Source organism: Orbicella faveolata, unplaced genomic scaffold (genome assembly GCF_042242905.1).
Source record: "Orbicella faveolata isolate gen_17 unplaced genomic scaffold, um_ofav_v1 contig_25, whole genome shotgun sequence".
Lineage (NCBI taxonomy): Eukaryota > Metazoa > Cnidaria > Anthozoa > Scleractinia > Merulinidae > Orbicella > Orbicella faveolata.
In genome coordinates this window covers 7,967,717-8,039,805 of record NW_028301553.1, presented here as the reverse complement: position 1 = coordinate 8,039,805, position 72,089 = coordinate 7,967,717, and the positions used below count along the sequence as shown (strand labels likewise).

At 41.9% G+C, this 72,089-nt stretch overlaps 3 protein-coding genes and 3 pseudogenes across 4 annotated transcripts in view; all 6 read left to right on the top strand.

The window, feature by feature from the left end:
* LOC110050360 (uncharacterized) overlaps positions 1–29,445 on the top strand; it is a 35,046-nt gene extending 5,601 nt beyond the window's left edge. The window contains exons 2-10 of one of the 2 annotated variants that reach the window (XM_089293278.1): positions 158–551; positions 1,345–1,525; positions 1,965–2,161; positions 2,712–2,984; positions 21,531–23,869; positions 24,353–24,392; positions 24,725–24,943; positions 25,379–25,456; positions 25,858–29,445. In XM_089293278.1, coding sequence (XP_089149404.1) covers positions 158–551; positions 1,345–1,525; positions 1,965–2,161; positions 2,712–2,984; positions 21,531–23,869; positions 24,353–24,392; positions 24,725–24,943; positions 25,379–25,456; positions 25,858–26,051 — 3,915 coding nt within the window. In that variant the 3' untranslated portion in view covers positions 26,052–29,445. Of the gene's footprint in view, positions 1–157; positions 552–1,344; positions 1,526–1,964; positions 2,162–2,711; positions 2,985–21,530; positions 23,870–24,352; positions 24,393–24,724; positions 24,944–25,378; positions 25,516–25,857 lie in introns of both variants that reach the window. The other variant, XM_089293279.1, reaches the window with a different exon arrangement.
* On the top strand, positions 5,098–5,961 carry LOC149108816 (uncharacterized; annotated as a pseudogene).
* Positions 8,366–10,726, top strand: LOC110044260 (uncharacterized; annotated as a pseudogene).
* Positions 11,254–14,620, top strand: LOC149108815 (uncharacterized; annotated as a pseudogene).
* A 14,567-nt stretch (positions 29,446–44,012) lies between the features above and the next one.
* LOC149108814 (uncharacterized) lies at positions 44,013–56,821 on the top strand. Its single transcript, XM_089293324.1, has 3 exons — positions 44,013–44,155; positions 54,731–55,526; positions 56,223–56,821. The coding sequence occupies exons 1-3, from the start codon at positions 44,150–44,152 to the stop codon at positions 56,633–56,635; spliced, it is 1,215 nt and encodes a 404-aa protein (XP_089149450.1). The 5' UTR covers positions 44,013–44,149; the 3' UTR covers positions 56,636–56,821.
* A 13,470-nt stretch (positions 56,822–70,291) lies between these two features.
* Positions 70,292–72,089, top strand: part of LOC110044201 (uncharacterized) — a 7,842-nt gene continuing 6,044 nt past the window's right edge. Inside the window, exon 1 of the mRNA XM_089293294.1 lies at positions 70,292–72,089. This exon is cut by the window's right edge and continues 508 nt beyond it. Within this exon, the coding sequence (XP_089149420.1) occupies positions 70,366–72,089 (1,724 nt within the window). The 5' untranslated portion in view covers positions 70,292–70,365.

Sequence of the window (72,089 nt, the reverse complement as noted above, 5' to 3'; positions counted from 1 at the left end):
CAAATGTTAGGTACGTTTTGCTCACGCCCAAGGTAGTAATCCCTCACAGATAATTTATGACCATAAGGCAAGATTCAAAAGCGACCCGCTTGTTTTACCTTTATTTTTTAGCTGTTTATTTGTTTGTGTGTTCTTTTGTTTATTTTTTAAATTAAAGAACTATGAAACAGTGGATAAAACAGATCCTAAGGCACGGGCTCAAGGTCGGCAAAGAGCCCAAGAAGAGAATGAAAATAGAACGAGAGAATTGCAGCACGAGATTGAGAGAGATCGTCAACGGGCGTTGCGTGAAGCACAAGAACACGCGAGAATTATGGTGGACGAACAGAGAAGACAACTGGATCGCCAACGACGTGAGAGGGAGGAAAGAGAAAGAAAAAAAAAGGAGGAAGAACAATTTTGCAAGCTTAAAGATGAGCTGATAAATTACGACTTTCAGAGCAGCCCAAGAATCAAGAAAGCGTCTTTCCGAGATTTGGTGGTGAACGACATCGATGTGCTGCGCATTGCTTTAATCGGACCTAGAGGCTCGGGAAAAACCAGTTTTGTGGGTGAGAACATGTTATTTTTAAAATTGCATGTTACGTAAATCATATTTCTCTAGCCAGCGAGCGATCTCTAGTGTTCGAGTGTCAATGTTAACGGTGCCGTTTTGTCTGTCAGTTTTAGCCGACTTCGAGGAAATTTATGCGGACATGCGTGCCGGTTCAGTCGAAGGAAGTTGTTTTGATCAGTAGAGTGGAACCCCGCCACCGCTACCACCTCTCTTGTATTAGCATAGGTGACTTGACCAATCAAGGCTAACTAGCTGATTTTTTGACCAATCAGACCACAAAACCAAAGCCAATCATGAGCAAGTTCACGCTCGTTTTACCGCGCTTGGCACCGGATGAATGATTTTGTTTCGTGCTGTGATTGATTCATTGCTTTTTCAGTTCATGTGATTGGACCGAGTGACAGTCATTAATACACAAGCATTAAGGTAGACTGCCACTAGTTTCATGGAGGTGCAGTGGTCTTATGGTTGTAATGCTCGCCTCCGGATCGAGCGGTCTGGGTTCGCGTCCTAGCTGGGAACATTGCTGTTGTGTTGTTGGGCAAGACACTTTACCCTCACTGTACCTCCCCTCGCCGCGCCCAGGTGTACTGGAGAATTTAATGCTGCGGGTAACCCTGCGAAGGACTAGCATAATGGGACGTAGAAATACTCAGTTAGTCGCTTCATGCTTCAGAAACTGGGATAAACTCCGGCCTGATAGGTCAATTGGCTCGTATGTAGACCGTTTCTTTTTTTACCTTCATTAATATCCTAGCAGCACTCTCGTTTTTGATTGAATTTACTAGGCACTTTGCAGCGAGCTATTGGAGAGCCTCAGGTTGCCTTTGAGCAGGGAACAGGAAAAGAAGGTACCATCGTTCTCGAGGAATACTACGTGCAGAAAAACATTCGGATGGTGGATACCAGAGGAGTTTTTGAGAGCGATGAAGAGTTACTGGATGAGTGCCTCAAAATCATGTCTGGAAGGTAAATTATAAATTGCGTGCGTTATTTAGGTTGGCCCGAAGTTGAGCCACGTCTCGCTTGAGAGATAGGCCATCAGTATTGAAAGTCCCGGCTCACGTCCCTCTATCAGGTTATGTATCGTAAGTTTTCTAAGCTGATAATATAATTACTCTTTGAAAAATGTGAGTTGAGAACAGCTTGTAAGGCGATCATAATCAACAATTAAACAACGATGATTCTTAAAATACGCGATCCTGGAGAGGGAAACGAAGGATAGTGGTAGTTTCATAGCGGCAATATAAGCAGTCCTTGGACTTGCGACTTAGCAAGTGATCGAGGCTCTAAGACCAAGGTAATTCACTCTTACAGTTCTATTTTCACCCAATGAAGTATGCAATTAACGCATCGCAGTGATGAGCAACTCTCAAAATGATTTTTGTTGTTATTGTTTATATTTAAGAATTCGTGTAGGAGATGAGATCGTGCGAACCTATGACCAGTTAAGTCAGGAGTCGGACGCCGCGGCAAAACGAGCTCCAGCGCTCTCTAGGTACGCGCACGCCGTAATTTTTGTTGTGAAGGCAAACGATCCGCGTCTGAAGGACGGCAAGTACAAGGACACACTCCAGAAGATCAGAGAGCACTTTCGAGAAGATGGTAATGACAATATTCACCAAAATAGTTCATTCGTCTCATAGATAAAATTAAAATTATACCTATTGTAGCCTCGATGACAATTACGGCGGAAGATTAATCAGGCGCGATGGCCTCATGGTTAGCGCGCTGGACTCCGGATTGTGCAGTCCGGATCGAGTCCTGACCAGGGCCAACGTGTTGTGTTCCTATACAGGACACTTTTCTCTCTCACTGCCGCTCTCTCTCTCTCTCTCTCTCTCTCTCTCTCTCTCTCTCTCCATCCCGGTAAATAAATGTATACTTGCGAATTTAATGCTGGAGGAGGGGGGGGAGGGGGGGGGGTAACCTTGTGATGCACTAGCATCCCGTCCAGGATGGAGTAAAAACACTCCTAGTCGCTTAATTCTACGAAAACCGGGATAAGCTTGATCCTGGCATTTCCTGGAACATTTTGTGATGGGGTGGGGTGTGTCACTCGATTTCAGTCATCATTCAGTCCTACTACTGAAAATATGTACCTCATTTTACAGCTGATACCTCCGTGACTGATAATCTTTCGGTTACTTAACAGGTTATGCTCCTGTGACGGTTATTACTTATCTTGACAAGCTAAAAGACAAAGAGGAAAAGGATGAAGCTTTTGACCAGGCCTCCTGGGCGACTGGCAGCTCAAGCGAGAGAACCTACTTCATTGCAAATTATGTACAGGATGCCAAGCCGTCCCTTGAGGTGGATCGAGCCGCTCTTGATATTCTGGATTCTGCTTTGCTCTCCGCTGAAAGGTTTATACAAATCCACAAGCAGCGAGAGAAAAATCAGATGGAAACGGAGGCCACGGCTGGAGGTAACATTTTTTGTAACCCAATAGATGCTTGAAGGAGCTCAGTAACGGTATTTTGAATTTTTTTGGCCACGCACAAAATTACCTTTACATTGAAGTAAGCCAGAAATTAATAGTTTGAGGTAATGGTTTAAGGAGCAAGGATGGTTAAGGATGGAGAGGATTAACACGGATTACAAACAACGAACTTGAAAAATTTAGGCTAAACTTTTGAAGATGTGTAAACTGTGAAACCACGACGGCAACAGAAACAAAAACGTCTCAACGCAAACAATTTAATGAGCAAACAATATGCATCTTAACACGCGCGTTATACTTCTTGGTACATTTCGTATCTGTTCCCCGTAGGAAAGGGGGATCTCCCATGTAAGAAGGTCGGGGATGTTCGTCAGAAAGTTTGGATTAAATCCCTGAAAGAGGTCAATCTGGGTGTGGCACGAGCTTTATTTGGCCCCTAATGAATACCACTTTAAAACGGGGGAACACCTGTTTTTCCCACCCCCCTCCCCCGCCTTGGGCGTAGCCTCGGCAAAAACAAAGACAACGTTAAATGACCAAATTCTGCGTATTTGGAGGACCGTGAAACACGACGGTTGATTTCTTGTTTCTCTAATTGGAACAGAACGTTTAGCTTGAGTATCTAGTCGCACTCAACAGCTCTGGATAACTCCGACTTTGGAAGGAACAATGGAGTTCACTTTTCCGTTACACATCGTTTTCAGCTCGGTATCCCCTTAATCGTTACCTGTCGGTGGGTTCCCTAATTTTATAACGTACCTTATTAAAAGAAAGCATCGTCAGAGCATTTTCCAAATATTCAGCTGTGAACGAGCTGACGTAATTGTTGTTCTGATATGAAGGTCAAAGGACACAGAATAACAGAGCAGTACAGGAAGAACATGACCCACTACGTATCGAGGATAAAGAGCGATGAAGTCAGTGATTGCTTAACTTCCTAATTGTCATGAAATATGTTAAGGTTCCCTAGGGTTTTCATTGGTTGTATAATTATATAAAATGCATATTTGGGTTAACGAGAAGCTTTTGTATGCGCCTTTATCAGGAGTACCCAACGACAGTTTCGAAGGAAATCCACCGTACAGTGTGCTCAACATTACCCGAGTGTCGCCCCGTCAATCTTGTTTAATATTTAACTTTCCTGGGAAAAAAATACCCGCTCTTCACCGCCAGCAAGCAGGATTTTGAATTTATCGGACTCCCAGCCAGCAGTCGACGTTGAGGTCGTCAACGAGCCAGCATGCTTTAAATTTGTCACCTAGCTAGCCAGCATAAGAAAAGTTTGCCAAACGTTTGTCAGCATGTTCGAGTATACCATTTTTTGTCAGCCAGCGAGCGAGTAATTTCAATATACCATAGCAAGGTGCGTTTCCTTAAAACTATTTACGTAACAACGGATTTAGTATTACGTATCATGGACACAAAAACGGTACGTTAATGGTTTCATTTTTACATTTGACTGCAAAGTTTTTGTAACACTTAAAAGATTACACTTACCATACAACAGTGAAGAAAAGGGAAAGATAACATGTGCTTACAGTGTTCTGATTATCCTTCAGGGATACAAGCTTCACTCTGAAAATAAATCGTCAATTCCCTCCAAAAGAAGAGTGAAGTATAAACAGTGTCCGTTTAGTTAACAGGCTTAATCTAGATATTGATGAAGATCTATCGTTGTTATCAGATTATAAATACAACAAGCAACCTATCAGTTGTTTCAAACGCTTACATACGACAAACTTTCACATTCATTTCATTTTCCACAGTTATTTTCCAAAAAGTCAAGGAACCTCCATGGAAAGAAAGATTTTTTAGCTCATGAAATATAAGCAAGAAAAGATTCCTGTAAATTCTTCACCGTCTCCACAATCTCAAAACCCAGCTATTTCGTGGGCAGTTCTTTTTTTCTATTAAGGTAATGCACTTACACAAAAGTCAGAGTCATAGTTCAGTTCCCTTCAGTTCTTTGATAGAGCATTCATCAGAAAGGCCTGAACAGTACATGTGAAGGACGAGAACATGATTGTCATGATTGTTCAGTGGTGAAGCAATTGAGAACCTTGAACGGTACAGGCAGAGGAGAAGATGATTGTCTTGATGGTTCAGTAATGATTCAGTTGAGAGCCATAAACGGTACAGGCGAAGGACTCACGACAGAAGCCGCAAGGATCCGCAGCAAAAGCAATCGTCAATTGTTCGTGAGACGATCACCGCAAAAGACTCACGACAGAAGCCGCAAGGATTCGCAGCAAAAGCGGTCGTCAATTGTTCGTTACAGTGAGGCGATCACCGTAAAAGACTCACGACAGAAGCCGCAAGAATTCGCAGCAAAAGCAGTCGTCAATTGTTCGCTACAGTGAGGCGGTCACCGCAAAAGGCTCACGACAGAAGCCGGAAGGATTCGCAGCCAAAGGAACCGTCAATATTTCGTCAGGCGATCACCGCAAAAGACTCACGACAGAAGCCGCAAGGATCCGCAGCAAAAGCAATCGTCAATTGTTCGTCAGGCGATCACCGCAAAAGACTCACGACAGAAGCCGCAAGGATTCGCAGCAAAAGCGGTCGTCAATTGTTTGTTACAGTGAGGCGATCACCGCAAAAGGCTCACGACAGAAGCCGCAAAGATTCGCAGCAAAAGCAGTCGTCAATTGTTCGTTACAGTGAGGCGATCACCGCTAAAGGCTCACGACAGAAGCCGCAAAGATTCGCAGCAAAAGCAGTCGTCAATTGTTCGTTACAGTGAGGCGATCACCGCTAAAGGCTCACGACAGAAGCCGCAAGCATTCGCAGCAAAAGCAGTCGTCACCTGTTCGTTACACTGAGGCGATCACCGCAAAATACTCACGACAGAAGCCGCAAGGATCCGCAGAAAAGGCAATCGTCAATTGTTCGTTTCAGTGAGGCGATCACCGCAAGGATCCGCAGCAAAAGCAATCGTCAATTGTTCATCAGGCGATCACCGCAAAAGACTCACGAGAGAAGCCGCAAGGATTCGCAGCAAAAGCAGTCGTCAATTGTTCGTTACAGAGAGGCGATCACCGTAAAAGACTCACGACAGAAGCCGCAAGGATTCGCAGCAAAAGCAGTCGTCAATTGTTTGTTACAGTGAGGCGATAACCGCAAAAGGCTCACGACAGAAGCCGCAAAGATTCGCAGCAAAAGCAGTCGTCAATTGTTCGTTACAGTGAGGCGATCACCGCTAAAGGCTCACGACAGAAGCCGCAAAGATTCGCAGCAAAAGCAGTCGTCAATTGTTCGTTACAGTGAGGCGATCACCGCTAAAGGCTCACGACAGAAGCCGCAAGCATTCGCAGCAAAAGCAGTCGTCACCTGTTCGTTACACTGAGGCGATCACCGCAAAATACTCACGACAGAAGCCGCAAGGATCCGCAGCAAAGGCAATCGCCAATTGTTCGTCAGGAGATCACCGCAAAAGACTCACGACAGAAGCCGCAAGGATCTGCAGCAAAAGCAATCGTCAATTGTTCGTCAGGCGATCACCGCAAAAGACTCACGAGGGGAGCCGCAAGGATTCGCAGCAAAAGCAGTCGCCAATTGTTCGTTACAGTGAGGCGATCACCGTAAAAGACGCACGACAGAAGCCGCAAGGAGTCGCAGCAAAAGCAGTCGTCAATTGTTCGCTACAGTGAGGCGGTCACCGCAAAAGGCTCACGACATAAGCCGCAAGGATTCGCAGCCAAAGGAACCGTCAATATTTCGTCAGGCGATCACCGCAAAAGACTCACGACAGAAGCCGCAAGGATCCGCAGCAAAAGCAATCGTCAATTGTTCGTCAGGCGATCACCGCAAAAGACTCACGACAGAAGCCGCAAGGATTCGCAGCAAAAGCGGTCGTCAATTGTTCGTTACAGTGAGGCGATCACCGCAAAATACTCACGACAGAAGCCGGAAGGATCCGCAGCCAAAGCAATCGTCAATTGTTCGTCAGGCGATCACCGCAAAAGACTCGCGACAAAAGCCGCAAGGATTCGCAGCAAAAGCAGTCGTCAATTGTTCGTTGCAGTGAGGCGATCACCGCGAAAGGCTCACGAGAGAAGCCGCAAAGATTCGCAGCAAAAGCAGTCGTCAATTGTTCGTTACAGTGAGGCGATCACCGCTAAAGGCTCACGACAGAAGACGCAAGCATTCGCAGCAAAAGCAGTCGTCACCTGTTCGTTACACTGAGGCGATCACCGCAAAATACTCACGACAGAAGCCGCAAAGATCCGCAGCAAAGGCAATCGCCAATTGTTCGTCAGGAGATCACCGCAAAAGAGTCACGACAGAAGCCGCAAGGATCTGCAGCAAAAGCAATCGTCAATTGTTCGTCAGGCGATCACCGCAAAAGACTCACGAGGGGAGCCGCAAGGATTCGCAGCAAAAGCAGTCGCCAATTGTTCGTTACAGTGAGGCGATCACCGTAAAAGACGCACGACAGAAGCCGCAAGGAGTCGCAGCAAAAGCAGTCGTCAATTGTTCGCTACAGTGAGGCGGTCACCGCAAAAGGCTCACGACATAAGCCGCAAGGATTCGCAGCCAAAGGAACCGTCAATATTTCGTCAGGCGATCACCGCAAAAGACTCACGACAGAAGCCGCAAGGATCCGCAGCAAAAGCAATCGTCAATTGTTCGTCAGGCGATCACTGCAAAAGACTCACGACAGAAGCCGCAAGGATTCGCAGCAAAAGCGGTCGTCAATTGTTCGTTACAGTGAGGCGATCACCGCAAAATACTCACGACAGAAGCCGGAAGGATCCGCAGCCAAAGCAAACGTCAATTGTTCGTCAGGCGATCACCGCAAAAGACTCGCGACAGAAGCCGCAAGGATTCGCAGCAAAAGCAGTCGTCAATTGTTCGTTACAGTGAGGCGATCACCGTAAAAGACTCACGACAGAAGCCGCAAGGATTCGCAGCAAAAGCAGTCGTCAATTGTTTGTTACAGTGAGGCGATCACCGCAAAAGGCTCACGACAGAAGCCGCAAAGATTCGCAGCAAAAGCAGTCGTCAATTGTTCGTTACAGTGAGGCGATCACCGCTAAAGGCTCACGATAGAAGCCGCAAGGATTCGAAGCAAAGAAGTCGTCAATTGTTCGTTACAGTGAGGCGATCACCGCAAAATACTCACGACAGAAGCCGCAAGGATCCGCAGAAAAGGCAATCGTCAATTGTTCGTTTCAGTGAGGCGATCACCGCAAGGATCCGCAGCAAAAGCAATCGTCAATTGTTCATCAGGCGATCACCGCAAAAGACTCACGAGAGAAGCCGCAAGGATTCGCGGCAAAAGCAGTCGCCAATTGTTCGTTACAGTGAGGCGATCACCGTAAAAGACGCACGACAGAAGCCGCAAGGAGTCGCAGCAATAGCAGTCGTCAACTGTTCGCTACAGTGAGGCGGTCACCGCAAAAGGCTCACGACAGAAGCCGCAAGGATTCGCTACCAAAGAAACCGTCAATATTTCGTCAGGCGATCAACGCAAAAGACTCACGACAGAAGCCGCAAGGATCCGCAGCAAAGGCAATCGTCAATTGTTCGTCAGGCGATCACCGCAAAAGACTCACGACAGAAGCCGCAAGGATTCCCAGCAAAAGCAGTCGTCAATTGTTCGTTACAGTGAGGCGATCACCGCAAAAGACTCACGACAGAAGCCGCAAGGATCCGCAGCAAAGGCAATCGTCAATTGTTCGTCAGGCGATTACCGCAAAAGACTTACGACAGAAGCCGCAAGGATTCGCAGCAAAAGCAGTCGTCAATTGTTCGTTACAGTGAGGCGATCACCGCAAAAGACTCACGACAGAAGCCGCAAGGATCCGCATAAAAAGCAATCCTCAATTGTTCGTCAGGCGATTACCGCAAAGGACTCACGACAGAAGCCGCAAAGATTCGCAGAAAAAGCAGTCGTCAATTGTTCGTTTCAGTGAGGCGATCACAGCAAAAGGCTCACGTCAGAAGCCGCAAGGATTCGCACCAAAAGCAACGGTCAATATTTCGTCACGCGATCACCGCAAAAGACTCACGAGAGAAGCCGCAAGGATCCGCAGCAAAAGCAATCGGCAATTGTTCGTAAGGTGATCACCGCAAAAGGCTCACGACAGAAGCCGTAGGGATTCGCAGCAAAAGCAGTCGTCAATTGTTCGTTACCGTGAGGCGATCACCGCAAAAGACTCACGATAGAAGCCAGAAGGATTCGCAGCAAAAGCAACCGTCAATATTTCGTCAGGCGATCACCGGAAAAGACTCAGGACAGAAGCCGCAAGGATCCATAGGAAAAGCAATCGTCAATTGTTCGTCAGGCGATCACCGCAAAAGACACACGACAGAAGCTGCAACGATTCGAAGCAAAAGAAATCGTCAATTGTTCGTCAGGCGATCGCCGCAAAAGACTCACGACAGAAGCCGCAAGGATTCGCAGCAAAAGCAATCGTCAATTGTTCGTCAGGCGATCGCCCCAAAATACTCGCGACAGAAGCCGCATGGATTCGCAGCAAAAGCAGTCGTCAATTGTTAGTTACAGTAAGGCGATAACAGCAAAAGGCTCACGACAGAAGCCGCAAAGATTCGCAGCAAAAGTAGTCGTCAATTGTTCGTTACAGTGAGGCGGTCACCGCAAAAGACTCACGACAGAAGCCGCAAGGATTCGCAGCAAAAGCAGTCGTCAATTGTTCGTTACAGTGAGGCGATCACCGCAAAATACTCACGAGAGAAGCCGCAAGGATCCGCAGCAAAAGCAATCGTCAATTGTTCGTGAGACGATCACCGCAAAAGATTCACGACAGAAGCCGCAAGGATTCGCAGCAAAAGCAGTCGTCAATTGTTCGTTACAGTGAGGCGATCACCGCAAAAGACTCACGACCGAAGCCGCAAGGATTCGCAGCAAAAGCAGTCGTCAATTGTTCGTTATAGTGAGGCGATCACAGCAAAAGGCTCACGACGGAAGCCGAGGATTCGCAGCAGAAGCAACCGTCAATGGTTCGTCAGGCGATCACCCCAAAAGACTCACGACAGAAGCCGCAACGATCCGCAGCAAAAGCAATCGTGAATTGTTCGTCAGGCGATCACTGCAAAAGGCTCACGACAGAAGCCACAAGGATTCGCAGCAAAAGGAACCGTCAATATTTCGTCAGGCGATCACCGGAAAAGACTCACGACAGAAGCCGCAAGGATCCGCAGAAAAAGCAATCGTCAATTGTTCGTCAGGCGATCACCGCAAAAGACTCACGACAGAAGCCCCAAGGATTCGCAGCAAAAGCAATCGTCAATTGTTCGTCAGGCGATTACCGCAAAAGACTCACGATAGAAGCCCCAAGGATTCGCAGCAAAAGCAGTCGTGAATTGTTTGTTACAGTTAGGCCATCACGGAAAAAGACTGACGACAGAAGCCGAAAAAATTCGCAGCAAAAGCAGTGGTCAATTGTTCGTTATAGTGAGGCGATCACCGCAAAAGACTCACGACAGAAGCCGCAAGGATTATCAGCGAAAGCAGTGGTCAATTGTTCGTTACAGTGAGGCGGTCACCGCAAAAGGCTCACCACAGAAGCCGCAAGGATTCGCAGCAAAAGCAACCGTCAATATTTCTCAGGCATTCACCGCAAAAGACTCACGACAGAAGCCGCAAGGATTCGCAGCAAAAGATATCGTCAATTGTTCGTCAGGCGATCACCGCAAAAGACTCACGACAGAAGCCGCAAGTATTCGCAGCAAAAGCAGTCGTCAATTGTTCGTTACAGTGAGGCGATCACCGCAAAAGGCTCACGAGAGAAGCCGCAAGGATGCGCAGCAAAAGTAACTGTCAATATTTCGTAGGGCGATCACCGGAAAAGACTCACGGGAAAAGCCGCAAGGATCCGCAGCAAAAGCAATCGTCAATTGTTCGTGAGGCGATCACCGCAAAAGCCTCACGACAGAAGCCCCAAGGATTCGCAGCAAAAGCAGTCGTCAATTGTTCGTTACAGTGAGGTTATCACCGCAAAAGGCTCACGACTGAAGGCGCAAGGATCGGCAGCAAAAGCAACCGTCCATATTTCGTCAGGCGATCACCGCAAAAGCCTCACGACAGAAGCCCCAAGGATTCGCAGCAAAAGCAGTCGTCAATTGTTCGTTACAGTGAGGTTATCACCGCAAAAGGCTCACGACTGAAGGCGCAAGGATCGGCAGCAAAAGCAACCGTCCATATTTCGTCAGGCGATCACCGCAAAAGACTCACGACAGAAGCCGCAGGGATCGGCAGCAAAAGCAGTCGTCAATTGTTCGTCAGGCGATGACCGCAAAAGACTCAGGAGAGAAGGCGAGAGGATCCGCAGAAAAAACAATCCTCAATTGTTTGTCAGGCGATCACCGAAAAAGACTCAAGACAGAAGGCGCAAGGATTCGCAACAGAAGCAGTGGTCAATTGTTCGTTACAGTGAGGCGATCACCGCGAAAGGTGCACGACAGAAGGCGTAAGGATCCGCAGCAAAAGCAACTGTCAATATTTCGTCGGGCGATCACCGCAAAAGACTCACGACAGAAGCCGCAAGGATCCGCAGCAAAAGGAATAGTCAATTGTTCGTCAGACGATCACCGCAAAAGACTCAGGAGACAAGGCGCAAGGATCCGGAGCAAAAACAATCGTCAATTGTTTGTCAGGCGATTACCGCAAAAGACTCAGGACAGAAGCCGAAAGGATTCGCAGCAAAAGCAGTCGTCAAGTGTTCGTGAGGCGATCACGGGAAAAGACTCACGACAGAAGCCGCAAGGATCCGCAACAAAAGCAACCGTCAATTGTTCGTCAGGCGACCACCGCAAAAGACTCACGACAGAAGCCGCAAGGATTCGCAGCAAAAGCAGTCGTCAATTCTTCGTTACAGTGAGGCGATCACCGCAAAAGGCTCACGACAGGAGCCGCAAGGATTCGCAGGAAAAGCAGTCGTCAATTGTTCGTTACAGTGAGGTGATTACCGCAAAAGGCTCACGACAGAAGGGGGAAGGATCGGCAGAAAAAGCAACCGTCAATATTTCGTCAGGCGATCACCGCAAAAGATTCACGAGAGAAGCCGCAAGGATCCGCAATAAAAGCAATCGTTAATTGTTCGTCACGCGATCACGGCAAAAGACTCACGACAGAAGCCGCAAGGATTCGCAGGAAAAGCAGTCGCCAATTGTTCGTTACAGTGAGGCGATCACCGCAAAACATTCACGACAGAAGCCGCAAGGATTCGAAGCAAAAGATGTCGTCCATATTTCGTCAGGCGATCACAGCAAAAGACTCACGACAGAAGCTGCAAGGATCCGCAGCAAAAGCAATCGTCAATTGTTGGTCAGGCGATCACCGCAAAAGACTCACGACAGAAGCTGCAAGGATTCGCAGGAAAAGCAGTCGTCAATCGTTTGTTACAGTAAGGCGATTACCGCAAAAGGCTCACGACAGAAGCCGCAAGGATTCGCAGCAAAAGCAACCGTCAATATGTCGTCAGGCGATCACCGCAAAAGACTCAAGATAGAAGGCGCAAGGATCCGCAGCAAAAGCAATCGTCAAGTGATCGTCAGGCGATCACCGCAAAAGACTCACGACGGAAGGTGCAAGGATCCGCGGCAAAAGCAATGGTCAATTGTTCTTTAGGCGATTACCGCAAAAGACTCACGGCAGAAGCCGCAAGGATCCGCAGCAAAAGTGATCGTCAATTGTTCGTCAGGCGATCACGGCAAAATACTCACGACAGAAGCCGCAAGGATCCGCAGCAAAAGCAATCGGGAATTGTTCGTGAGGCGATCACCCCAAAAGATTAACGACAGAAGCCGCAAGGATTCTCAGAAAAAGCAACCGTCAATATTTCGTCAGGCGATCACCGCAAAAGGCTCACGACAAAAGCCGCAAGGATCCGCAGCAAAAGGAATCGTCAATTGTTCGTCAGGCGATCACCGCAAAAGACTCACGAGAGAAGCCGCAATGATTCGAAGCAAAAGCAGTCGTCAATTGTTCGTTACAGTAAGGCGATCACCGCAACAGACTCACGACAGAAGCCGTAAGCATTCCCAGCAAAAGCAATCGTCAATATTTCGTCAGGCGATCACCGCAAAAGACTCACGACAGAAGCGGCAAGGATCCGCAGCGAAAGCAATCGTCAATTGTTTGTCAGGGGATCACCGCAAAAGACTCACGACAGAAGCCGCAAGGATTCGCAGCAAAATCAGTCGTCAATTGTTCGTTACAGTAAGGCGATTACCGCAAAAGGCTCACGACAGAAGCCGCAAGGATTCGCAGCAAAAGGAACCGTCAATATTTCGTCAGGCGATCACCGCAAAAGACTCACGACAAAAGCCGGAAGAATCCGCAGCAAAAGCAATCGTCAATTTTTCGTCAGGCGATCACCGCAAAAGACTCACGAGAGAAGCCGCAAGGATTCGCAGCAAAAGCACTCGTGAATTGTTTGTTACAGTAAGGCGATTACCGCAAAAGGCTCACGACAGAAGCCGCAAGGATTCGCAGCAAAAGCAACCGTCAATATTTCGTCAGGCGATCAACGCAAAAGACTCAAGTAGAAGGCGCAAGGATCCGCAGGAAAAGCAATCGTCAATTGTTCGTCAGGCGATCACCGCAAAAGGCTCACGACAGAAGCCGCAAGGATTCGCAGCAAAAGCAACCGTGAATATTTCGTCAGGCGATCACCGGAAAAGACTCACGACAGAAGCCGCAAGGATCCGCAGCAAAAGCAATCGTCAATTGTTGGTCAGGCGATCACCGCAAAAGACTCACGACAGAAGCTGCAAGGATTCGCAGGAAAAGCAGTCGTCAATTGTTTGTTACAGTAAGGTGATTACCGCATAAGTCTCACGACAGAAGCCGCAAGGATTCGCAGCAAAAGCAACCGTCAATATGTCGTCAGGCGATCACCGCAAAAGACTCAAGATAAAAGTCGCAAGGATCCGCAGCAAAAGCAATCGTCAACTGTTCGGCAGGCGATCACCGCAAAAGACTCACGACGGAAGGCGCAAGGATCCGCAGCAAAAGCAATGGTCAATTGTTCTTAAGGCGATCACCGCAAAAGACTCACGACAGAAGCCGCAAGGATCCGCAGCAAAAGCAATCGGGAATTGTTCGTGAGGCGATCACCGCAAAAGACTCACGACAGAAGCCGCAAGGATTCGCAGCAAAAGCAGTCGTGAATTGTTCGGTAGGCGATCACCGCAAAAGACTCACGACAGAAGCCGCAAGGATTCGCAGCAAAAGCAATGGTCAATTGTTGGTCAGGCGATCACCGCAAAAGACTCAGGACAGAAGCCGCAAGGATTCGCAGCAAAAGCAGTCGTCAATTGTTCGGTAGGCGATCACCGGAAAAGACTCACGACAGAAGCCGCAAGGATCCGCAGCAAAAGCAATCGTCAATTGTTGGTCAGGCTATCACCGCAAAAGACTCACGACAGAAGCTGCAAGGATTCGCAGGAAAAGCAGTCGTCAATTGTTTGTTACAATAAGGCGATTACCGCAAAAGGCTCACGACAGAAGCCGCAAGGATTCGCAGCAAAACAACCGTCAATATTTCGTCAGGCGATCACCGCAAAGGACTCAAGATAGAAGGCGCAAGGATCCGCAGCAACAGCAATCGTCAATTGTTCGTCAGGCGATCACCGCAAAAGACTCAAGATAGAAGGTGCAAGGATCCGCAGCAAAAGCAATCGTCAATTGTTCGTCAGGCGATCACCGCAAAAGACTCAGGACAGAAGCCGCAAGGATTCGCAGGAAAAGCAGTCGTCAATTGTTCGGTAGGCGATCACCGCAAAAGAGTCACGACAGAAGCCGCAAGGATCCGCAGCAAAAGCAATCGTCAATTGTTGGTCAGGCGATGACCGCAAAAGACTCAGAACAGAAGCCGCAAGGATTCGCAGCAAAAGCAGTCGTCAATTGTTCGTTACAGTGGGGCGATCTCCGCAAAAGACTCACGACAGAAGCCGGAAGGATTCGCAGCAAAAGCAGTCGTCAATTGTTCGTTACAGTGAGGGGATCACCGCAAAAGACTCACGACAGAAGCCGCAAGGATCCGCAGCAAAAGCAATTTTCAAGTGTTCGTCAGGCGATTACCGCAAAAGACTCACGACAGAAGCCGCAAGGATTCGCAGCAAAAGCAGTCGTCAATTGTTCGTTACAGTGAGGCGATCACCGCAAAAGACTCACGACAGAAGCCGCAAGGATTCGCAGCAAAAGCAGTCGTCAATTGTTCGTTACAGTGAGGCGATCACCGCTAAAGGCTCACGACAGAAGCCGCAAGCATTCGCAGCAAAAGCAGTCGTCACCTGTTCGTTACAGTGAGGCGATCACCGCTAAAGGCTCACGACAGAAGCCGCAAAGATTCGCAGCAAAAGCAGTCGTCAATTGTTCGTTACAGTGAGGCGATCACCGCTAAAGGCTCACGACAGAAGCCGCAAGGATTCGAAGCAAAGCAGTCGTCAATTGTTCGTTACAGTGAGGCGATCACCGCAAAAGACTCACGACAGAAGCCGCAAGGATTCGCAGCAAAAGCAACGGTCAATATGTCGTCAGGCGATCACCGCAAAAGACTCACGACAGAAGCCGCAAGGGTTCGCAGCAAAAGCAGTCGTCAATTGTTCGTTACAGTGAGGCGATCACCGCAAAAGACTCACGACAGAAGCCGCAAGGATTCGCAGCAAAAGCAATCGTCAATTGTTCGGCAGGCGATCACCGCAAAAGACTCACGACAGAAGCCGCAAGGGTTCGCAGCAAAAGCAGTCGTCAATTGTTTGTTACAGTGAGGCGAGCACCGCAAAAGGCTCACGACAGAAGCCGCAAGGATTCGCAGCAAAAGCAATCGTCAATTGTTCGTCAGGCGATCACCGCAAAAGACTCACGACAGAAGCCGCAAGGGTTCGCAGCAAAAGCAGTCGTCAATTGTTTGTTACAGTGAGGCGAGCACCGCAAAAGGCTCACGACAGAAGCCCCAAGGATTCGCAGCAAAAGCAGTGGTCAATTGTTCGTTACAGTGAGGCGATCACCGCGAAAGACTCACGACAGAAGCCGCAAGGATTTGCAGCAAAAGCAGTCGTGAATTGTTCGTTACAGTGAGGCGATCACCGAAAACGCTCACGAGAGAAGCCGCAAGGATTCGGAACAAAAGCAACCATCAATATTTCGTCAGGCGATCACCGCAAAAGACTGACGAAAGAAGCCGCAAGGATCCGCAGCAAAAGCAATCGTCAATTGTTCGTCAGGCGATCGCCGCAAAAGACTCACGACAGAAGCCGCAAGGATTTGCAGCAAAAGCAGTCGTCAATTGTTTGTTTCAGTGAGGCGATCACCGCAAAAGACTCACGACAGAAGCCGCAAGGGTTCGCAGGAAAAGCAATCGTTAGTTGCTCATAAATGAAGCGATTGTGACTGAAACCAACCAATAATATTTGGAGTAAGAGATTGGAGAAAACCTTTTAGCAACACACAGAGAGCTTTAGACCCAGGTGGACCGTTTCTAAGTGTTCACCAATAGTCCTTTGGAGGCAAGAGTCATGGGTACATTCGACTGAACAAACTTTGTCAGAGTCTTGTGGCAAGGTCCGTCTGCGTTATCGTAAACATCGACAGAGCCATTTAATCCTGTGAAATGGAACATCTTAATAAAGTGAGATATAATTTATACGTACACTGGATTTTTTCTAGTAGTCGTGAACCGTGATTTTCCAAAACGTTCTTTTTTATTTTCCGTGAAGCGTCAAATCCCAATATTATATCAGTTTTCTTGAATTGTGGAATGGCGTTTTCATTTTCCGTGAAACGTGATCTATACCCCCAATCACCCTCTCTACTAGTCGACGAACTGAAACGACGCTTGCAATTTCGTGTGGTTCCTGTGCACATACTGGGGGTCCTGTGTATAGAACTTATGCAAAAATGGTCGTCATTCATATCTGTTCTTTGGTGAAGTTTCTTAAAACGCTGATGGCGACACTTGAAAATGTATGGAATAACATGCCAATCTAAGAAGTTTCAGTGTTTGGCGTTTCTGGTAAATTAAATGGCAGCAGATTTGTGACTCATTCAAATTTAAGAGATTTGTATGGAAAAAGCTATCCTGGAGGCCTTGCCTGCCTAGGTCCTGTAACTTCCCATTAGAAAAACGTATAGCCTTTAATTTAATTTTGTTGAAAAATGATTCTTCTGGGAGCCAAAATTAAAAGGCCGCCATATTTGCATTGGTTCTATACTAGGGGAAATTTTGGTGGAAGCAAATTACCTCGCTCTTATTTTATCGACGTCGATTTAGTGCGCGAACACACGTGGACCTGCCGCACACGACGTGGACCTTCACTGCCGCTTCGATTTGTACGGTTACCTTGCTGTCGGTAAATTAAATTTTGCTTACTTTCCTTTCAATTTAGTCGTAACGTTGTTGAAATTGGCTTACCAAAGTCTTTCAATAGGAAGGTGTGTGCGACGTCTGTTGAATTCATCAAATATGGATTTGTCGTTTTGTTGTCAACCTTCTTACCTTCGATGACTAATGGCCATGCTGTTTTGGTGACTCAAACAAAGCGCGCGCGTCCTGATCAGCCATTATACTCAGCAGTCATTATATTACGCAACATGACCACAACCTGCGGTCATAAAAGAAGTCCGGCTACCGAGTTGTTTTTTATCTCGGCGGTAAATGTGCCACAAAAGAAATCTATTGACACTGCAAATCAGTCGAATTGTTTTCAGGCTCTGCGGCTATTGCGCCACTCTATGATGTGTGATTTTGACACATGCCAGGTATAAATGTTCGTGGTATAAATGTTCCCACGACACACAAGTTGGTTATATCTCGCTGAATTCATATTCTGTCAAATTTAAACTTCGCTAGCATTCTTATTTTGTGACATTTTTTAGCGCCTTAACGAGCAGGCACAGCCAAGTATGTGTAATTACTCCTGATGCGCGGATTTTGTAGCGGAGAAGCTCTAACAAAAGACTAACAGCGGGCGCTTATTTAGCGTCCAACGCAGACCGCATTCTTTTGGCTCGTCACGCAATCTTTCTTGGGAGGAAAGAACGTCTGCGTAGGTGGCCAGCCTTACTTTGCATCTCGCAAACTCTTGCATACAGCTCTATACCGTGAAATGTAACCTAGATTGCGGGAAATAGTTTATTTTTACTATGAGATACCGGAACCGGACAGCAGACATTCCTAGTTGAGAAACACAAATAAAGTTAGAACAAAAAATAATTTCCGTGAATAATACTTATCCTTAGAGAAATAATTATTTGAGCATCGTAAAATTGTATACGACTGTCGAGCTCCATTGAAGATAAAATACAGCCACAAAAGGGGTCGTTCACGAAGTTAATATTAAACATAATCTTAAAAATAAATATTAATTGAAGACCTTTGAAGGCACGGCGCTGGTTTCCATGATACTTTCATCAGTTGTGTTAAATCTTGTACAGTGTGTCCTTTCTGACAAAGTATCGAGGTTACGGTTAGTTAAAATTTACTGTGGGCCAAAGAGACATAAAATGTCGACTACATCTGACTGCTTCCGGATAGGATTTAAGGAAAAGCCTAACGCAAGTCTGGGCGAACGCTTTAGAGCCGTCGGCATGTGTTATTATGGCTCCGGACAAGACCTGGTCAGAGGAAAGACTTACAAACTGGAGAGAAATTCATCCAACATTAAGGACACAAAATGTATCGAGATAAAACAACATGGCCAAGTCAGAGCCACTCTTAATGCCAAAGTCGCAAACCAGCTTGCATCTCTAATGGACAACAGCAAAGTCTGGGACGCCACGTGGTAAGCTCAGTTTTCTGTAGATTTTTGTAGTAGTTGAGGGTTGAAGTTCTGGGATAATTAAGGCATTAACTTCAGGGATGTCAGGCATTAATTGTGCTTACTTTTGCTTGTTCTATAGCAACGTGTTAGAAGATTCCAAGTGGAGCCGAGGAGATACAGGAAGAACAGCCAAGGCACATAAAATAATCGTCGAGTTCACATTGCATGCCAAGGATATGTCATTTGTCCAAGAAAATCTTAAGATACACGATGTAAGTTCGAGTTAATATATAGGTTCGCAAGAGGTTCATTTGTCAATTTTTTAATTCTTTCCATTGTGTATAGAGATTAGAGGGAAGCCACAGAGAAAACTGATAAAATATAATTTTTGTATCATAAAAGAGAAGCCACATTGTAAAGTGATCAATAAAAATCATATCATGACAGGTCTAGCTCATTTAACATATTATTATGTTTGTTTCGTGGCAGAATAGGAAAAAGAGGGAAAGTAAAACCATCCATTTGCCAGTTACACTGCTTTTGCTGTATCAATATTCAAACATCTTTTACCTATTAACAACTCGAAGGCAGCAATTTCTTAATTTCTGTGAACAAAAATCAATAGCTAAAACGCATCCGGCCGCTCGTGTTGTGCCGTCCTTTTCTTTTACCTTGAATTTCCCATAGAACCACAACGCATCTGGCCGCACGTGCCGTACCGTTGTCAGTTTTCTTCACCGTGATCAACGAGAGCTAAAGGACGTAGAATTGTAAAAAGACCAAAATTCTGTAATAAATTCAAAAGGTCAACATTCTGTCAATTCAGAAGGTCATAATTTTGTGAGCCAAGAACATCCGGACAAGGATTTGGTGGTTTTGACCTTGTCAAAACGCGTAATTTGGAACACAACCCCTTTTGTTTACGGTCATGTCTTTAGGCAGTGTCAAGTTTCTCATGGGTCAACTTATTATCTCCTGACGTTCCAAAGGTCATTTGCTGTCTTTTGTTAACATGATCAGTGTGATCTCGGATCATAACCCCTGCTCCAGATCACCCCAAAGGAATTCGCCCCACTGGCCTTGTGTTTAGCGAGTGAAAATGCCAAAAAAAGGAGTTTTCGCCTTTACGCCCGCCCAATAACACAGGCGACAGATGCCTGCCAAATAATCTGTCAAAATTATTATCCAGACGTTGCGTTTTTTGGTCAAAGAATTTTAAACTGGCAGAAGTATTCATTTCGATATAAAGTTCATCGATAGATCATTCATTACACGGCTCTGTTTAATTCACGGCACTAGCGCGCAGAATGAAACCGTTGCCTCAACTGGTAGGTCAACGACAAGTTCAAATGGAAACAATTTTTGATCGCGTTTATTACCGGAAATTCATTTGCTTGGCGCAAACAAACACATCGCGCGTTATGCCTGTCAAATTATACTTTAGCGATATTTTCCGGACACTTGCTTAGTAGTTTAATATTTTACTTTTTACAATTCTAAGACAGTATTTTCAAAATGACAAACGATCGCGCGTTCTGTAATCTTTCGCTGATTTCTGTCTAACCAATTCTTTAGGCTTTGAAAGATCGTCCAATTCCTGGTACGGAAATTCAATTATTACATAATTATACGCATGGGTTATTACACGCAGAACCAACAACAACAACAACAATTTATTGGTATTCCCATATAGATGGTGTTACCTAAATGCAGAATCGCTAAATAAAAATTCAAAAAACAAAAAACAAAAAAACCGAAACAAATTACAACAGCAACCAGAAAGAAAAATAAAAATAGTTAGTTACAAGATTCTTCATTTTAAGTTCTAGGGTTACAAAGTTCTCTTATTTGTAGTGCTTCATATGTAAAGTAACCTAGTTTTATACAAATAAAAGTATCAGCATTGTTAAATAGAAATATTGTTTTCTCTGTGTTATTAAAGGAATCAAATTTTGGATATTTCTTGATGATGTCATTTGTGACTTGTTGTCTAATATTATTGTATCGGTCACAATGAAATAAGAAATGCATTTCATTCTCAATTTGGTTAGAACAGCAGTACTGACAAATTCTAAGAGTTTCAGGTAATTTAGAGTACAGTGTCGCCCAGATTCAATTCTAAGATTAATACCATGATTGTAGCATCAAGTGATAAAGAGTGGTTATAACGACCCATCCAAATATAAGTACTGGAAACTGTTTTGAGCCACCTTAAAATGAGGCAAAGGATACTGGGAAATATACTGTATTCATGCTTAGTGATTTTAAAGAAAAGCCCAGAATCTTTATATTTTACCTAACAGTAAACTCGACGTACTTGGCGTCAAAATCGCCGATTTTAGAAATAAAAATTAGTATCAAGTAATTTTCATTTCTTAGTTACTAGGTTAGTTAGGTTCAAAGTCTTTCGCAGTGGAGTTAAGTCAGTTTTCAAAGGAGTGGGACAGTTTGTGTAATGGATTACGAGATATATGGAGTCGAGGATGAGAAAGGAAGATAAGAAAATACTAGAAAAAAATAGGTCTGTGTCCGGAAACAGGCTCACCGTCCACGCAAATTATATTTACAATACTCGACTTGAAACATTTTGTTGTGTAGTTGACTTGGATTGGTGATTATTAATCGAGCACAGCACGCCCGTTAAAATTCTGATCGTTCAACGTATCTAAACCAGAACGTTTTTGATAAGTTACGCTCACAAATGTGAGATAAGGTAATCCTCTAAAAGGATCTCATACCTGCTTCTTTTTAAATTTGTTTATCTAATAATAGAACGATCTTTTGGGTTTTTTTGGATAGATGCCGCCATGGTTGTGCCTCCAGAGATTCTTGCACGAGGACCGTTGGCTTTGGGAGCTTACAACAAGGCCCTTGCTGAGGGGAGGACGTTCGACAAGAGGGTGCCAATCATGTTGATTGGACAGGACCGCTCAGGAAAGACTAGCCTAAAGAACTCACTTATGGGAAAACCGTTCAACTCTGACGAAGACAGCACTGTAGGGATCAAAGTTGATCCTTCTCATTTCAAAGTTTCAACTGAAGTTTGGAAAGCAGGGGAGAAGAACCAAGACACAAATTCTGAGACACCTATTTCCTATGAACACCATGCAGCCCGATTGACCGTCCAACATCTGAGGCAAAAAGAAAGCATGTCGAAGGAAAGGGATCCAGAGTTTACTCAGGATTTCACATCAGATGTGGTGCCTAATGAAAGTAGCGAGGATTCCACTAAAAGAGACGTAAATGACTCAATTTCGGCTTCATCCACTTCAGTTGTGGCTAATGCTGCTATTCTTGGTGATGATAAAGTGTCTGAAGTTTCTAAAGACTCCCGATCTAGTGAAACGTCCCATGTTAAGACATCCAGCGATCCAAACCCCAGTATTGACAGCATACCTGGCATACCAGACGATGTAGCAACTTTGATTGAAATGTTGCTGCGAGAAGTTGATAAGGTGGAAGACAAAGAAGACCTATATTCAGTGTTGTGGGATTTTGGTGGACAATCGGTATACTATGCAACGCATCCACTCTTTCTTACTCCAAGAGCGATCTATCTATTAGTTAATGACCTCAGCCGAAATCCACATGAAAGAGCCAAATCAGTTATGAAGCAAGGAATGTTTACAAAATTTGAGGACAGCTTTGATTTCAGAACCAATTTGGATTATCTTGAGTTCTGGATGTCGTCTGTTGCTTCCTTAGCCCTTGACGATATAGCTGACCAACAAGGTCCCAAATCTGAAATGTTGCCAGACAGGCTTCCCCCAGTATTCTTAGTGTGCACTCATGCTGACATACCCTATGATGGTGGTGATTCTACCACACTTGCGAATGAGGTATTTGGTTCTCTACAGACCAAACCATACGAAACCCACTTATATCACGATGTCTTTGTTGTGGATAACACCAAGTCTGGCAATGAATCTGAGTGTCCAGAAGTCGCGCGCTTGCGTAAGGAAGTTCTTGACGTTGCTAAGGAACTCCCACAGATGAAAGAAGCCATTCCAATCAAGTGGTTAAGATATGAGAGGGCACTTCAAGTCATGAAAGAAGATGGCCACAAGTGCATTCCTCTTGACCGTGCAAAGCAAGTTGCATCAGAAGTATGTAATATCGTTGATGATGATCAGTTCCATACCCTGCTGAATTTTCTGCATGACCAGAGAATTTTGATTCACTTTGCTGACACTCCAGAGCTAAACAGATTGGTGGTCTTGGACCCTCAGTGGTTGATTGACGTGTTCAAGGAAGTAATAACAATTAGGCCCTATCACGGAAAAGAGAAGGAATTTAAAAAACTGTGGTGCAAGCTTGAAAAAGAAGGGATCCTGGAGGAAAAGCTATTAGACCATGTTTGGGCACCTTTATTTGACAGCAAAGAAACCCCTGAGAGTCTCATTGCAATCATGGAGAAGTTCAGCTTGCTTTGTCCTTTGCCTTCTTCTGACGAGTCATGTAATAAGCACTACCTGGTTCCATCAATGTTGATGTCTCATCCTCCTGAGGGTATCGTAGAGCTGGTTAAATCGGCACAAATACCCTCTCTTTTTCTCAAATTTGAATCTGGTCATGTTCCGCCTGGCTTGTTTCCCCGACTGGTGCTGCAGTTCTTTCAGTGGGCCGAAGACGAAAGTATGACGCTAGTGGACCCTCAATTGCACCACAATTTCGCAAGATTTTACACGTCTGAAGACGAAAACTGCTCTGTAGTGCTCTTGTGCCATTCTTTTTCCATTGAAGTTGTTGTTCACAAAGGAAATTCAAGTAATGATTTGCCAGACATTCTACAATCAAAGCTTTCTATGTCTGCAGATGCCAGCTGCGACACCTGTGCTCGTGCAGTGCGTAGGCAGCTTGGATTGATACTCGAGTCCATGCGCAAGGAATTCTGTTGGTTAAAGAATCTGAAGTATGAAGTCAGTTTCATCTGTCCAGTCTGTTGTCAAGGAAGTTCAGTTAACTACTGTCGCACACATCGTGCTGAAGGATGCGAGCAAGAGGAGTGTCTACACTTCTGGTCTGAGTCTCAGCTAATCGATGTCAAGCCTCCGTCTTGCTCCAAGTCTGCTGTTGCACAGAACAAGAGATTTCAGACCGAGAAGTTTGCACCATGGTTGTTGCCTCAAAGGAATCAGGTAAGTAATGAAAAGATTCGCTGGATGCGACTTCAGTAAAGTTGTCGGGAAATGACGTTTACAATATGGCAGTAGAGGAACACCACAGGACATAAAGCCAAACATAAAACGCTTTTGCCAGTGGCGTACTGACAGTTATTTTTTCAGAAAAAAAACGTGTAATCGTTTTCAAGAAACTCTAGGAAAGAGAGAGTTTGTATTATTTATAATCATGAAATTAGGAATTGGCGTACACCTGGATAAAGTAGTTGTGGGTACATGCCAATGGTAACATTCAAGAACTTTTGCTTGAATGAAATCGTTATGAACATTGGCCATGTAAAACAGTCTATGTTGGGTATGAAGCTCAATGATTTAATTGTGCTGTAGAATGTTGAGTAAGATAGAGCAATGGAAATTTAGGCCAGGAACATTAGAAAGTTCACATTGTTTTTGGCGTAATACCATGGTGACCGAAGATGTTCTCTTTTTTGTAACCTATAGCTTAAAGCTGATGAACTCGATGGGATAAGTTTGGCGGAAGGTAACAATTATATATTTTTTCGTTTATTTGGTTATTTCTAGCAGGAGACACTGAAGTTAGCTGGCACATTTATCTGTTTACCGGGTTTAACCGGACGCGGGTCATGTGAACCACGTTTTTCGTTCATTGTAACACTTCGCGACTAGCGGCTGGCTAGTAAACGTTGTTAATTCTTTGTTTGAAAGTATTTTGTAAATCTTAATCAACTAGTTTTTGAAAGGAAGCGTTAAAAAGTAGAGTCTTATCGTATGGAGAAACTGTGCAGTCTGGTGGACAACGCTTCTCCTCTTCAAACACTTTACCTGATTTTTCTATTATTTTTCCAACTAAAGAAATCGCTCTTCCTGATGAGGTTCAAGAATCCCTTCACTCACAGTCTTGTGATGCCAGAGAGGTTGTAATTCAACTGCAGCTGAAGCAAGCTTCGTCTCTGGAAGAGCTAGACTCTGCGACCAAGGCACTGATCCGTTGCTTGGCAAAGAAATCTAAAGACTCCAACAGGCTTGATGTGTTCGAGTATTTGAGAGAGATTACACCAGCTGGAACTACTGGTGAGTTTGTCATTGAGCCAGGTTAATTTATTGTAATCACGAGCTCCGCTTTTTGGCGTGGCTAAATTTAGATATTACAATGTAGTTGTTTTGTTTACTTACTGGTTTACTAGGCCGCGCTTAAGAGAGATATATAGAAACGGGAGAAATAGTAAAAAAGGGAGCTAGATCTAAGAAGGGGAGTTCCAATATATTGCAAGTCTTTAATGACAAATTGCATTTTTATTTTCTAAGGTACTGATTAGTTGCCTGGCCAGTTTTGGTTCTGCTATCAGCCGTATTGGTAGCATTCATCACTGAAATGCGGTGCGAATCGGAGCTTCGATCACGTGTTTTTTATAGCAGATCAGGACCCTGTTGCCACGCGTCTAGACGTGGGAGGGAGAGAGTCGTCGTTCCTTTTTCGTCTCCAACCTCACATTTGTTTTTTCCTAGGGCCTCTGCTACCTGAAAGCCTTGATGTTAGAAATATTCCTGTTTTAAACTCAAGAGAACTTACAATGGACTTGAGTGGTGAGTGTTGTGTACGTGGAATAAGTGTGTGATAGCAACATGACCAAGAGTTATGCAAGGTGAGAGCTAACTCTTGTAAGATCATTTATTCTGAATCTACAGATGGAACATATTTCACATCTTGTTTCGTCCCGCAAGAAGATATGCGATCATTAAAAATTGAAAATTAAAGCCTAATGAACGTTCAAACAAAATTGTTTATCTTCCATGTTTCGAATCTTTCTTGAATGTGACTTGTGCAACTTATTAAAGACTACGCAGTTTGTATTTCTGTAAAACTGTTACCAAACAGGATCGCAAAGAAAAACAACTATCAATCGAGTAGATAGTCTAGCATCGACAATGAATTAAATATCGAGAATGCATTTCTTAAACTATTTATATTTCTCTCTGTTTCACAGGTGGAAGTGAGTGGAAGGAGATTGCAGAGGTATTAGGCTTGACTCCACGAGAGATTCGTTTCCTTGACAACCGTACTTTGAACCCATTTGACGCTGCACTCGCCTTCATTGCTAACCAGCGCTGTATAACTGTGGGTGAGCTGTACGACTTGCTAAACGAACGTGGGTTTCCTGTGATAGCTGACCTCCTGTAATCGAATAAACAATTTATAGATTGTTTCCGCATTTATTCTTGGAGTGCTCTATGCATAAATATGCAGAGCAAAGAAAAAAAAAAAAAACATTAATTAAACGTAAGCATGTGTTAAAACTATTAGTAGACATGTTAAAACGTATCTGAAATACCCGGTGTAAACTGCCGCTTGTAAGCCCTGGGCTTGTACAACTTCGTAAGGGTTTTTAGATGGGCTTATAAACGGAGGGGCTTATATCTGAGGGGGCCTATAACCGGAATAAAAAAACCGTTTCGAATTGAGCTAAAGCAGTCAAAGCAGTGTTGATCGAAATACGTTTTTCAGAGGGGGGCTAGTATCCGGGGGGGCTTATAATCGGAAGTAACATTTTGTTTACAGATGGATATGCCTATAACCGTAGGGGCTTATAAGCGGGAGGGCTTACAAGCGGCAGCTTACGGTAGTCTTAAAAGGGACAAAACTCACGAAGTCATTAAAATAACGTTATCTGTTGCTACGTTTATGAAAATGAAGATTTTAAACTGATGAACAAGAGTTTACTTCCTCTTGTAATAAATATGGAGAGTAAATTATTTGACAATTTGCTGATTTACCAAAACATTCGTAGCTTTACTGGAAAAGGCTTCGATAGGATAGGAAAGCCATAATGTATGACGAGATTCGAGGATGAGGTTAGAAATTGAAACAAAGTGTTTTGATCTGCTGTTTTACTAGTTATTCTACCCTCACCCGGGCGATCGCACAAGACGAACTATTTCGTTCGTTCGTTAGTTTTATGAAGACATGATTGATCGTCGCTGTTATATACACAGCTTAAGCAGCGGTGAAATCAAAGCGTGAGAAAAAAGTTCAAGCTTGAACGGGATTCGAGCCCATGAACTCTGCAATACCGGTGCAGTGCTAGTTTTAATAGCTGATAGTTAGAAATTTACTCAAATTGAATATGCTTTTAGGGAATGTATGTTAAAGTAGACTCGCGCACGTTTGTAAATGATCTGAATCTTCATTAGTTCAAGTGAATATTAGACTACGAGTAGTCCCTCTTTCGCTTAGTCCGTCGTGCGTGACGCGAAAGAAAACCGAGAGAAAAAAATGGCCGCGCGAAATCCTGGGGGCGAGGAGCGCGCGAAAGGAGGGACTACCGCCTAAGCCCAAGAGTTTGCCCTTTCACGGCCGACTGATTTTTCGGTGTAGGATTTCTCATCTTGACGTCCTCTCATTATTGCCTGTTTTCAATAACCCCGTGAGATATCCTGAATAAAATTGCTCGACTCTACTCTTCAAGTAGCCAGGGAAAAACAGATGCTGTGAGAAGCATATTTTCGTTCAGTGTTCGTTCAGCGAAACTGCCAAAGACGTTTTAAAAAGAAGACGGCGAATGAGGCATCTTGTAACGATTTTCGCTCCGTCTGTAAGTGTAAATCTAAAAGTTATTCCGAAAATTTCAAATGCAGAGTTTCAACCGAGAATTTACATTATGTATTTGATATAGGAGATCATCCAGCTGAGGTGAAATGTTTGGCGATAGCAGCGGAAAGTTTCAGGTGAATGTCCGGTTTCAAGTGAAAGTCCGGTTCAATCTTTCAAATGGATGGCAGAAAGGCCAAGCTCAGAGAAGTTATATTCGCTGACTTGGACGATGCTGTTGAGCGGCGAAATCACTAACACGCTCACAGTCGAGTTGGAGGCGGAAAGCTTTGCCAAAAAAAAAAAAAAAACTGGATAAATTTAAATCTTTCCAAAGCCTGTTGGCAGATTCGCAAGAACATCACGGCTTACGAAGCGCGATTCAAACGCTTCGATTTTCTCTGGTACCGCTTCGATTTGCTCCGGTTCCAAAACATTCCTGCAAGAGGTCACACGTATCTCGAATGTTGACAACAGGTTGTCAACGCTCCTAACATAAGCCAATCATATTTTTGCGTTGTGAGAGCAACGCATAATTCAAACTCTTGGGCATAGGCGGTAGTCCCTCCTTTCGCGCGCTCCTCGCCCCCAGGATTTCCCGCGGCCATTTTTTTTTCTCGGTTTTCTTTCGTGTCACGCACGACGGACTAAGCGAAAGAGGGACTACTCGTAGTCTAAGTGAATATTAGAGGACTGATGCCCCGCGTAATTGCATCCTAAGGAACTTGAAACTAACCAGGACTGATCAAGGGCCATGTTGTAGAGCACACGTGACTGGCGCCAAGCGCGGGAAAGCGCACGTGACCAAACTACTTTTGGATCTGGTTTTGCATCTGATTGGTTAGATCGGTGGTCAGTGCAAGCTTTTTAAACCAATCACAGAGCGTAGCAAAGCAAAACCAGGGCAATTCCGGATTATTCTCAACACTCGATAGAGAGTTGCTCGAAAATAAACAATGCTTTGAACACGAATTTCGTGTGGGAATGGCGTGCTGTTTTAGTTAGGCTACGTCTCCAAGTAAGCGGCTTCGTCCCTTAACACGTGTCAAACGTCTCCCCTCTACATTTAAACAAAAGACAATAATCGTGTGAAACGAATGTTAATCTGAACGCTTTCTGAAAAGGTTTTGAAATTCGTTAACGATAGCCTGCGCAGTAAGCGTTCCTGTACACGCAAAGAGTTTCTCGTCTGCTGGTCGTGCGAAAACTGGATCGAAAACGAAAACGAAAACAAAAATCGAAGAAAAAACAAAAACATCGTCGTGGTCTCTGTCTTGCGAAAACAGAGATGGGTGTGGTGAAGCCAGACTGAGGAAAAATCTCTGTCGTTCGTACGGAAAAGAGTGCTACGGAGGTTAGGTAAGCTAGCGGAGAGTATTTCTGTTGACGTTTTCTCGTAGACAGTATAAACGTTTACATTTGTAATTACTGATTTCACATGAACTGAAGTCATTTACGCATGGTCAATGTTAGCCTCGCGCCCAGGCGTCCTCGTTTGATAAACGTATGAGCGTCCAGAGAGGGTCTTAATTGAGTTTCGCTGATAGCCGAGACTTGGTCAAAGTGTTTACTGTCAGCTGAGAAAGTCATGTTTTTCAACTGATAGCTGAGATCTGAGATCTGCAGAATTTACTGATGGCTGAGTAGTGGGCTTAAAATTAAGAACGAACACAACAATTATACACCTTATTCCAAAATGGCCGCCATTTTAGTGTTCTTTTGTTTACTTGCAAATTAGCCCTTGTTGCCTCGTTTAAGGGAAAATATTCTTTTGAATTTCGAGTTTAAAAACGAGGCAACAAGGGCTAATTTGCAAGAAAACAAAAGAATACTTAAATGACGGCCATTTTGGAATAAGGTTTATGTCTCTACTTACAGTGTACATTTAGAGACGAAAACGTTTGCATGTTTCAATACAAACGGTAAATTTGTATGATACAGTATTTTGAAATACAATGTAATAAAGTAATACTATTTTTCTACTGTTTGATAGTTTATTTTATTTCTAGCTTTTCGCACCAGTCCCGTACTTAGCGAGTATAAATAAGAGCTCTGCATCTCATTTCAGCCCAGTTGGCGTAAGAATCCTTCGTTTCGTAACCTCGCGTGTTGTAGCCTATGCCGGATAATAACGTTCTCATCCATGCTGGATGGTGAAAAGTGGGGTACCAATCACGCATCAAGCTGAATTTTTCTATTAAATCACGCATCACGGGAATTTTTTTTCACCAATCACGCGTCACGTAAAAAGAGGTAGGTACATCGTTAATTTTACTTTCTTGACCCTAAGAGCGTCGTTAAAAGAAGAACTTTGCCGATTCAACCACAAAAATGCATCGGCAAATATGTGACCTCTCACGCGAAAACGTTTCTTACGGTATCCGTTCGAACGGCTGAACGCACGGCAAGTGAACTAGCCTGCGAGCAGGGCGGAAAAGAAATCGAGCGGGGGCGGAAAAGAGAAATCGGGTAACCGAAGCGAGCCGTTAAGCGCGAAAAAAAGAATTCCGCGAATTGCGCTCCCCCCTCGTCACTGTGTAGGTATATGTGGGGGATTATTGAGATGTAAGCTGTGTAGGTGTACTGGGGGATTAATGAGATGCATGCTGTGTAGGTAAATGTGAGGGATTAATGAGCTGTAGGCTATGTAGGTATATGTGGGGGATTAATGAGGTGTAAGCTGTGTAGGTATATGTGGGGGATTAATGAGCTGTAGGCTGTGTAGGTATATGTGGGGGATTGATTAGATGTAAGCTGTGTAGGTATGTGTGGGGGATTAATTAGATGTAGGCTGTGTAGGTATATGTGGGGGATTATTGAGATGTAAGCTGTGTAGCTGTACTGGGGGATCAATGAGATGTAGGCTGTGTAGGTATATTTGGGGGATTAATGAGATGCATGCTGTGTAGGTAAATGTGAGGGATTAATGAGCTGTAGGCTATGTAGGTATATGTGGGGGATTAATGAGGTGTAAGCTGTGTAGGTATATGTGGGGGATTAATGAGCTGTAGGCTGTGTAGGTATATGTGGGGGATTGATTAGATGTAAGCTGTGTAGGTATGTGTGGGGGATTAATTAGATGTAGGCCATGTAGGTATATGTGGGGGATTAATGAGCTGTAAGCAGAGTAGGTATTTGTGGGGGATTGATGAGATGTAAGCTGTTTAGGTTTATGTAGGGGATTAATGAAATGCAGGCTGTGAGGGGATATTGGGAGGATGTTAGGGGGACGGTTGAGGAAGAATACTTGACTATGTATCCAGGAGGCTTAATCTGGCTTAATTCCCCAGGAGGTATTGATTATGAGAGATGTGTATATTGCGGTGGAGTTAACTGGCCGCCCAACCATCCGGGTGGTGTCGCACTTATAAAGTGAAAGAACAAAAGGCTTGGCTGTGAGCCAATGAGAAAGCACTGACGTCATAGCCAAAGTGGACAAACGAGTTTCTGACACCGGCTGGATTTGATTATTCAAAATGGCGGACATACCTTAAGTGCCTAGCCGTCTAAAGCATCACAATTTTCAATGTCATTCCACCAGATATCATTGTCTCCGCAACATTTAGATTTGAGGTCAATTAAGTTGCGAGATCTCCGAGAACTGGAAGCTATGGAAAGAAAAATACTGTAATAATTACTGGTTTGGAGCGGGAAAGCCCCTAGTATCAACTCGCCATGTTTAAGGACATTATTGATGACGATGGCCTTTAAGTGTTCAAAGCCTTTAGCTGTACTGAAGAAGAAGATGCAAACGATTGCCGTGTAGTAATGGGGAAGATGAAAAGGTATTGCATCGGCGAAGTAACGTAAACGAGATTGTTTCAGCAGGAGAGAAAAACTTCCTACCGAAACGCTCGACAACTTAATCGTTGAATTAAAAAGAACCTTGGCAAAGAGCTGCAATTGATGTGATTTTTTACGGTTCATGTTTTACACGATACTCTCATCGGCGTTCGACTGGTCTTGGGATAAAACATGAGCAAAGCACAAAGCAGCCACTTAGGCTGACAGACCCCGATCGTTAAACAAGTGTATCGACCTTCCAGTATCCGAGATGCAAATTTAGGGATCTTAACAATGACGACGGTGACGCCGAGGACAACGCCTTGTAAAATTGAATTTGCCCAGGATGCCTATGGCTCTAAAACCTCGCTCAGGCAAAATATGTAATGACAGCGTTCAATTCTAAATGGAAATACGAAAAATTAGCAGTTCGATTCGACTGATCGTTCACGTTCGCGGTCATTTTGCGTTGTTGTTTTGCAGAGGACGGCTATGAAATGTACATAGGTTTACTGAACACACTTGTGCGACCTTTGTTTTGATCATTAAACCTTTTGTTTGGTGGTGCTCATTGATGTCGTGGTTTGTTCCAGACTCCGTCCACACTACGCCGGAGGAATTTTAAAACGCACACAACTTTATTTCTACGGATAGGCCTACGATCCAGAGTAATCCGTCACGAAAACGGAGCTTTTCGAAAACGCTCTTCAAACCGGAGGAATTTTAAAACGCCGGCTTTGAGTTTTCGTGTGGACGGAAAACATTTTAAAACGGACCTTTTAGAATACGATACGATCAGGAGAAGCACGTGATTTCCCTGGCCGAGATTTCCTGAAACAAAAATATAAAACGACCGGTGATTGTTGCGTTTTTAAATTCCTCCGGTGTAGTTTGGACAATCGGGCCTAAGCTTCCTAGGCTTCTAACTAAGTCATGATCAGACGGCGTTCTTCAATGAGTTCAAAGAGACAAAAATCGGAGGAGGTCGCGCGCAAAGGAGAAATGCACCATAAATAAACACCATAAACAAAAGGAATATTTAGGGTGGAACTCTTTAAGGACCTCGATCAAGTTTAATATTCGTTATATGTTACTAGCATTATCACGAAGGCTGACCCGGTGGCTAAATTAAGTTTTACTTTACTTTTTCTGTCGGATTTATCTGAAGGAACCTGGAACACATTTAAGAAAAATTCTTGTTATTCATTAGTAAGAGACCATCTGTGTGGGATTCACATACCCAAAAGGAAATTCATGACATCCAGATCTAAGGTGTACAACGACAAGCCGCTCGTTTTGTTAAACATTTATATTATTTCCCTATAACAAAATCGGGAGCCTGTTCACAGGCTAAGTTGGCAGAGATCTTGTATACGAATTGAGAAGACGTCTACACCACCTTTGCCATACTCTAATATACAGGCAATATTTGTGTCAAAGCTTTACACCTGCAAATCCTTTTCTGTGCGGCAACGTTTTTATGTCCGTAAAGGATATAACGTGGCTTTTGAATTCAGTTAGGTCTTCATGACGACCTTCATTAACTGGCACACAAACGTTTCCCTTGTGTAGTCTCTCGTTGCTTACACAACTGTCTTCTCGAGCGATATAAAATGACACCAAACTCTAACGTATGTTATCGTTTCAGCCTTTTTGGACGAAATTCGTTCAGACCTTTTAAACGATAACCGGATTCGGATATGGTGTGTCATATTCTCTTGGTCTGATGCACTGCCAAAAATGATCGGTCGACAAAATGGACAAAATTAACACTGACGCTCATAGTCCTTGTGCAAAGTTTAACTATTTTCAATTGACTTATTCCTATAATTTGTATCACAATTGTTTGGACCTATAGTACCATGAGATCCACGAAGATCAAAGACATCAGAGGTCAAGGAAAGGACGAAAAAGACCAGAAAATGGTGTCACGTCTGCCACGATTTGATGATCTTTTTTAAGACTCTATTTACTATTTACTTTGAATGAATGCTATCCTTCCAGTTCAAAGAACGTTCACTTATCACGGAAATCTAATTGGTAAATCACGCGTCACGTGCTTGTAAAATAGCAAATCACGCATCACGTTATGATGTCCTGTCCCGGGTTGCGTGGCTAATTTGGTCTCAATCACGCATCACGCTGGTATTAAAATTTTGGGGCGATCACGCGTCACGCAAAAACCCTTTGCCACCCTCGGAGAAGGGCAGAAAAAGTCTTTGCAATTTTTGCGAGAACTAAATATCGACTCCATTTCAGCCAGCTTGATCCAGCACTTGGCGTAACAATTGTGACGAACAGTCGCGGGATGAGATATTTAGACAAACATTGCGTTAAGCAATTTTCTGTCTCGGCCACAGGCTTCCCGAGTTCAAAATACGTGGTGTATGCGACAGCTTGTGTATATAGAGAATTCTATGGGAAAATCACTGTGTAAATAACTATCCCATTTGAAATAAAGTTTTCCTATCTCAAACGTGTCGCGTACCTGTCTCTTGTGCCGATTTTAAAACCATTCTGACGCCGTTCAGTGGAGTTATTCGAAAAGGCAGACCACTTCATCGATTGCTGGCCAGACGTCACTCCACAAATCACTCTCTCTTCAACAGGAAAAGTCCTGAATCGCAATAAAACCCACAGTTCCATAAAGCCCAATAAATTTCACTGCACATGCGTGTGCTTAAACAGTCGAAAGACTCGCGAAGAGCGAAACATTTGGATTAAAGTTAGCGTCGTCAGCTTTCCTGATGTGCTGGTGAGCAGGTCCGCGCCAACAGCCGTTACGCAAGGGTCAAGTAGCTGCTTTCATCCTCAACTCTGATTGGTCCATTTGAACCAAGTCACGCGCTGACAACACGACTCTCGTGAACCCTCGTGTGTCAGCGCGTTTTGTACGTCCCCGCAAATGATCCCGGGACCGGAACCGATTCCACCGCAAAAAGTTAGGAGTGGCGTGGAGTCCATGAAGAGTCTATGGATGGATACATATTATCTTAATTATCCTAGGTGAAGAAAAGACAAGTACCACGGGCATAAAAGCAGGAGTAAAAAACGTTTCTCACACTTCGCAAAATACTAAATTGACATGTGTCGACTGCATAAATTTTTCATTTAGGAAACGCACTGCAAAAAGAAACATGAATCTTCGAAGATGCCATCTAATTAACCGCTTAGAACTTTTCCCTGAACACTGCATCTACTTGCGTCCTAGATAGCCACGGGCTCCCACGAAAGTCTCTAAGTGCAAGTTACCGTAGTAAAAATGTAGTCAATCCACTTAGGAATTTTTAGTTGTCTCCAAATTTGAGGATACAGTGAACGTCCTGAGTTATCATACATCTCAGGCCCGGACCCAGTAAAGCCATTCAGGGAAGGATCTAGCTAAACTACAAACTTCAAACACAGGATTTCGTAACGTTGGATATCATTTTTAAAGATAATTTGGTTTTATCAACTGGGTTGATAATGTGAATTGGCCACCGTAAAGAGATTCGAAAGCTGATGTTTCGAGTGTTAGCCCTTCGGATTCGCTCCGACGAAGGGCAAACGCTCGAAACGTCAGCTTTCGAATGTCTTTACGGTAGCCAATTCACATTATCAACCCAGTTGATAAAAACAAATTATCTTGTTATACTCCCCACCGACGCAGCACCACAGTTTCTTAAGAAACTTACTACGATTATCAGTTGAGTAAGGCACGAGGAAAGTTTGGTTACGAAGTTTGTTGTCACGGGCGACTTATCTCATTTCCGTTGGTAACAATATCAACAGCCGTTGGTCGCCTGTCGCGTCGCCTACAATTTCGCGCGCATTGCTGCAATGACGTCATAGGCAGACAAGTTGTCAATGAATACGGAGCCAGTTGCTCGTGACAACAACACGATTTTCACGTTAAAACTTGGTGACCAAACTTTCGTCCGCCTTACTCAACTGATAATCGTAGTACCCCGTCCTATCATTTTTTAGAGTTGTGAAATTTGCATTCAAATCGATCATACTGCACATTTTCTTGCGTTTCATATAGTAACTGCTGTATCAAAATATTGTATTATTACTGTGAAACTCAGAAAACCGTGAATACCAGAAATATTTAAGGATTATTATTGTGTACCTAGGAAAAAGCCAATTAAGCGTGAGAAAACTAAACCGCAAACACCAGTAATAGGCCACCTTCGATATATCAATGTTCTAACCTGGCTCTAAGGCTTTCAGGACAAACTTCTATGTTTGCTGGTGTTTTCCTTGTATCCAAGTCCGATTTTGGGAATTGAAATATGGTTGGCCATTCGTCTCAAAATTACGACAGGGTTTACGCGGGTTTTTCTGCCGCGTATACTTGTTTACATACGTTACGTATGGGCTTTAAGCTCATATATACGACCATTTAGATCGCGTATATACGCATTTTTAAAGGGCCACATATTTGCGTAAATTCAAGCGCCGGGATATGCGAAATAAATGCCCAAATATACGCGTCCTACAAGGACCCACATATACGCGTGCTAAAATGCGCGTATATGCGGGTCTCGTAAATTACGTCTTATATGCCAGCACGAAATGTGCCTTTTTAAAAGAATGGCTGTTCGTGTATGATAGGAATGAAAATTACTGTAACTAAAATTCGTCAATATGGCGGCAGTGGTGAAATGGCTTGTCTTGCTCTATCTGCTATTTAATGTTTGTTACTGCAGCTCCCCCAGTGACTGAACTTCTAGAAACAGTTATGCGTGTTTTGAATGACTGATCAAGATTTTATCCTCACGCTAATCGTAACATGGCAGAGAACTTAATCGTTGGTCGTGAAGTTGCTGTGGATTATGTTCACCGTTTAGGACAGAGGTGCCCAAGCGAATGCTGAGAGAATTCTGCCTCTTGAATTGCTGGTGAGACAAATTCAATACTTACTAGATAGATGGGGAATGTTTGCAGTTCAGTTTTGAACTTGAGTAATCTCAACCTACACAAAGCATAAGCAGTGGAAAACATTTTTATAGAGAAAAATTTATATTTGGGTTAACTTTTAATCCTGGGTTAGCGTTAACCGGCTTTCGAACAACCCGGCCCTGATGATTCGAGAAATAAGACTGACGTGGGTTTTCCAATTCTGGTATCAGTTTCATGGTGGGTCATTAACGAAGTAGAAATAGCTATGTTCAGCGTCAGCGTGTAAGGGAAAGCTTTTTTCGAACTGACCCAGCAGGGTCTGATTTGAGGTGGTTCAATACCATCACAAGGCGTGTTGACAGCGTCAGGGGACCTAATTCTCTCTGGCACATTGATGGACTACACTGCCTTATCAGTTGGAGGTTTGTAATACATGGTGGTTTTGAGATGGCTTTAGACTTTAAGTTGTGCAACAAACAATTCTGCTGCGACTGGGATCGCTCTGTTCTTAGCTGCTGTGCAAAGTTATGGATTGCCCTCTAGAGTGTGTTCAGACGAAGGGGATGAAAATTTGGAGGTAGGAAGAGCTATGCTATGGCACAGGGGATTTGATAGGGGAAGCAAAATTGCTGGGTTGTCTGTACACAACCAGTAAATTGAGCGTCTCTGGAGAGAATCTTTATTGAAGTCGGTCAGTTCTACTACACTCTGTTCTACCAGATGGAAGAAAATGGCATCCTGGAATCGACCAGCATAATCGATCTGTTCTGTTTGTATTACATATTTCTTTCCAGGATTAACAACCAGTTAAACCTCCTAGTTGAGGCATGGAATAACCATGCTGTACGCACAACCAATATGGGTGAACGCAGTGATTTTACAAGATATATGTAATACTGGAAATACTAGCTGTCAGGGACACATTTGATGATAACACCCAACCAGATGAATTATCTGGTGAAGACCCAATAGGACTTACAGTAAAATCACATTCTGGTTCCTAAAACTCCCCTTGAGGTATTGATATATCTTTGGCGGGACGACCCACTCTTCCATTAGAAGCTGATGCAGTTGGCAAAGCCCTAATGGGAGTACACTGAGGTGCATGAAACTGCTCGTCATGCAAACATTTCCCATCTAAGTAGTAAATATTGCATTTGTCTCACCAGCGACTCTAGAGACCGTATCCTCTCAGCGTTCGCCTTGGTACCTCTGTCCAATGAGTCACTAAAGGATTAGCCTGCGTAGCTTGGCGGTTGAGCAATTTTTAAAGCAATTTGAGCGCGAGCGCACAAAGCGACAAAGCCGCGAAGACGAGCAGGAACCCCCAGGCTCCTCGTGGCTACGCCGCATTTGGCACTCGTTATCGCGGCTTCGCCGCTTTCTTAGCGCGTTCAAATTGCCTAAAAACCGCCAAGCTACGCAGGCCACTAAACGATGTACAGAGTAATCCACAGCAGCTTCACGACGATAAGCGTTAGGATAAAATCTTGATTAGTCATTCAAAACACGCATAACTGTTTCTAGAAGTTCATTCACTGGAGAGCTGCACAAACAAACATTAAGAGTCGTAGTCTATAAGATTTAAACTTTGGCCGGCCACCGTACCTCACCGATTTTGCTGAAATTTGGCATGCAATCTTGTTTTAGAGTCCTAACTACGAAATGGATGTTAAAAAGTTCCAATTCTTTTTACTTTGGAAAATATCGAGAAGGCCGATTTCGAGTGACCTTGGCGGCCCGCCAATATGGCGCATCGAAGGAGTTCTTGTTACTTCAATCCTGATTCTGCCATCGTAAGTTCTCGACAATTCTTGTAACAGACATAAAGAATTATCGTTCTTTGCCTTATTTATTAAAATAAATCCGGTAAATGATAAGTTTGAACGACCAACGGCCAAGAAGCACGAAGGTATATTTTCTTAGCTTTGAAAAGTTGTAAATTTACTTCAAATTAGAAGGGTGATATCTCCGGTGTTATCTCGATTGAGAAGTAGCCAGTTACCCAGAGTGCAGCTTAGTTATGGCTAATTTGATTCCATTAATAAAAACTCGGGGGAGTTGAAACAGCGTAAACTGAAAAATTATATTATCAGTAGTAATTGGGCCTTTTCTGCGGAACAGCTTGTTGACCCAATCTTAGTCGAGGAAGATAGAAAACGATTCCTGTCGCTTAAATAATGCAATTTCCATGTTTTCTTACTTATGTGATTCAAAGAGCTGTGTTTGAAAACAGGTTTCAAGATTGCGTGTGCGATTTTCAGCGAAAATTTTACACCGTTCACTTTGTTGTTGCACTCTGTAAACAGTCTACACTGACATTCCAAATTACAGATTTGAAATCACCCAAATGCGTGAACATGTACCGTTCAAGTGCTTATTCAGTTGATTATCTTTTTTAAAATTCCTCTTACTCTATTGGGATATTGAAATGACCTATCTTCTGGCATGAAAAATATGTTTGTTTCTACGCAGAACAATGAATGTCGATGAAATACGGCGAATGAATTTGTGACAAGCTCCTATGAAATGAACATCGTGAGGCGCGCTATATCACTAATTAAAATTTATTCATTTGGTCATCTGACATTGTGCAAATGCTATATCTAAGTTAATGAAACCGATTTTTAGGTTTAACTGTTACAGTAGTATCGAGTAGCACGTTTTAGAAGTATTTGTTGGTTGAACTGCAAGTTTATTTATAATATTAGTAACGATGATATGATACCGTAAAGTTGGTATGGAGATACGGTCAGTGTAAAATATAGGCTGCCGACTGTGGACTGCGGACTACGGACCGGGTGTAAAACACGCACTGTCAAGGTATAACTAACACGGCGTTATCTTTTAGAAGGATCTAAGTTGTTCAAACTTGATGGTTTATTAATGACCTAAGAAACGGTAAGATGATACTTTCCGTCTAGCTGTAAATCTACATTTTTTAATGGCTCGGAGTGGGGTGTAGGGGAGGGTCAAAATGTTGTTGTTGTTGTTGTTGTTTTATAGTGGTCAATGCGCGGCTTAGCTACACCTAGCTAGTTCACAGCTAGGCCGCGGATGTCCGTCTGCTCTGCAGCAAAATGTAACTACAGCGAAAGGTAACTCTTAATGAGGAAACAAAAATAAAGTTTTGCAAAACTCTAAGGCAAGTTGTTTTGCAAGTTATCGCAATGCAACTCTTATATCATGGGCTCACAGAAGACGTGGTTGAGTGGTAGCAGGAACACTCCGATACCATTGCGGTTAACGCACCAACAAACGCAGCTTTTCGTTTTCCTTGTTGAACAGGCACTTCCAGTTTAAACGAGCGACAAATTTCTCTTAGTTTACTGATTTTTAATTGACTTAGCCTCTGTGAAGTGACGAGGTCGCAAAAATTGTAACCATCGTACATGACTGGGTTCTTGGGCTGTATCTGCTCCCCTACATTTCGTAAGGTTGCCAGCGCTTCTTCAGCTGCTTCATAGTCTTGGTCGGAAACTGACTGGGCTTCTGAGTTTTCGCATTTTGCCCGCCGTGAAAAGAAACTTTGAATTTGCGAGGAGAACAAAACCTCTTCGTGTGAGAATTGTCTCTGACCATCAACATCTCGAGGAATTTTCATTTGTCTTGCCACTGTCACATAGTTTCCTGCAGTAAGTTGAAAACGCCTGCAAAGAGCATATACTTGTAATTAGGGAAATACCGTTAGAAACGTTATAGCGGGGTATATACCAAAAGCAAAACTAAAAACTTTGAGCAAGGCAGAATTGCGCAAAAAAGTCATGCACAGCGATCAGCCCAGGCAAAATTCCCTGTCGCATCAGAGAGTAGGTACGATCGAGAAAAAAGAAAAAAAAAAAGAAAAAGAAACGTGGTCACCGTCAGTGTAATAAGTCGTATCGTACTCTTCTGATGGTCCGCTCAGTTTGATTCTTCATGTCAACTATGCGAACGGCAGGATGTCCTTTCCCCAGACGAGGATTACCCACTCAAGAATATTCCGCTTCAAGTCACTTCCCAGCTTAGAACCCAGATTACCGGGCGCTAAGGATAAGTTGTATTTTCTAGGAACCGTCGATACAGCGGGTATAGAACATCAAATTATGGGGCGAAAATCTTTAGAATGAAATAGATAAGTAATTAGAATCAGTACCTGCTCTTGCCCAAAGAAGCTGAATTTCGCTTTTAAGCGAAGCATCGATAACGTTGAAACCTTTGAGATGTGGCCTTATATCTCTGGTACATTGTGAAAGCGATACGCACTCGCTTGATGCTATGCTTTGTCCGCAGCTGTCCGTAACAAACTTTGAAAACCCACATCTAACCATTGTTACGTCATCTTTGAGTCGATGAAAGCCATTCAGAACTGGAAATCGATGAGCAAATCAAAAGCACTGAAATAAAAATCAAGAAGCACAAGTTTACATTGAATCTCTACGAGCAATTCAGTTATCAAGTAATCAATTTGAGCTCAACTTTTGTTCTGTTACCCTTTTAAAAGCAAAAACGCTTCTGAGGTACGCTGAGGGTACGGGTAATATTGCTAAAGAAATAAAGATAGAAATAAAACAAAACCACTTACCTTAATTCAAACCACAGCAAGGAAAATTCTTCACCCTGTTCACGGTAGGATTGAGTGAATAAACTTAATTAGCGGATGCGCGCGCTGCAAGTTAGCGAACGGCAAAGGATGTTCATTTCACATCAACTTGTCGATCAGTCATCCTCGTGATGTCCACGACGTTCATCGTTCAGGCTTCAAATTCTACCGGGATACACAACTGTTTCAATTCACAATAGAAGCTAAGGTGGGTGATTTTTATATGCCATCTAGGGAAAGGGAAGTACAAAGGGGAGTTTAAGAGGACTTAATTTGAAACGTGACGTAATTTGCATATTTGTACTCAACAGTGATTGAAATTATGTCGGTCGGTATTTCCGCGATAGTTTGTAGCCACGTAATCTGGATACCATTGACCAGTTTTTTTTTTCGGTATTGGAATGAAAATTGAGTTCCTATGTTCTGGGTTATTTCCAAAATACTTTGATTTGGAAAAAAGAAATCGAGTGCGTGTTTATGAAGAATGTTTACAATTTAACAACAAAATGATCCATGTCAGTTCAAGATTTCTTCAGAAATCACGTATCAACATTTTTTTAACATGTCTTAAGACGTAGGGTATTTGTACCATATAAACAAGAAACATGGAAATAACTTTATTTAGACGACAGGAACAGTTTTTTTCATCTCTCTCAATTAACATCTGCCGTATTCCCTAAACAGACTGGTCCTCAGCTATGGCTGAACTGTTCAGACTGTCACTGGTGCTATAATTTTTTTATATACACCGTTAAATTTCCCCTATTTTTTTATTAAGGAAATCAATTATTCAATAAACAATTTGTGTTCAGGGTAAATGGCTAGTTCTTAATCGAGATAACAATGGAGATATCAGGTTTCTAATTTGCAGTAAATTTGCGGCTATTAAAAGCGACGTAAACATAACTTCGAGCTTCTTGGCCGTTGGTCGTTCAAACTTATCATTTTCTGGATTTATGTTAATAAATAAGACAAAGAAGGATAGTTCTTTGTGTCTGTTACAAGAATAATCGAGAACTTACGATGACAGGATCAGGATTGAAGTAACAAGAACTCCTTCGATCCGCCATATTGGCGACCGCCAAGGTCACTCGAAATCGGCCTTCTCGATATTTTCCAAAGTAAAAAGAATTGGAACTTTTAACATCCATTTCGATGTTAGGACTCTTAAACAAGCCTGCAAGCCAAATCTCAGCAAAATCGGCGAGGTACCGTGGCCGCGACCTTTTTACATAGCTCGAAAATAACTGAGTATGACTCTTAAATAGCAGATAGAGTAAGACAAGGCATTTTACCACTGCCGCCATATTGAAGATTCCTAGTTAAAGTAATTTTCATTGCTGTCAAACACGAACAACCATTCTCTTAAAAGGCACATTTCGTGCTGGCATATAAGACGTAATTTGCGAGACCCGCATATACGCGCATTTTAGCACGCGTATATATGGGTCCTTGTAGGACGCGTATATTTGAGCATTTATTTCGCATATCCCCACGCTTGAATTTACGCAAATATGTGGCCCTTTAAAAATGTGTATATACGCGATCTAAATGGTCGTATATATGAGCTTGAAGCCCATACGTAACGTATGTAAACAAGTATACGAGGCAGAAAAACCCGCGTATACCCTGTCGTAATTTTGAAACGAATGGCCAACCATATTGAAACACAAAGGAAACTTAAAAAAACTATTTCAATTTGGACCTGAAAGCCTCGGATCGATGTGAGAATATTGATATATCGAACGTGGCCTGTTGGTTGTGGTTTTGAGGTTTTCTCGCCTGTCCTGAACTTGATAGTGATTGGTTCAGTACCAAATTAACTTTTTGGAATCAAATCCAAATGTTCAAGGTTTTCTGAGTTTCACAGTGATAAAAAAAGCGATTGCATAAATTTAAAATCCACTGTCCAAATTCCTGAGTCCTCACATTTCCAAATTTTATGGCGAGGCGACCATTTTCGGTCCGGGATCATTTATGACACAATCTGGGGATCATTTCCGGTCCTGGGATCATTTGCAGTAAAATTTGGGGATCATTTGCGGGGCCGTACAGTTTCCTTTCGCGCGCTCCTCGCCTACAGGATTTCGCGCCACTATTTTTTTTCTCGCGGTTTTCTTTCGCGTCACGCACGACGGACTAAGCGAAAGAGGGACTACGAGCTCTCCTTTTGTAAAGATCACGTGACGCGAGATTCCCGGAAAACACAGGATCGAGGGAAAATTCCCATCTCACACCATATAAAGGTTTATTTTACAGCGGTTATCAATCACACCCGACCTTCAGCGCGAAAAAAGCCCGGGGGGGGGGGGACTCCCATATGGAATGGACGGGGATGCTCGTCGTCTCGCTTAGGGGTGTAAATTTCGGATTTTGGTCTCGCTTAGGGTGTTCTGGGCAAAATGTCATTATTTTTAGCCGTCAAGGTCTCGTTAAGGGTTGCACGCGAAGAAATAACAAAAGAGAAAGAATTTTGATTCTTTATATTTACTCAATTCATATAAACAAATTCGCCATCATTAAAAGTCACTGTACTTTTTATTTGTCTGTTTTATAAACTGGTCTCTTTTAGGGGTCTGCATAAGCTTCGGCCACGCCCAGATTGGTCTCTTTTAGGGGTTAAATTCAAAATTTTCGACGAGCATCCCCGTCCACTCCATATGGGAGTCCCCTCCCCCGGGGAAAAAAGTCTAGACAAAACCTAAGTTTTGGTGGACGTCAAGCATCTCCGCCTCCTTGCCGACCGTATGCAAAATTTAACTGAAAGTGAAACCCTGCAGCGGTCCACTCGTAAAAATTATCACGGCTAGCTCACTAACTACATCCTTGAAATCTATGAGTGAAAACGTTTGTCGGGTTTTTCAACGGCCATTCGCATGCATGAATGACCCCGAGAGCAAGTAAATCTATACGCAAAGAAATTATTTCTGCACGTATTTTTCTTGGGGCTACGGACTGAACAATACTTAATTCTATAGAACTGATAACTTATTACCTTACAAAATTATATACGTTGAAGTCTTGTTCAGTCCGTAGCCCCAAGACAAATACGTGCAGAAATAATTTGTTTGCGCGTAGATTTGCTTGCTCTCGGGGTCATTCATGCATGCGAATGGCCGTTGAGAAACCCGACCTGCCCGTCTTCAGTTATGAATTTCAAGGAATATTTACTGTCAATGTATTTAGTGCGCTAGCCCTACATACCGAAAGTAAAATGATACTTTTTACGAGTGGACCGCTGTAAGGTTTCACTTTTTCGGGTAAATTTTGCATATCGTCGGCAAGGAAGCGGAGATGATTGACGTCCACCAAAACTTCTTTTGCGCTGGAGGTTGCGTGTGATTGATAACCGCTGTAATCATTTATCGTCACATCTTTAGAACAGAACGCCGAGGCATTCGCGTTTGCTGTGTAGAGGTCGAAGTCTGTCTAAATCTTCAACATGGGGGTAAGTAGTCCATAAAATTGCCAGATTTTACCAATTTTTTTTTTGCCGAAAACAGTTGTTCAGCTATTTTTGAAGTGTTAAATTTCTGGGTATTTATATGGCCGATTTTGTGACACTTGTAATTGGTTTGCTTCTTACTCGTCTACTTCATTTGTAAAGCACAATTTAAGGCTCTTGTCTGGGTGTTTTGCCATCAGTGATGGAAAGCCTTACATTAGAAGTATTTCTGATCAATGCATGGAATCGAAATCGTTCTGCCCGTGTGTCAAACAGTTACTTGAACTCAGTGAAACACAACTCCCGTCTTCTCGCCTCCCAGAAACGGAAATGCGTGGCGTCCATGTTGGTTGGAAAATTTTCGGTTTCTCCCGAAAAACTGATCCATTTTAAAATGAGCGGCAATTGCAAGATACGAAAATTGAAAAAAAGTAACTAATTTCTCTTTTTAAGCGATGACGTAGTCAGAGCTTATATGTTGGCACGCATCGCATTCTTTAGGATAGGCAGCGTAGAGCTTTTGTCGCGCTGCGCTTAAGTCGCGCACGATTCGCCGCTGTGTGGAGGAGAAATACAGTCTGGGAGGTAGTAAATAAGCACTGTGTGAGCATTGTACGAGCACTGAAATATCTGAACTGAACTTATGTGTGCGGGAGACGCGATAGGTCAAGGTTCTACATTAAATTTACGTATTGGTGAGCTTTGTTTAGGGCTGAACTTAACATGTTTGTGGGCGGAAATATTTGTGAAATTGAACTAGAATTGAAGAAAAACATTGAAGAAGTTCGCTGTGAAAGCAGTTGAGATAGCAGAAAGCAATGGAGAATAGTGTACGTAACGAAAAGGTGAACTAGTTGAAGGTTTTTTCTTGATCAGAATTGGTTAATGTAGCTTGGATTATGGTGTCTTAATAGGAACAGAGCGGCATATCTGAACTGAACTTATGTGTATGGGAGACACGATAGGTCACGGTTCTACATTAAATTTACGTATTGGTAGCGTTGTTTGGGGTTGAAGTAAGTATATCTGGGCTGAAATAGTGGTGAAATTGTACTAGAAGAAGAGCATTGTGTGTGTGGGACACGCGATAGGTCAAGGGTCTACATTAAATTTACGTATTGGTGAGCTTTGTTTAGGGCTGAACTAAACATATTTGTGGGCTGAAATATTTGTGAAATTGAACTAGAATTGAAGAAAAGCATTAAAGAAGTTCGCTGTGAAAGCAGTTGAGATAGCAGAAAGCAACTGAGAATAGTATACGTAACGAAAAGATGAGCTAGCTCAAGTTTTTTTCTTGATCAGAATTGGTTAATGTAGCTTGAATTATGGTGTCTTCAGTAGAAACAGAGTGGCAGTTGGGTTACACAACATTTATATTTGAAACCAGTTGAGATAGCAGGAAGCAATGGGGAATAGTGTAACGAAAAGGTGAGCTAGCTGAAGGTTTTGCTTTGATCAGAATTGGTTAATGTAGCTTAGATTATGGTCTCTTCAAAGGAGAAGGTCACTCCAAAAACCGCGTATTTTTTTCCATCACCAATAAAAAGTTTACATTGGGTAGTTCCAGAAAATATCCATACCCCCCCACAGAAGAGATTTTTCCTATGACCCCCCCTCCCCTCTGGATTTTCCAAAATCGGCTCACAAAATGGACCCCCTCCCCTCCGGAAATTCCATTTTTGTTGCACACCCCCCTGGAAATATTATCATTCCTTGTGGAAACCAAAAATAAGCTATTTTTTTTAGTGCAAGATACCAAATTTTGATCCTTACCTTTTTTCCGAAAAATTTGGTGGATACTGTGACTAACATATCACCAGAAGGTATGGCGACTACCTCAAGTATGCACATCGCAGAATTTGCGATATGAAAATTATAGATTTAGTACCGTCAATTCGGCTTCATAATTCTGATAAAGCAGCAGTTACTAAAAAAGTTCATTTCCAAGACCATTGAGAGAGAAATGCTTAAAAAGAAAAGGCTTTACACCGCACCAGTTTAAAGCACAACAATAAAATCAAAACAACATAATTTTCAGTGCATGTTTTGTATCAAATTTTGGTGGATCAAATCATTGTAAGTATATATCTGAAAGATTCAATTTTATTTGGAAGCTGGAAAATCAGATCTTTCCTGGCCTTTAACAAAGATCTTACTGTTTGTAACGTTTCCAATGAGTTAAGGTTTCTTAGCCGTTCTTTTGTAGTGTCCCTCGCAGCTGTGCTGTTATTTGGGTTGTCATGTTGCAGTGCCAAATATTTTTCTTACGCAACCCTTTGCTCTTGATCTTGCTCTATGAGTTGCATGAGCGACGAGAAAAGTAATTCTTCAATTTGCTGGGGAAGTACACCACAATATTGTCACAGTGAATATTCATAACTCTGGCAGCAACTTCAAGCAAATGTTTGCCACAGGTTTTTATCATGCGTGTACCGAAAAACACACTTTGTTTGGTGTAAACACAATATTTATCAGCGACGGCTAATTGAGACCATGAGATAAACACTGCTTTGGTCTGCTTTATATTTTTAACTATCAGTTCTGCAGTAGGATTAAAAGAATTCAGATCATACTAGTGATATATTTTTGCTTTATTAATAAATAGCACATGACATTCAGAGGAGAGCAACTCCATTTGCTACACATCCGAGGTGTCATGCATGAGTGATCACAACAACAGACTGCGCCAAAAATACCTTCCAATTTTAATTAAAGCCGTTCATTCGGCCCATGAGAGAGGAGCAGTTTTCAGGCATAATTCACGAGCCTTTTTTGCGTTTTTATCATGTAAAAAATTGAAAACTTTTCCGGTTCAGATCCTGTTGAAGCCCCCTTCACTCAGTGATGACGTATCTCACTAGCAGAGGCAACGTTCCAGGTCCCTTTTTCCTGTTCCAGAATGGGCGGCCTCTTTCACGTGCTTGGCTCACGGACTGGCTTCGGCAGATCCTGGCCCCCGCGAACATTCCAGGCAACTTCTCTAGCCACAGTTTCCGCATTGGGACTGCCACTGTGGCGGTACGCAATGGAGTTCCTGATCACCTAATACAAGCCTTAGACCGCTGGTCAAGCTCCGCCTATCAGCTTTACATCAGGACCCTGTCAGAGTCTTTAGCAGCCCTCTCCACTAAGCTGGTGTCTTCCTAGTGGCCATCCAGCTCCCACTAGGGCTGCGTCCACTTCCGCTGGCTGTGGACTACCAGATCATCAGGCTATTGTCAGGCCATTTGCCCAGCAGCACAGCGAACTTGCCCCATAGCCAGATACCCTTTGGGTTCCTGTGCCATTTTGCTCAACAGTGGCTTAGGCTTTGCTGGTCACCCACTTCGCCTTTTAATGCCTGTGTCTTGCCTCTGCTTCAGAGCGCCTTCAGCTTCTCGTACCTGCAGTATCAGGTGGACGTCTGCATGGTCAGGTGTTTGCTGCTCCTTTTTTCACTTTATCTGTGTGGGGCTAGGTGCTTGGGGTCTATTTGGGGATTGGAGGTTCCAGGTCACCCTGTTCTCGGGTCCCTCCGTTCTCCAAGCACCTAGAGAAAGGTTTCCTTTGGGTGGTTCCCGCTTCCAGGGTTGCCATGGATACCTCCCCTTATGCTTACGGCTTCTGCTCCCTGCTAACCTTTCAGGCACCAGTTCCCAAGCTCATCTATTTGTGATGAGTTTAAATGTGGCTAAATATGATTTAGGCAAAGTTAGACTCAAACCAGTGCAGTCAGCGGTTTCTCCTTTTAGAGTATGTAACTTGCGGGGCGGCCCTTTGGAGATTTGCAGGGCTGTTGTGTCACATTGCATTGTATGTACTGTGCTGCCAGCTGATCGTTGCGGATTGTTTGCTTTGTATTTTGGCGAATCTTTGCAGATTCTCGCCCCTTCCCATCCCTCCCTCTTGGTTGCTGGTCTCTAGGTAAGTATGGGTCAGGTAAGTTGTTTCCACCGATTCATTCAGTGTGACGGTGCCAGTTAGCGGCTGCTTTGGGGGTGGTTCCCGCTTCCAGGGTTGCCATGGATACCTCCCCTTCCACTTACAGCTTCTGCTCCCTGCTAACCTTTCAGGCACCAGTTCCTAAGCTCATCTATTTGTTATGAGTTTAATGGCAAACAATTTCACTTGACAAGCAAACAACTTAAAACGGGTGTTAAACAAGTTTTTTCCCTTTGTCTTTGGCTTTTATGCGAAAATATTGAAGCAGCAAGTCGTTTATTTATCTAATTTCTGCTGATTTATATTGCACATGGCTCGCTTAAAAATATGTTTGCCTCCAGAACTATAATTGTTACTGTACTGTTTTCCTCGTTCAAGAATCATTGTTAATGAGATAAGAGGTCTGTTATCTACCAATTCCGAATTTCTGCAAATTCAATGTTGATGCACTCTGTCAGTTCAAACGTTATTTTTCATGCCTGCGATGACAGCTTAAAAATGCGACGAAATCTTCCAGCTGAAACGATACAGATAGTAGTGACAGAAGTACCTGGTCAAGTGCGACAGACATATTTTTAATCAGTCACGATTAACTTGTCTACTTTCCACAACATGCGCTTCGATCACCAGCCGCTACTCGGGAAAATGATGGGACTCTAGGCTGTAGCGGCGACAGAATATTGAGCCTAACCAGCACAGAAATTTTCATTTTGCACTTTTAATTATATGGCGGTCAGTTAATCCAGTATTGTAAGCACAGCTATTATCCTTTAATTTCTGGCAACTGCCCAATTTGGGATTTAATTTGGACAGTGTTCAATAAGGACTTGAGTAAAAATGCAGAAACTGTCCAATTTGGGAAAAAATAGGACAGTTTGTCTCAGCCAATGAATTAAGCTATTAACCTTCTGAAGATTATCGAAGGCCACATGTAACCTTCCGAAGATCTCTGAAGATCACCCGAACACTCCCGAAGATTTCTGAAGATTTCCCAAACACTTCCGAAGGTTTCCGAAGATCACCCGAACAATTCCAAAGATTTCTGAAGATCACCCGAACACTTACGAAGATTTCCGAATATCACCCGAACATCTCCGAAGATTTCCAAAGATCACTTTAGTATTTCCGAAGATCGCCCGAACACTTCTGAAGATTTCTGAAGATCACCCGAACACTTCCCAGGATTTCCGAAGACTTGTGACAATCTCCGGCGATCTCTGAAGATCACCAGATATTTTCGAAGCTTTCCCAAGTTTCGGAAGATCGAGGGTCCAGTCTGTTTTTCTTCAGTTAATGTAGTTTTCCTTGCAAAGCTGCATTACCTCACGAGCTATATAATTAATAAGTAACAGGACTACATGCTTGCCCAATTTGGAAATCATTGGATTAAAAAAATTCCTCTGACAGCCAAATTGGACTTGTCTGCGGCCTCGTCCAATTTTTGGCTGTTGTCGGAATTTTTTTCATCCAATTATTTCCAAATTGGACAGCATGTAGTCCTATTACATATACAAATTAGCAAGATTTATTTTTTGCGTTTGCGACTCGAGAAGTAAAATGCAAACGACGAAACTTTACGTACAACTGTATGAAAATTAAGACCAGTCTGGGAAAAAAAAAAATCATTGAGACAACCCCCCTCCCCCGCTCCGGAAATTCCTGGGCCTTTGAGTCCCCCCACCCCCCCGGAATTTCCAATCCCTTCCGTGGGAGGGGTATGGATATTTTCTGGAACTACACATTGAGTTGAGTTACTCACCGTTGTTTTAGCTTCTGAAGTGGACGCGATCCCAATGAGAAAGAAGTGAAAAGTTCCACACTGGGAGCCACCATTTTGAAAGGATCTTGAAGGCCAGGCCACATATCCGTGATGTCATTATGTCCGAATCACCAGCACAGGTTTTTTTAGTCGCCAAAAATTTTTGACCCCTCGAGTCTGCTGCTTTTTTTCTATAACAACTGGGAAAATGGCTAAATGAAATTCTTTTCTTCATTTACCAGTATTTAATTCATTATGAATTAAACAGTAAATTAAACAGTATTTAATTCAGCTTTAATTCATTATGTTTCACAGACTGGCGCTAGGTTTTTCATGTTTTCGTGTTCATTGATGCATAGCGACTGCATGCAGTTTTTGGAAGTGATTTATTAAATTTCTTAGGGTACCGTGGGAACTTTAAATGCCCGGTTGATTTCTTTAGAATTGCAAGTCAGACTAACCTGCTACAGTTTTCTTTTATCGAAAAAGTATTTTTTCAATTTATAAATCTCTTGTGTGAGCTGAAAAATCAGAGCGTATTTAATCATCGGCCTTGACAGCCAGGGATGAGCTAAAATACTTACAAATTTTTAAATGCTGTCTAATCTGATTTTAAATACAACGGAAGAAGTAGTTAATTGTACATCAGTCCTATCTATATATCGGCAATTACTGATAACAAGTCCTGCTATAGCGAAATCCAATATCCGCATGTAAATAAAATTTTGTTTTAAATCTGTTACAATTTGTTTTCAATTTTATCAAAACAATTCATCATTAATTAAGGGCAGGTTTTTTTCATTTACATTATATTTAGGAATTGCAGTTGCTAATGAAAGCAGTGCTACGGTAAAAAATGAAGCTTTAATTTTACTGCATGCTTTGTCAAGTAACGAGGCGAGTAAACACGACACATGCGATGCGGATAAACACACTAGCAGAGTCGATTTTCCTTCAGCTTGTTTACGCATGTAAAAGTTGTACATATGTTTTTCTTCTTTCCCAAATCTATTACATATACTTTGCTTTCCAACAATACAAATTGCAGTTCTCACAAAATATCTTAGGTAATGATAAGGAATGTTGTCAATTTCACATTTCACGTCAAAGGCGTTGATTTCACTTCGCATCTTACATGTAAAGCCACTGTGTATTTCACAAGAGTCCACGTAGTCCATAAGTGTATAGAAACCTAGGCAAACACGTACGAGCACGAGCAAAAAGTACCCAAATTTTACAATTAAAAGCACAGACTTGTGAGGTGGAAAGCATTTGCCTGATTTAAACACACCATTGAAAGCTCATCAGTTTCTGTGATGCCAGAACTCCCTCCGCATTGAACCGCCAGTAAAATAAAAATGGAGACAAATCAGACAAACATGGAGACAAACTGGGGATTTATTTAAGCCACCAGTTCAATTCTGAGAGCAATTTACCAGAAAAATATACTTTCTCTTCCACTAACTGCGTCCATTGCAATTGTACTGCAAAATGTACCTTCCATCTTGGTGACCTACTCCGGCTGTTCTCGGAAACAAACACATTCTCTTTGTGTTGGAATGGTGCACATCTCTCACAAGTACACCACAGAGCCCACCACTGAGCATTTCCAACCGATCGTTCCATTCAACTTGATTATTATCATCACCGGAATCACTAGCACGTTCTGTCTTCAAGAGCAGCCATACTAAAGCTCAAAAAAAAAAACAAACACATTCTTGGACAGAATTATGTCGCGGATATGCAGCCTGGCCTTCAAAATCCTTTCAAAATGGCGGCTCCTGGTGTCAAACTTTTCACTTCCTTTTCATTGGGATCACATCCACTTCAGAAGCTAAAACAACAGTGAGTAACTCAACTCAGTGTGAACTTTTTATTGGTGATGGAAAAAATACACTGTTTTTGGAGTGACCTTCTCCTTTAATGGAAAACAGAGCAGCCGTTGGGTTACACAACATTTACATGAAAGCCAAAGAATACTCAAGTCATGTGAGAGGGAAGTTCTCGTTTATGCTATTGTTTATATTTTACCTGGAGGCAATGCAATGTATCTTTCAACTTTAAAGAAAGGAATTTGCTGAAGAACTAATCCTTTTCAGGGTTCCAGATAATTTTTCAGTGCAGGGTGTCAATAAGGAATTCCAACTGGTCAATTCCCACTGCTCCCACCAATCATTAGAAATTTTCTATCAGTTTGTTGGGTCATGTAGCTGACCTTTTCGGGTTTTTGACCCAAGACCCCCACTTATCTGGAACACTGCTTTTGCTGTAATGAAAACAGCTTATAACTGTCATGCATGATAAGAGCGCAAATTAGGTTTGGTTTGTGAAAAACAACCAGAAGAGTGTAGAAGACGTGATTTAACCACAGGATTTTCAGCTGAAAACCATTCACAATGGAAAACAGGTTATTTTTGTAATAAAACAGAAGGTTTACAGTAGTGATAATGAATTCAAGTTACAATTTATTTGCAGTTTTTGGTTTTTTGTAAAGCTTTACAAATGTGGTATTTTAAATTTTCTCTCAACGGAAGAGTGATTGTGATTTTAAAATCAATAGATAATGGTTTTGTCAGTGGTAAATCAATAGGAAGGTTCATTAAAAACAGGTATAAGGTTAAAACAACAAGTTAATTTCCGGTGAGGTAATTAGCGTTGCCAAATGTCTGTAATTTCAAGATAAGGTGTTCATTTCAGAGAGAAATGGTGAAAATACTGTTTGTTGTTTTCAAGTCTGCGTATGTTGTTGATGTACTTTAAACAACACGTTTCACTTTATCGGCAGAGATGCAAATTTATTCATTTCTTTGCAGCCTCTAGGATCAGCAGAAAGAGTTTATTCGCCATCTTTAGTTTCAGGGAACTAGGAACTTATCCTTTGTGGCTGCCTTTTGCAGTTTGTAGGATCTGTGGAGTGTCTTTAATTTCAGCGTTTAAAAGAAGATTGTTATTGTGGATTGTGCTTTATGCAATATCGGATAAATTTGTGCTCACTGGCAAACTGATAATACAAACACATCATCTATACATACAACTTTAGATCTACAAGAAAGTTGCACACGCGATAGGTCAAGGGTCAACAATAAATCTACGTATTGGTGAGCGCTGTTTAGCCTGGACTATTTGCTGCCTTAAGGTGAATTCAGTTGAATGAGCACTTTCAGAGCAGTGTATGAGCACTGAAATATCTGAACTTATCTGTGAAATGTGAAATAAACTGTATTGGTGAAAGTCTGGATCTGCCACTGGATTTCTCTTGGGGACATCTATCACAATATTCTTTTACATCATTTTATTTCATAAAAATTTTGAAGTCTCACTGCCGGTCATTTCGAAAAGTAAACAAAAGGGAAAAAGGTGAATTGCATTGTTCAGTTCAAAGAGGAACGATTGAACAAAGGGAACAAGTAAGCTTGGACTCTCAAAACCCAACTATGCAAAGCTACTTACAATACAGCTACTTCCCACACAGGTTGTATCTCACTTTTACTTTTAATTAAGCTTAACCATCAGCCTGTCTGTTAATGTTCCAATTTTCTTGGAACAATTTTAGAAATAGCACGTACACGTCATCGCCTCTGCATGCATTGCATGCCGTTTATTTTGCTAGCGAGGAGAGTTTGTGCGCGTTCCATTTTCAGTTTCTTTCACTTCCAGTGACTTCCAGGTAGATCACAAGTTCTACTTTCACTTTCGTAACAAGTTATTGAACACATCTTGAATACAAAAAGCAGATATGCAAAAAGCATAGATACGCCTTCTTTAAGTGGAGAGAGACACTTGCATGTTAAATGTCACAACCATATGCATGTTACGTTTGTTAGTACATTGTTTTCCTTTTGAATGAAAACCATTAATTGAAATAACCTGCCTGCCTTCATTGATATGTAACTGACCATGTCAGTGAAAATGATGAGTTTTTATTTTTTTTTTCCGGAAATGTTCTGCTTGTATTTATATTGCAGTATCATATGTAGTGCTAATCCAAGCACATTTAAGAAAATGCTTATTTTTTCCATGTATTGTGATTGAGATCTTTGAAAATACTTTCGCTAATCGTGTTGCGTGACTTGTTGTGAGGGATAAAAATGACATTTAGTGGGCCCAAGGTGGGTGAGAAAAAGAAATTCTAGGGTGGAGTGAGAACGGGTTTGTTAATACTGGTTGACAGGGTAATAAGATTGACAGGGTGATAAAAAGGGACATATCATGATATCACTATATCTATATCATGACAGAAGCAAGTGTACCAGCCAGACATTATGATTTTTTTTTTAACATAAACTCTATTGGTTTCCTGCACTACTAGTACTTACATCGTCCAACTCATATATCGCTTAACCTAGTTTAAATTTGTTTCCATTACTTTTTGTCATTAATATTACTTACATTTGATCTTCACGATTTATTTTACATCGCAGTGCCTACAATAATAATAATAATAATAACAACAACAACAACAACAACAATAACAATAACAATAACAATAACAGTTTTATTAGCAAATCTGAATAAAACTTAGCTCTTCTATGCTAATATAAAAGGCTAACAGCTAAAAATGCAACTCACTATAAAAGTATGAAATACAATTGAAAATTATACGAGCTGAAAGATTTAAAAAGAATTAAAAACTGAAAATTATTTAAGAAACTTTCCTTTAGCTGTTCCTTTAAAATATATTTTATTAAAGGCCCAAAGAACAGAAATCCTCTCATCCCCTCCCTCTCCTTTTTGGAGCTCGAGAAAATCCAGCTTTACACCTCACCCCCTTTGTAACAACAAGGAGGGACCTACCTTTGCAAGCCCCACTTACTGGTCAGAAGCAAAATAGGGGTCCACCTTTGGAGCACCCTGTAAGAAAGGTCCTATCTGGTACTCAATTTGTGCTCTTTTTCCAGAATGGTGATTCCAGTCATGAGAGTCATAACTCGTACGCGGATAACACAGAGAGAGATCGACGTGAAGCGAAAGGGCGGAAGAAACTAAGGCTGGAGCGTGAACGAAGACTACGTGAGATCAGAGAAATATTGCGTATAGAACAAGAGAAACTGAAAGAAGAAAGGAGGCGATGCAAGGAATATAAACAACAGCTGCAGAGGGAAATGGCAAGAGAAGAGGCTAGAAGGAAAGAAGTAGAGCAAAAACGTCTACAGCTGGAGGTAGAACTTTGTCGACGCCGAGATGAATTGTTCAATTACAGATTTGGTAACAAAACCAGGCTTGATAATTTCCTGGGACTGCAAATTGAAGATGTAACCCAGCTTAGGATCGGGGTGTTCGGCCCCATGGGATCAGGTAAGAGCTGCTTCATCAACACGTGTGAACGAACGGTGAGGCAAACAGAAAAGGGAACTGCTCCGGATAGCACCACAGGACAGGAAGGAACCATAACCCTCCAAGACTACCTGCCAGAGATGTTCTTCCACTTGGTCGACACCAAGGGTTTCTTCGACTACAATGCTAACGAGGTGGCTGAGTTCAAGAATATCCTGACCGGAAAAACCCAGTCTGGCGATATTATCCTTTGGCGTAGGGAAGGCAAAACCAGCACAGCAAAGGAATTGCATCAGAAAATAGAATTTGGACAAAGAATACATGGGATCGTCATTGGTATAAAGGCTAATGATCCACGGCTGGGAGAGGGGGCTCTGAGAGATTACTTGAAACCGATCCGAGATATACTGCGGAAAACTGGTAACGTTTTAATTTTGTTTTTTGCCATTCCATCTATGACATTATCATCGCAGTTAACCAGGCAATGGCAGATCTAGGGTAGGCCTTATGCTCGGCTTAAAAAATAGGGGGTCTGAAAGGTGAACCCGCCTCTTCCCTCCTCTTTTGTCTGCGAAAGAAAGCCGTCCACCATATGCATTTGCTTTTCTCAAAAAAAATATTAGTAATTGTGTATATAGCTTTGATGTATCGCAAGATTGATCAACAGCAAGGAAGGGTATATTATTATTTGAATTTCTGCCATTATTCATTGCAAAGCTATATTGGGAATCAAAAGAACAGGGTATAGCTAAAGAACAGTGCAAAGCCTAACCTAACATTGGGATCAAAAGAACAGGGTAAAGCAAATGAAAAGTGCAAAACCTAACCTGTTTTAGGAATCAAAAGAACAGAGTAAAGCTAAAGAACAGTGCAAAGCCTAAACTATATATAATAGGGTTCAAAAGAACAGGGTAAAGCAAAGGAAGAGTGCCCACACTTTTCCAGATGTTATTACTGATAATCAGGAATCGAAGTTACACTGATCACTGTCAGGCAAAATCTTTGGAAGCAAACACGACATGTCACGGACTGGACGTGGGAAGGGAATGAGAAAAACTACCTTTCTTCTTACATCGACACATTTTTATCTTTTTGTTTGTTTTCGTTTTCCAAAAGGAATTGCACCCATCACTGTTGTTACTCACCGTGACAAACTGAAGGATGAGGAAGAGTGTAAAGATGCCCTTGACGAGGCATCAGCCGCCACTGGAAGTTCTACCAGTCACACATTCTTCATGTGGAACTACACTAAAGAGAACAAGGAACGTAACCCAGAAATAGAAAAAATGGCATTCGACATCCTGCACTCTGCGCTGATGACCACTGAACAAGCAGTGAAGATCATGAAACAAAAAGAGAAGAACAAGCAAGAAGATGGAATGATGAAAGCTTTGGAGGGAGTCACCGTCAGTGGACAAGTGGCCCCTGACTCTGAAGATGGTAATTTGTGTGTGTTTTTTTTCATAATTAACAAATCACAACGCTTGTTTATCCCCATTGCCTATTTTATTCATTTTTCTAGTTTGTAGACCTACAAAGTTAACTATTTTGTTTCACGGTATACAAATTGTTCACAAATTTTTCTCTTCTCAAAATGTCTCTTTAGGGCCTCTTCTTGTGGGCCCATTAGCGGGACGAATTTATCTTCTGTTCATGAGTGTCATTTTTGGCTAAAAAAAAAAAAAAAACTCAACAAACACGTGCAGCATGGTCAGGCTATCCAATCAGAGCGAACATGTGGTTATAACCGTCTGGAAGATTTCAAAAAAGCCATTGAGCACCATGAACTAGATCTAATATTAATAGAGATTTAACCAAGCCTAAAAGCGGAGCTCTACAGTTATTTACTTGGATGTTGTTAATGAATAACATAATCCAACATGTGGGCAGATTTTGGACGATTTTGTAGTTTCGGCCTGAAATAGACCAATTTGGATATATGAAAATTCAGCCTAAAGTAACAGACCTCAGTAAGAGGCTCTGGGGCATAACTACAGAGTTTGTGGGGTTTATTCCCCAGAGCCTCATGCTGAGGTCTATGTATCGAAATTGGTCTATTGCACTACATCCCAGGGTTCTCATTAATTTAGGGCGTAGACAGCTGATACCAATTTTGAGTGCCAAAGGCACGAGCCCCAAGGAGGTCTGGGGGCATGCTCCCCCAGAAAATTTTGAAATGGAGAGGCTCTGAAATACTATTTCACGCGTTCTCTTGGATATATTTCCTCAAAAATAGTACTACTAATTTTTGGAAAAGGTCAAAATGCTAAGAATTTTAAAGGACAGAGCAGGACTTGTGCTTTTGCTTTCAGTGGGTAGCATTTCCACTGGAATTGATGCTGTAGATGTGCTTGGCATGATACAATCCACACTGGTATCGATCGATGACTCTACCACTGACCGTTCGACTCAACTACTGATTCTTCAAGCACTTCTGTGGCTTTTTCTTTTTTAGAAATCCGGTCATTGTTGTTTGCTGCATCAGTCTTTTTGTTGGGTATGAGTCGGCCGTTTTCAACGTTTGCAGTACAAATAACAAATGAATTAACTCCGAGTCTGTACGTAATTAAGATGCATGCTGGGTTTGGTTTGTGATTGCAGGCGCATGTATGCAAAGCAATATGGCGGTTTGTTGGTGAGGTAAACACGAACCAGCTAGGGATCGAAACAGACCTTAACCAGCAATTTTATTGTGCAATGCAAAAATGGCTTAGAAGGAGGTTGTCCCTTTTGATGGTAGACATTTTTATTATTTTCATTACTGTTTACAACTTAAACACTGATTATTTCAGGAAAAGTAGGCGCTTCAGAAATTGAAGTAGCCAGTTCTGGAGCCGGTGGCCGGCACTTAATGAGAACCCTGGCATCCACGTTAGATTACATTGTAATGCAAGTGAGGAAAGCTAACCATTATATTAAAAGGGTTATTGGGCTGAATTGTATGCACTAAATAAATCAATGTATGAGAAAACAGGCACGGTTTTCATGTATTGGACACATTTCTTGTGTTTGTGGCCCCACGCATGCAAACTCAATAAACTTTTTCTATAGGGTTGCTAATCAGCAGAGCTTTATGATGGTGTGATAGTGAAAAAGAAAATTGAGCCTTAATTCATGGACAAATTTCGGGGGAATAAGCAGTGAGTCCGCCCCCAAGCCTTTTTTGTCGTGGATTGATTTTTTCAAGCAATGGTTGATGTAAATCAATCGCTTTTAGCTGCCAAACACTCTCTGTTTCCATTGGAAATTTAACCCAGAATTTAACCCGCTGACTCAGAAGGTTCATATTACAAAAGTGTGCTACTTCAAAAATGGCTGAGAGAGGAAGCGCTTTTAATGACTTCTCTTGCATCGATTCTAGCTATATTTATGCGAAGGATATCAAGAAGGCATTTTTTTAGAGGATGCGGATAATGTCCCCAGAAATGAGGAAGATGCCATGAAGTGTTGTAATGCAGGAACTTGTTCTGCACGATGACGCCCTGTCATACGTAGCGTCCTGGCCAAGGAATTGGAGAATCTAACGGGACCGTAGGAATGGTAAACCAAAATAAATGAGAAGGACTGTTGAACTTGTCTGCTGTTTTAAAAGTTCTGTTTTGCAAACTGAACCATAATTTGAGTGTCTAGTAAATACTACCGCCAGATTCTTTGGCAGGTGTCTGTAGCTACACACAATGTGATTGGCTGTGGCATTTACCAGGACAAGTTATACCATCTCCTGAGGTACTATAACTTGGCGTGAATTTCCGGACATATAGGCGAGATAGTTGCTTGTTTTTTCTGGTGAAAACAGAGTGCATTTTTAACTTGCTAAACTCAAGATGAATTGTTTTCACTGCATTTCCGGACTTTTCCGCTTTCATCTAGCTGACATTGTCCTAATGAAAACACAACCAAGAAGGCAGCTTGAAAAGATTTAAGAGGTGAGCCATCTGATATCTCTGTTTCTCATTTTTCATTGTTGACAGTGGTAAGGCTTCTATCTTCCAGGGTTGACTACAGTTTTACAGTGTATTAAAGTAAGCTTATTTTACACTGGGTTTTGACTCAGTCAGTGTAAAATGCATGCAAACTGCAGACTGCAGACTATACAGACTGTGGACAGGGAGTTAAAATCCCGGGGGTACTCCCAAAAAAATTGGGTGGGGGTGTACGGCCCGCTTCTTAAAACTGTTACCCTGTTTATGCCCAGAATCTGCGCTTTTCCCTGCCCTATTTATGACCTGACCAAAAATTCGAAACCCTGTTTGTGACCTGATTCTTAAATCAATACCCTGTTTTAGGCCTGCCTTATAATTAGTTCCCTAGTTCAGACCAATGTTAAATTGCAGTAAACACAATTTGTGACGGGCTTTCGTTGATGGTCTCATCAATAATGATGAAATTGTAGCTTCTTCTTAAAAGCATAATTAACCCCATTTATGACCGAAATGGCCAAAATTCAATATCCCATTTACGACAGCTGAAAAACCATACCCTTTGGGGCCGCACATACCTATATAGCCCATATAAGGGAGTACCCCCCATAGGGGTGGGTGTAAAATGCAGAAATATCTAGGCTGCAGACCAGTGTTAGATTTAGATATTTGGATTTATTTCATTTACTCCATACACTGTACTTACAAAAATAGTGATTAAAATTATAGAAACAGGAGATGGAAGTGACCAAAAGCACTGAGGCGCCATACTAGGGAAATCCCCGTGAATAAAATGTCAAACTTTATATACATAAGTACAATTATATTTAAAAAAAACTCTACATAAACCAAGAAAACAAAAAGTTTTCAAGCTACTCCAAGAAAACTTCTAACCTTTTTTTAAAAATAGATTTTATTAAAATGGAGACAGCAGACTAAAGCCTTTTTCACTTCAAATCATGTTACCATTTCCACCATTGAGAGCTAACTGTAAACAGGCTAACCTGGGCCAAGTGTTGTTCAGGCTAATTAGCCTAACCTGGGTTACATCCAGGGAGTGACATTCCAGAGCGTTATTCAGGCTAACCGGAATGCAGACTTTCACTACATTAGCCTGAATAATCATTTTTATGGTCAGTAAAGGTAAAGGTAAAGGTAAAGGTAAAGGTAAAGTCTGCATACGAGCCAAGTGGCCCATCAGGCCGGAGCTTATCCCAGTTTCTGTAGCATGAAGCGACTAGGAGTATTTCTACTTCCCCCTGGATGGGATGCTTGTCCATCGCAGGGTTACCCCCAGCATTAAGTTTGCCGGTACCCATTTATACACTTGGGTGGAGAGAGGCACTGTGAGAGTAAAGTGTCTTGCCCAAGAACACAACACAATGTCAGGCCAGGGCTCGAACCCGGACCGCTTGATCTGGAGACAAGCGCACTAACCATGAGGCCACCACGCCTCCCTGTTTATGGTCAGTGCCTGATAATAAACAATTACTGGATGAGGTTTTTGTGATATCCAGAATAATCAAGGTCGAGGTAGGGATTATCACTCAAAGCTGAAGGCTGAGGCTAATAACCCTTACAGAGACCTTGATTATTCTGGATATCACAGAAACCGAATCTAATAATTGTTTTATTATACATTGAACAAAAAAAAAAAAAAAAAAAAGAAAATGGAGGTCATGTCTTTGGTTCTTCACTGATGGCAAGCAACACAAAGCAGTCACAATTAACTTGACATTATTACCCTTAGAAATCATGCATTGCGGTCATATATGACACGATTACTCATGAGCTTGAGTGTCCTTGACATGATTATGGTATATTCTGCAGCTAGATGATGTCACTGACGCTGATTTTGCAAATTCACTGTAGGCTTTTGGCCAATCTGGAAAGAGATAGTGAGTTCAATGTCTAATAATGGCAATAACACAATATATATATATACTTATGAAGTCAGTAGTCTGCAGTCTGCATTTTACCTTCAGTCCACATTTTACCTAGGTCTCCAGGTCTGCACCTTTGTGAAGCCCCATTTGAACTGTGACTTTAACTTTGTAATGAAAAGATCTCGTAAGCAACCACTCCCATAAGCGACTGTGACCACTTTTGGGATTACCCAACTGGACTTTTGCTTTGTTTTTAAGCTCTTTTAAGTGACCACTCAGAGTCTGTTACATGTAAATCAATGCTTTAATGAAACTGCACACTGCACTAATGGTTCATTGATAAAGATCTTGTAGAGTGCAGTATTGTATTTGTATTTAGACTTGGGTTTACTTTGGTCAAAAAACTGAAACTTAAGTTTAGCCGTCTCTATATTAGATATAAAGACACCCATTAAACATTAATTTCTTTTAATTTTCGTTATGAATTATTAGTAAGTTTCTGAAGTTCTTGTAAGCAATCACCCCCTATTGCTTTACCATGTGCTCGCTTACAAAAGCTCATTCCTGTAAGCAACCAGCTCTAGTTTCGACCACTTTTTCGAATTTCCAAGGTGGTTGCTTATGAGAGCTTTGACTGCTACATATTTTTAAATGATAATAATTTTGAATAATTGATAAATTAATTAGTTAATTTATTTCTACTTCTATTCTGTTTGCAGAATGCTAAAATGCTACAATTTATTGGTTCTACTTGACACAAATCTTACAAGAGACATGCAGGTTGTGGTTTCACTAGATAGTACAAAGGTAACCAGAGTTGTGGGTTGGAATATCATTCCAGATTTGTCCAATCCTTGTCAGCAAAAGCTTATATTAAGTACACGAATGTGCTGATTGAATAAAAAACCCCAATCAGTCTGTAATCAATTGTAGGCTCTGTTAAATTTACTTTCTAGACTCTACTTCATTTTTGACCATTCGTATTTGTACCAATACAATAATGCTTAATCCCATTAAAAGGCCAATCTTTGCTATGAGATTGTACAATTGAAGCGCATGGTACCTATGTAGTTATTGGGGAGCCTTAATTGAGTATTTCTTTGCAAAATATTGTTTCCTGTGTTTTAAGAATGAATTAGTCGGTAACTCTGCTTGAACTCCTAACAAGTAAGCTGTTTGTGGCATTTTTGTTTCATGTAGTTTTGACGTGCATGAGTCACAACGTAACCAGAAATTATAATGTATAAGATTTTGCTTACTCCAGTATCGCTCCTCTCCTCTTGCCAAGCAAGCTCTAAATGCATGGGGCTTTCTACTTCAAGCGACAACATTTGCTACTTTCTATTTTAATCTGTTTCTTTTTCAATTTTCGGGGTAGTTAATATTTCAGACATTCTAAAGCGTCACCCATTATATTTAGGATATTCATATGAAATGGGAGAGGTTGTGTTCTTGCTAAAAAGGATTAATCTCCCACTTTCTGAATTTTCTGTATCCACCAATAGATTTGATCATTGACAAAAGAGCATGCATTTTCAATGTAATGGAGATTTTGATCATGTAACAGAACTGTCTTCTGTGCTTTTTGCTGACATTTGTATCCTCTGCTACCTCCTTGATCAGAAAGACGACATTTTAATGAACCATTATATCCTTTATTAGTTAATATAGGGATCCCTCATGAAAGGATTCTGCAATTTTTTGTGGGGCATGAGTATACAGCAGTTAAAATATACTTGGTCCCTAAATCTCCACCATATCTCCCCCCAAAATATCAAAAGTTAGTAGTATACCCTTGTGTAAAGTTGGAGAGTTGAATTGTATCTAACTTAAAGATACATTAGTGCTCTTCACTTTTATATGAACTTTTCTCCTGCTGGAATGGTTTGCACCATCTCCCAAAGTAAGTATAAACAGGGTGCAAAGAAATCGACAGCCAATTTTTTGGCCTACCATCTGGGTAAGCCATAACTGTGATGTACTTGCAAAAAAGTCATTCTCGTTAGCCCCCCAACATGTCACCTCTCACAGCACTTGAACTTCTGTAATTTGAATTTCCTTAAAACATTTCTCAAGGAACTAGCTAGTAGGCCTTGCGCTATCGGACACTACTTTTTTTGCTAGTAGGCCTTGAGCTATTGGATACCACTTTTTTTGCAAGCCAGAAAGTTCAGGAGCTAAAAGTTATTTTCTTGGGTACTTAATCCTGTAGCAACTCTTTCATGTAGAGGGATGTGCTGTTTTCCCTTGGGTAATAAGCCGTACAAGCAATACATACTGAAATAATTAAACTGTTTAGTGATTTTCTAGGTTTTAATTGGTTTGAAACAATATTAATATTGGGACTTTCAGGGTAAAAAAAAAACATTCAGTCTTACCCAATCTGGCCTCAAGTATGTGTACATGTATACCAGCTCTAGATCTCTCTGTCTCCTTTTTTCTAATTTAATTACTTAAAAGTCATTTGGTTTTGTGCTAATTCAAAGTTTTCATCAGCAATGTGTATGCATTCATGAAAGTTGAGCACGTGCATCATGTTTATCAGTGCCATACACAATTGCATCTTGTGTAATTAATTGTTGAGTACTTAAATGGCTTAAGGTGTCCTGTTGGGCACTGATGAGGAGTGATGTATTTTTTGTGATTTTTTGATGTATTTTTTGTGATCTGAAGAGTTCATGCAAGTCTCCTGAATTGTCTTGGACACAGGGCAAAAAAGGGCTGGTCTGGATTATGTAAATTTGGTATCTTTCTTATTACTTGTATAATCACAAATAAACAAATGAAACTGAAAGATCTCCTTTCTTTGCCCAGGCAATGTCATCCACTATTGCAACAGGCCTATTAGGAAAATTCTTGCAAATATTATCGCTGCAACCTTTTCAGGAATATGATCTTGAACAAGATGACGCTTCAGTCACAGTCTAAACCTGAAGAAAAGAGTAACACTTTTTGTAGTGGATCTAAAAACCTGTTTGCATTCCATCTAGGAGCTTTTCGTTTGTTGTCCTTAGTCTATATTTAATGTGCTGGTTGAAACAATATACACAAATTTGGAGGTCAAGTTATCTTGGCAAGCATGTATATCTGGTGTTATGCCATCCCAAGCTTCCTCTTTTTGAAAAAACAGTCAGTCAAGATCTGATCTTGATCTTGCCTTTAGTTTAGGTCATGAAAGTTATGCAGTCATGAATGAAAGTGTTTAATTATAGAGTCTTATTATGATATGGTTTAGAATCACTCTGTTATTAAATGCAGACGATGTCTTTAACTGACTTTAAGGCTACCATATGCCTTCTGAGGTGTCTTGTGTTCAAGTGAGGTGACTAATTTGACATATAAACAACAAAAACATGTCCTGAATATTTTATTTCGAAATATGTTTCCCCAAGAGCGATTTTTGTTAAATCCCTCCATATTTTTTGTTCCTATTTCGAAAATGTTCTGTAACTTTTCTTTGAAATTGAATATGACAAAATGCTGAGATATTGTTTAAGCACTTAATTAAACAAATTAAATTAGCAAAAAAAAAAAACAACAAAATTTGCGTTGACCTTAAGCTCTCAAAGGGTGATTTGGATGCTCCCATTAGGGGGCCTGGATAATTGCACAATTAATGTTAAAAAAAAATTGTGTAGTTTGATAACCAGCTCTATAAGCTTTGATTTGATATAGGGGTTTAAATATTACTTTGCTTGGACGTGAGACACCTAAAGGTATATAGTCACCTTAAACCATGTACTTATTGTCCTTCCTTTCTGAAACAATATTGTTTATAACACAGCCACCTTTATACAATGTTTGCAATTGACTTAGCAGTGGCATGAATTTTTACATGTACACAGTCTTGAATTATTTGCCTAGCTTTATGCTGTACATCCAGCAATAGTTCAGTTCCTTTTCATAGTATATGCTATTAATACTACCTTTTAAAAGATTACTGGAATTCTACATAGTCTTAGGGCACTTCCCAAAAGTGACTGTAAAGACATACAGTTGAATGTATGACAGCCGTACGGTGTTAAGAACAGCATACAGGAATAAAATGAGATCTATTCCCTACCGCAAAATTACAACATTCATGATGACAAAATCACTCTAGCATAAATGGTAAAAATAATACTTCACCATTAGAAAAGTGATGGGGGGTGGGGGTGGGGAAAAAAACAGACAATAATTTATGCAAGGGAGGGTGACTGGAAAAAAGAAAGAGTGCAAAGAAGAAGTGAAGAAAAAATTCCTGCAGAGTGAATTGCACTGTCGGGCTTAACTTACAAACTGTACCTGCCTGAATGACACCTTGGCAGCCACTTTACTGCAGTTTTTATAACTAAACGGACATTTTTCCCTTTCAAGGCTGATAAAAGAGACGTGTTTAATTTCCAAAAACCTGGACCTCTTCGGTTCGAATAAAGTGCCAATGTTATTGTTATCAAAGAATGGTCTGTTTTAAAACCTGCTGATATGTTTTACAAGTAAGGCTCTGACTTGCAAGAAAAAAATCTAATCAAGTGTATCTGCGGCCATCGGGGTTTAAAAGCCGCCATTCATCTTCCAAATCTAATTCAGCCATGTGGTCCTTAATTACCTTAACTGCTTTAGTGTGCGTTTTGGCGCGGCCACCTTTTTTATCTATGTCTGTATCCAGTACTAAATTAAAGTCACCTCCTATAATGATGTCATCGCACTGAAAATCTCTTAAGTGATTGTGGAATCTTTAAAAACACCTGGGTCGTCTTCATTTGGCGCATATATTGTAGCCAAGGTGATACGTTTCTCATTAGTTTTGATATCACATATAATAGATCTGCAGGTATTATCTAAAAACGATCTTTGAAGTTGGAAAGTGTAATTATTGTTGAAGAGGATAGCAATTCCTCGGCTGGAGGCGGAATATGAGCTAAACAGAGGTTTGAGGCCCCATTCCGAGGACCCTACAGGATTGGTGCTTTCTGCACTATGAGTTTCCTGAAGTAGATAAATTGAGTAATTTTTTGTTCGTAACCAATTAAAAATTTCCCTCCTTTTTAATTGTTCTCCTAAACCTCGCACATTAAGTGAACATACTTTAAGATCCGTTGTAATCAAACAAAATACAAGAAAACAAAGAAAAGCAAGCCATGCGGGAGCCGAAGAGAAAGCTAACAAATCGAGATAACGTGTTTTGACCTGACGAACTGCAGAGAAAAAACAACACGGACACAAAACTTACGAACATATAAAAAACCACCTTGTTAGACTTAGGTCCCAACATATTTCAGAGGTTTTAATTACCGAAACTGGAGAGAATTGAAGGTTTTCTGCAAACTAAAGGGGATAGGTTTTTTCTTAATTTCTTTCGGTAGTTAATTTCATTTGTTTCAAAAAAATTGCAAGAGATTTGCATAGGAAAAAACAAATGAGTTGTGTCCAAAATATTGAATTATTTCCAGAAAGCAGGAATATTCTCATGATCGCACCCGTCCTTGTCAATATAAAGAAATCGGCCTTTAACTTTAGCGTTTTTTAGCCCGTGATCATCTCTGGCTTTAATCATTGCTTTTATGCTGGAACATTTCTCGTTCAACTCGTATCTTCCCCAGTGAAAAAAGTAAAAGCAAGCGACGAGTTGCAGGCGAGCAATCATTTATTGCAAATTCAAAATGTAATAAAACAGAACCAATAAGATAGTTTCGCAGCACTGCAGACGCTAAGTACAGTTTAAGAATGTACAATCATCATTGTGTGAGTTTAAATGGAACAGCAACGCATTGCGTCTAACTTGGGAAAAAGGTACAAAATGTAAACGTACCTGTACTCTTAATTCAGACTTTTCAAGTTAACTAAAGCAACTATTAATATAACCAATTGATGCCTCTGTAGATACGCTTCTGACAAAAACACAACTTTGTTGTTAAAAGATTATCACCCTTTAAAAAATGAACAAACATGGCCAGGATTAAGAAAAAAACCCGTTTACATTAGTATAAAAGTTAACTATCAAGTCTGATGCATAGGGTTCTAACATAGTCAGGAGATGCATCAATTTTTAGACATCAATTTAACACTATTGCAAACCTAATGACTACTCAAAATAATATTGCCAGACTGAGGATACCTATTGTTCAAGTCAGTATTACAATAAAGTCTTGAGTTAGAATTTTGAGTCTGGCTTTCAAATTTATCAGGATTTTGGCTAGGATCTCAAGTTAGGAGTTCAAGCCGATCACGGTTCTGACTTACTAGTTAGCTTTCTGGCTTGCTTGAAGTTACACTGCACTTATCATCCTGGATATTTACCCCTTTCACACCCTCAAAACAGTCCTGCCTTGAAATCTTGACTCAAAATCCTGACTTGAAATTCTGATTCAAAATCTGATCAGAATTTTCCTTGCATGGATACATGTAGTAGCTTGTCTCAGTCGATGAAAAGTTTTTTGCCGACATACACAAAAGATCAACTTGATTGACGCAAACCACTGCAGCAGGTACAATGTATGCACGCACAGGACCAACAAAGTGTATGGATTGCTGACAAGGCTTTGCCTCAAAGACACAAAATGGTTATGTTTTTTTCTAACACTGACAGAAAAAGTTAAGCTGATAAAATGTGCAGTAGAAATGCATGTACTCAGGGCGTTCCTTTCAAGGATGAATTAATGAATTGCTATTTTTAATATTGAACTTCAGTATTTGTTTCAATAATTGGAACCCTCTTAAGGTTACCATATACACGTACCTATAGAGGTGTCTCACACGCAAGGGATGTAGTGCGTCCGGTTTAATCAAATTAAAACTTATAGAGCTGGTTATCGAACTATACCAAGGACTTTCAGATAAAATGAATTGTCCAATTTTTTCTACACATTTAAGTGCAAGCGTGGAAATCACATTTTGAAAACTACAGTACAAGTCAATGCGAACTTTGTTTCTTGTTAATTTAACTTGTTTCTCAGTTTCTGGACACAAACGCTAAAAACAATTGTCTGTGTGTTGTCATATTCAGTCGCAGTTAAAAGTTACAGAACATTTTCGAACCAGGATTAAAGAATCATGGACTGATCGTAGAAAAATTACTCGCAGAGAAAAAATATTTCGAAAGAAAACTTCGCAGACATGAAATGATATTCATGCATGGCAGAGGTAATCGTACAGAACAATATCTATACATAGCTAAAAGTCTATTCCACAGTGTTTAGCTTCTGCTTGTTAAAGAAACATTTACAACCAGAGGCAATTCCATACATCTTAAGCAAACTTTACAGCTGAAATTTACCCTGGAAACTTACGCTTAACTTACTCGTACGTACAAGACAACCCAGGAAGGGCACACGGGCTTACCTGTTGTTGTTGAGTCGTACCCACGTATGCATCGATGTTTTCACCAACTTTATGCCACTAGAAATGCTTGAAATCGTGTACAGAGAAGAAGGGGAGGTGAACTGAATTTTGCCCGCCAAAGTAGAGTTTTTAAACAGTGAAAAAGGACCAAAAGATCGATGCAAGATTCGACATTTCACACCTTTCAAAAAGGACGCCAAAATGGCGCGAAAACTGAAAGAACCTAGTATCTAATGTGGAAAACCGCTGATCAGTACTTGTCGAAGGTAGGGCAGGATGCTGATGTAAGTCTTTTCGATGCACATTTAAAGTCGATTTCGTTTGAAAAGTAAATCCGAGGGAAAAATCCAATAAAAGTGTTTTCGTCTTCGTGATAATGCAATGTTGATATGATGATAGGGAGGAAGCTACTGGTCCGTTACAGTAAGAGCACACCTAAAGGAGTTTCCTTGCACTGCGGGCTCCGGAGTTAAACTCATCCCTCACGGAAAAGATCTTTGTCTGAAGGTCTCGAGACTCTCTCGGCTGAACACACCAAAACGTCTGCGAAACGAGCTTGATTCCTCTTACCAATCAAGAATTATAACCCTTAATATTATTACTAGGCCATCTTCGCTTCTGCTGTGGAGCATTGGGCGTCAACCATGGATCTCCACCTGACTCTATGTTTGGTAGTTCTCTTTGCCTCTTACTAAGTGATGTTCTTCTTGGCGAGCTCGTCTTGCACACTACGCCCTCAGGACTGCGTTGGATGGCCTCTCTTTCTGGACCTCTGAGGATTCCACTCTAGGGCGGTACGGGTGATATTATTCCCAGTCTTCCGAGGCGTATGAAAACTGGTCTGGTTTTGAAAAAATTCTAACCAGAAAGCTAAGTTTTAAACTAACAGTAACTCGAATATGTCGTTTAGTTTGTCAAAAACATGTTTTCCCTTGTTAAAAGCGCGAAGAGTCCATTTCATATCAATGTCCATTTCCGCAGTGTTTTTTTAGTCACTTCTCGCGACTTCGTCGCGCTCGTTTGACGCGACTTCGTCGCTGATTTTAGAGAAGTCGACTTGCGGCAAGTCAAGTTGTCGAAAGGCACTTAAATCATAGCATGACCTTTTAGGTTCCTTTACGGCAATTTACATGCCTTGGCGTAAAGTTTTACGTTCACTTCAAATTATCTTTACGGAAATTTACAGCATTGACAACTTTACGCAGCTTTACATGTCTTTATTAACTCTCCGTAAAGCAGTCAGTTCAACTTTACGGAACTTTACGTATCCCGTAATGTCACGTAAATTTGCGACCTCGTGCTGTGAGATTTCAGAAGAGCCATCGAGTACCATAAACGTATTCTAATGATTGCTAAAGAAGTGGGAGACTGGGCTGGGAAAGGAACGTCATTCGGCAATCTAAGCAACGTTTATCACAGACTGGGATATTTCAAAAAAACCATCGAGTGGGAGACAGGGCTGAAGAAGGAATCTCGTATGGTCATCTTGGAGTCTAATCACTTCAAGTTGTTTATCTTAGTTTATCAAGAGTGCTTTAGCTCCCAACAATACCCTATCGATGGTCATGTGTGGGTTCGTCTACTGGCGTTGGTCTGAATCTCCCACAAAGATCCTGTTTAGGTTTCTTGTTCTCTAAACTTTAACTTCTATTGGTTGTTTCAAGAACTTTGTAGTTTGTCTGTGAGAGTCGTTTGAAAGTGTTTGGGTTAGTATTCTAAAGGATGTTTAATCTTCCAAGGCTAGTTTGTCCGTGTGGCCCAGTCATAGTTACCGATCGAAGGTGTTCATTGGCTAAGTTAGATTAGATGAAGAGTCTTGGTACCTCCTTGTCTCAACAGTAACTAACCAACACGTTTACCTTATTTTCTTTTACAAATGTTGAGGTTTTGCCTGTTTTCGTTTTGCTCTGCAGAAGTCCTTTCCTAAAATATTAGTGTTTCTTTAATAATTCCTTTTTGTACAAGTTTCCAATCGAGCAGTACAATAATGGTTTGTGTATATTAGGTGCGTTTACATAATGACTTTCTTCCACAATAGTGCCTCCAGAGATTCTTGCTCGAGGACCTTTGGCTTTGGAAGCCTACAGAACGGCCCTTGCTGAGGGGAGGACGTTCGACAAGAGGGTGCCAATCATGTTGATTGGACAGGACCGCTCAGGAAAGACTAGCTTAAAGAACTCACTTATGGGAAAACCGTTCAACCCTGACGAAGACAGCACTGTAGGGATCAAAGTTGATCCTTCTCATTTCAAAGTTTCAACTGAAGTTTGGAAAGCAGGGGAGAAGAACCAAGACACAAATTCTGAGACACCTATTTCCTATGAACACCATGCAGCCCGATTGACCGTCCAACATCTGAGGCAAAAAGAAATCATGTCTAAGGAAAGTGATCCAGAGTTTACTCAGGATTTCACATCAGATGTGGTACCTAATGAAAGTAGCGAGGATTCCACTAAAAGAGACGTAAATGACTCAATTTCGGCTTCATCCACTTCAGTTGTGGCTAATGGTGCTATTCTTGATGATGATAACTTGTCTGAAGTTTCTAAAGACTCCCGATCTAGTGAAACGTCCCATGTTAAGACATCCAGCGATCCAAACCCCAGTATTGACAGCATACCTGGCATGCCAGACGATGTAGCAATTTTGATTGAAATGTTGCTGCGAGAAGTTGATAAGGTGGAAGACAAAGAGGACCTATATTCAGTGTTGTGGGATTTTGGTGGACAATCGGTATACTATGCAACGCATCCACTCTTTCTTACTCCAAGAGCGATCTATTTATTAGTTAATGACCTCAGCCGAAATCCACATGAAAGAGCCAAATCAGTTATGAAGCAAGGAATGTTTACAAAATTTGAGGACAGCTTTGATTTCAAAACCAATTTGGATTATCTTGAGTTCTGGATGTCGTCTATTGCTTCCTTAGCCGTTGACGATATAGCTGGCCAACAAGGTCCCAAATCTGAAATGTTGCCAGACAGGCTTCCCCCAGTATTCTTAGTGTGCACTCATGCTGACATACCCTATGATGGTGGTGATTCTACCACACTCGCCAATGAGGTATTTGGTTCTCTACAGACCAAACCATACGAAACCCACTTATATCACGAAGTCTTTGTTGTGGATAATACCAAGTCTGGCAATGAATTTGAGTGTTCAGAGGTTGTGCGCTTGCGTAAGGAGGTTCTTGACGTTGCTAAGGAACTCCCACAGATGAAAGAGGCCATTCCAATCAAGTGGTTAAGATATGAGAGGGCACTTCAAGTCATGAAAGAAGATGGCCACAAGTGCATTCCCCTTGACCGTGCAAAACAAGTTGCATCAGAAGTATGTAATATCGTTGATGATGATCAATTCTATACCCTGCTGAATTTTCTGCATGACCAGAGAATTGTGATTCACTTTGCTGACACTCCAGAGCTAAACAGATTGGTGGTCTTGGACCCTCAGTGGTTGATTGATGTGTTCAAGGAAGTAATAACAATTAGGCCCTATCACGGAAAAGAGAAGGAATTTAAAAAATTGTGGTGCAAGCTTGAGAAAGAGGGGATCCTGGAGGAAAAGCTATTAGACCATGTTTGGGCGCCTTTATTTGACAACAGAGAAACCCCTGAGAGTCTCATTGCAATCATGGAGCAGTTCAGCTTGCTTTGTCCTTTGCCTTCTTCTGATGAGTCATGTAGTAAGCAGTACCTGGTTCCATCGATGTTGATGTTTCATCCACTGGAGGACATCGCGGAACTGATTAAATCGGCACAAATACCTTCTCTTTTTCTTAAATTTGAATCTGGTCATGTTTTGCGTGGTTTATTTCCCCGACTGGTGCTGCAATTCTTTCAGTGGGCCAAAGATGA

Coding starts and splice junctions, on each gene's coding strand:
- LOC149108814 (XM_089293324.1), top strand. Junction 55,527..56,222: donor AGATATACTGCGGAAAACTG/GTAACGTTTTAA, acceptor GTTTTCCAAAAG/GAATTGCACCCATCACTGTT.